The sequence below is a fragment of the Eptesicus fuscus genome, chromosome 5, assembly GCF_027574615.1.
Source record: "Eptesicus fuscus isolate TK198812 chromosome 5, DD_ASM_mEF_20220401, whole genome shotgun sequence".
NCBI classification, from domain to species: Eukaryota; Metazoa; Chordata; class Mammalia; order Chiroptera; family Vespertilionidae; genus Eptesicus; species Eptesicus fuscus.
This window is the reverse complement of record NC_072477.1, coordinates 51,473,574-51,545,662: the sequence shown is the minus strand read 5'-3', so window position 1 is coordinate 51,545,662 and position 72,089 is coordinate 51,473,574. Positions and strand designations below refer to the sequence as shown.

The 72,089-nt window shown below is 42.1% G+C and overlaps 1 protein-coding gene across 1 annotated transcript; it reads left to right on the top strand.

The window, feature by feature from the left end:
- Positions 1-16,419: 16,419 nt before the first annotated feature.
- On the top strand, positions 16,420-54,544 carry AQP9 (aquaporin 9). Its single transcript, XM_054715527.1, has 6 exons — positions 16,420-16,979; positions 40,824-40,950; positions 46,163-46,300; positions 47,101-47,219; positions 49,224-49,441; positions 52,633-54,544. Exons 1-6 carry the CDS (start codon positions 16,869-16,871, stop codon positions 52,805-52,807), a joined length of 888 nt encoding a protein of 295 aa, XP_054571502.1. The 5' UTR covers positions 16,420-16,868; the 3' UTR covers positions 52,808-54,544.
- Positions 54,545-72,089: the final 17,545 nt, after the last annotated feature.

Here is a 72,089-nt window from a genome sequence, read left to right as displayed (position 1 = left end):
TTAAGCATACACTGACTGAAATAAAGAATAATATACAGAGATTCAACAGCAGACTAGAGGATCGCAAGAATCAAGTCAAAGATTTGAAATATGAAGAAGCAAAAAACACGCAACTGGAAAAGCAAAAAGAAAAAGGAATCCAAAAATATGAAGATAGTGTAAGGAGCTTCTGGGACAACTTCAAGCTTATCAACATCCAAATTATGGGGGTGCCAGAAGAAGAGAGAGATTAAGATATTGAAAACCTATCTGAAGAAATAATGACAAAAAACTTCCCCTACCTGGTGAAAGAAATAGACTTGTAAGTCCAGGAAGCGCAGAGAACCCCGAACAAAAGGAATCCAAAGAGGACCACACCAAGGCACATCGTAATTAAAATGCCAAGAACAAAAGACAAAGAGAGAATCTTAAAAGCAGCAAGAGAAAAACAGTTAGTTACCTACAAGGGAGTACCCATACGATTGTCAGCTGATTTCTCAACAGAAAGGATGCAGGCCAGAAGGGAGTGGCAAGAATTATTCAATGTGATGAATAGCAAGAACCTACAACCAATATTACTCTACCCAGCAAAGATATCATTCAGAATTGAAGGGCAGGGGAGAGATCAACCAAAGGACTTATGTGCAAGCATATGAGCCTAACCAGCGGTTAAGGACAACATGGGGGTGGGGGCATGTGTGGGGAGGGGTGTGGGATGGGAATGGGGGGATGAGGACAAATATGTGATACCTTAATCAATAAAGAAATTTTAAAAAAAAGAATTGAAGGGCAGATAAAGAGCTTCATAGATAAGAAAAAGCTAAAGGAAAAAAAAAAAAGCTAAAGGAGCTCATCACTGCCAAACCAGTATTATATGAAATGCTGAAAGGTATTCTTTAAGAAGAGGAAGAAGAAGAAAAAGGTCAAGATAAAAATTATGAACAACAAATACATATCTATCAAAAAGTGAATCTAAAAATCTAGTGAATAAAAAATTTGATGAACATAATAAACTGGTGAATATAATAGAATCAGGGGCATAGAAAGAGAGTGGACTGACAATTCTCAGGGGGAAAGGAGTGTGGGGGTGCGGGAAGAGACTGGACAAAAATTGTACACCTATGGATGAGGACAGTGGGGCGGGGGATAAGGGCAGAGCGTGGGGTGGGAACTGGGTGGAGGGGAGCTATGTGGGGAAAAAAGAGGAACAACTATAATAATCTGAACATAAATATTTATTTATTTTCTCTGGTTTGTGCATTTGGGGTCTTATTTAGGAAATCCATCCCTGTGCTGACAGCAGGACCTTGAGTGCTCAGCCTGAAAGTTTTTACTTTCTTTCCTAGTTTATTGAAAAGAGAAGTGAGACCTGTTTTAGGATGATGGCTAAAGACAGTCTAAAGGTTGTGTTGCAAAGAAGACTCAAGATAGGGAGAAGCGAATTTCAATTGTTCACACAAAAGATGGGAGAAAGATTTCTAGAAAAAAATTATTACAAGTTCAGAATATGTTGAATACAGCTTTGATTAAAATTGAAGCCAGACACCACCAACTTCAATAGCTGTAACTTTCCCATAAGGAATTTTAAGAATAGCAAAGTACTTGAGTAACATGTCACCTTAGTTGATACAGGTAAGAGGGAAGACTAGCAGAGAGTCGAATACTGTTTTTAAAAACTTAAATTATGTCTATCCTTCTTCTAAATCTTGTCTTCTGAAGGTAGATAGATGTTCATTGTTTACTGAAAAGGACAAAAAGTTTCCTGCAATATTTAGAGGTTTCTTTTCAAGTTCCAAGGATTATTGATTTGAAACATTGAGAATATTAATCATTGCTAAAGAAAAAGTATTTATTGTTTGTTGTTGAACTTTGTATTTGTACAGTAAAACTGTAAATTATAATTGCAATAAAAAGTTCTTATTTACTAATTACATGCTAATTAATCTGCTTACCATATATGACCTCATTCATGTAGTTGTGACGGTTCACGTAAGTCCTGACCTGGTGGCTCAGTTGGCCATCCTGTACACCAAAGTGTTTCAGGTTTGATTCCTGGTCAGGGCACATACCCAGATGCATGTTGAATCTCTGGTGGGGGCACATACAGGAGGCAGCCTATCAATATTTCTCTGTCTCTAAAATAAAAAATAAAAACAATAAAAATATATCCTCAGGTGAGAATTTTAAAAAATTGGGGGTGGGGGGAAAGGATTCACTTAAAGTCAAGAATATAGCTAAAGGCTTTCCTCCTTGTAATAAGCCATTTTACCAGGAAAATCCTACCTAATAAAATAGTAATATGCAAATTGACCACACCTTCACTATACCCAAGCCATGCCCACCAGCCAAAGCCACGCCCACCAGCCAATCAGTGCAAGTATGCAAATTACCCAACAAAGATGGCGGTTAATTTGCATTCGCTGAGGTAGGGAGGATTGAAGACTGAAGACAACTTAGAAGGAAGAGGGAGGAAAAGCGGAAAGCAAGGTGGCTACCAGAGGGAAAGCCCGGGCGGGCAGAGTGGGGCAGAGCAGGGTGGAGTGGGGCGGAGCGGGGCGGAGTGGGGCGGGCAGCAGCGGCGCGCGGGTGCAGGCAAAGCGGCGGCAGCGCACGCGGCCGCAGCGGCCGCTTGCAGGATTCTTCCTGCAAATGGGCTACTAGTAAAGAAATAAATCTAAAAGATGAACGGTAAAATATAATGTAGATCTAATTTTTATTTAGAAGATTGAAAATTGAGGGCAAAGATACAGCAAACAAATATAAAAACAGAGGTGGCAATACTATAATATGAAACCAGAAAAGCATCTAATGGTTTAAAGAGAACTATTTGTTTTGATAAAAGAAGTAGCTCATAAAGAAGTTGTGTAACAACATAAACTGATGAACAAAATAGATCCAGAGACCGAGAAGCATCGAACAGACTGTCAAACTTAAGGGAAGGCGAGGGGCGGGGGAGGGGAGGGGAGGGAGGGAGAGGCGGAGGGAGGCTGTAAGAGATCAACCAAAGGACTTGTATGCATATATACAAGCATAACCAATGGACACAAACACTAGGGGGGTGAGGGCATATGCTGGGGGGCAAGGGGGAGGCTGTGGAGAGGTCAATGGGGGAAAAAGGAGACATATGTAATACTTTAAACAATAAAGAATTTTAAAAAAGAAGTTGTAATAGTCATGAAAATGTATGCAAAACAATTACAGTGGAACCTCCTTTCTTGAACTTAATTTGTTCCGGAAGCCTGTTCCAGAAGTGATTTGTTTGAAAACCAAATCATTTTTTCCCATTAGAAATAATGTACATTGAATTAATTCATTCTAGATCCCCAAATGATTCCCTGTTTTAATCTTTCTTTCTTTTTAATCTTATATACAGTACATGTCTAATGTACTGTTTAATTTATAAATAAGCATTTCTTTCCTTACATTTATCAAGCCACCCCCTCCACCCCCATTAGCCTTAAATAAATTTTTCATATATCACTGTCTGGGAAATGCTATCACCAGCTAACTGCTTTTCCTTTAGCTGATCAACAACAATTTTTCTACCTATTCAATTGCCTGTGATTGTTGTTTGGTGAGCACTTACACACCTTAGCAACATTATGTTTTGGCCTCTTTATGTTTTAAGATTATGCTAATCATTGCTTTTGTTGCTGAACAAAAGCATTCTCTCCTCTGCTTGTTGCCTGAGAGACACTTTTTGTTATGCTGACGTAGGTATCAGCATGAAAGTTTTGTCAGGTCAAAAAGTGAAGTTTTGATCCACAACCAAGACCATTTTTCTGTGTACAACTTCCTTGAGAACTGAATTGTTAAAGATGGGAGACATTCACCAAGGTTTGACTGTACTAGGTTCAATCAGAGAAGCAGAATCACATATATGTGTGTATATGTATATGTATATGTATATGTATATGTATATGTATATGTATACATCTATATCTACATCTATACCTATATCCATATAACCATGTATGCATGTACTAGTATACATATACATGTGTGTGTAAAGTTATCTATTAAGGGATTTGACTTTACGTAATTGCGGGAACTGGTCTAACAGTCTCTTCTAAGACTGTTGTCTTCACCTCTGATGATGAGGCTTGAGGTCCACAGAGCCAGGAAGAGAAAATGAATAAAAAGTAGGAGAGACCAAGAACAAGCGGGAACCCATCAGGAGTTCACAAGGACAGACTGACATCTGCTGAGACCTATGTCAGTTCTTATTGTTTCTGACCTCAAGGGTATGAATGTGCTACAGAAGCTGGGACACTTCATGGAGTTAAACCCACCGAGTTCAGGAGTCAGAGGAACTAACAGTGGAGCCACGGGAAGCTGGGGCAGTGGCAACAAGGCAAGCCAGCAGACAAAGGCAACACGTGTGAGCTACAAAACAGTCACTGCTTCAATTCTATTCTCCACATCTTGCACAAGAATTCTCTGGTGGCTCACCCCAACCAGAAATATACAGAAAAAGGAATTCTGGGAAATGCATTCAGCCTAGTCAAGTTGACACATTGCAAAGCCACCATAAACAATATACCATGGACATATATTAAGCAAATCTTCCAATAACATAAGGACAATTTCATAAAATCAATACATATTATTAATACCAAATTTTTGGACTGGAACCCAGATTCTTTGCCAGAATCGAAGAATGAATCCAGACAGAAAGTGGTATAGCGAAGGTGGAGATTTATGGAAGAACAAGTACAGACTCCCACGTGGGGAGGGGGAAGAGTCCCACAGAATGGACTCCCACGTGGGGAGGGAGAAGAGTCCCACTGGGTTCCCTTTCCCAATGGCTTATAAAGGCTGCAGATCCTGGTGCCTCGATACCCCTCTGATTGGTCACTATTCCCTTAGAATGGTTACCATAGTAACTCCTGGGCTCAAAGATTGAGTCTCACAAGGGACCTGTGAGGTTCTACCTGCCCACACACACTCCTTCCTTATTGTTTTCCTATTCCCTTTGGGCTTTCTTCTTCTCCCTCTGAATGAAGGGCTTCCTTCTCTTTATTTTGTAAATATAAACCTTTCTTGGCTACTTCCAGTTCCCTTGTCTTATGGAAATATGCCTGTTGCTGCTTCCTTGTCTTAAGGAGATCTAATTGCACCTGGCTTCCTTGTGTTGTGGAAATGTACCTTCTCCCAATCCAAGGCCTGGTGTTTTTTCCACGGACCCCAATTCTAAAAAGTCCCTAAGTCTGCCAATATCCCCCTAAAATTCCTGCTTCATTATGGTGGATAATTTGAACAAACTTTACTCAGAATTTGATAGGTTAAGTGTGGTAGGCAGAAGTCTAAGATGATCCCAAAGTCCCCCACCTTCTGGTGTGTGTATACTCTCTATAATCTACTCCCCTTAAGAGAGCCAGACTTGTAAATATAATGTGATATCACTCCTGATATATAATATAAATTATGGTACATGGCTGAAGAGATTTTGCAGATATAATTTAGGTCCCCAGTTAACTTTGAGTTAACCAAAAGAGTTTATACTAGTGGGCCAGATCTAATTTTAATGCCTCCCATAATTAAAACATTTTCAAAGATCTACTACCCCAAGAGGGGCTTGGCTCCTATTTGTATGTAAATTGGGGCCAATTAATTTTTAAGAAACAGATAATTCTTGGGTTATTTAAACTGTTTCATAAGATAGAGAAATATGGAAATCTTTTCATTTTATTTACCCATGACTAGTATTAGTGTGATATCAACGTCTGAAAAATAAAATACAAATTACCTATCTATAATTTTACTTGTAAATATCAAAGCCAAAAAATAAATAAATAAATACTGAAAAAAAATCAAAATATAATATAATTTAATAATAACATGAGTAACAAGAATTTTTGAAATGCAATATCTTCATTAAGTATTCAAAAGACATTTTATAAAATTCAACATCCATTCCTAGTTTTAACAAAACATTTCTCAGTAAAAAAAAAAAAAAAAAGTTTAGCTGGGCCAGTGTGATTCAGTGATTGAGTGTTGACCCATGAACCGGAGGTCGTAGTTCAATTCCTGGTCACAGCATATACCCATGTTGTGGGCTCAATCCATAGTGGGGGGCGGGTGCAGGATTAAAATAAAGAAAAAAAAGTCTTAGCATGTTAAAATAGGAAACATGAAACTTAATAAATGGGCCACTAAAGACGTTTTCTTTATATATTTTTCAATTTTTATTTTATTGATTTTTCCATTTTTATTTTATTTTGGAGAGAGGAAGAGAGAGGGGGTGGAGAGAGAAAGAGAAACATAGAAGAGAGAAACATTGATTGGTTGCCTCCCACTTGTGCCCCTACAGGGGATGGAACCGCAACCTAGGTATGTGCCCTGGCCAAGCATCAAACCCACTACCTTTTGGTGCATGGGACAACATTCCAACTGTTAATGTAAAAAAAAAAAAAAAAAAAACACATTGAAACCTGTAAAGAATTTTTGTGAGTTTATTTGAGCCAAACTGTCGACATATTCCAGGAAGCAGAACCTCAACGAATTGAGATAATGCTCCAGAGAATGGCGGGTTACATTTGTATTTATACATTGCAATCAAAGGAGGGACATAGGTGGGTTACATGAAATTCATTGGTGATGGATTAAGGAGGTGGGATAAAGCAGAGCGGTGGGAAACCCCTGGGATTAGATAAAAAGTAAAATGATGGACACATACTTAGGTGGATGCAGGAACAATTAACATGATAATGAAGGAATTTGTGGTATCTGTCCTGGCACCCACCACATTTGGTTGTGCCTCAGGGGCTCCAGAAAAAGAGAAGTTACAAGTTATCCAGACATTTCAAGGGTATGTTATCATAGATGCAAAAAGACAGATAGGCTCAGTTAAGGTAAAGGTTGACCTTGTCAGTGAAGATACCAGCCTAGGATGTAACTGCCCACCATAACTGCGTTTAAAGTTTAATTTCAGACCATCCTTTGTGGTTACTTTAGGTCTCTGAGTTTGCAAGACTGCCATGCAGGCCTCCCCTGAGCTTGTCAGGTCAGCATGTGGCGTTCACACAACTAACAGCCAAACTGGCCAGGCAAAGCATTGTCTTTAAATTAAGGAACAATAAAAGGATGTCTGTTTTCATTATTATGATCCAATATTTTTGCAAGGATTTACATCCATACAATAAGGCAAGGAAAAGAAATAAAAAGAAGAATTAAAAAGGAAGAAAATGAGTAAGGATTATATATAGTTCATATTATTCTACCTCAAAAGTCTAAATATCAAACAAGTTAGGGCTCTCCAATATTGATATTAACAGAAATCCCATTCAAACTGTCTTTGAAAAGATAAAATATTATAGGTTTACATAGCTGCAAGCCCAGAGATTGAGAGGGCCTCAGGGTTGATTGATCTAATAATTCAGTGATGTCATCTAGGGCTCAGATATATTCTATCTTCAAGCCCTGCTAGTCTCTGTGTCAGCTTAATTAGGTTAGTTCCCCACAAGATTGTGGGATGGGTTTCTGTAAAAGTTGGGACTATAAACTTGCCATATCCAGGGGATGATAGAGAACTGGGTTCTTCTAACTTTCAGAGAAGTGAGGGATTCCTTTCCAAAGCCCCGGAAAGCTTTGGAAAGCTTCCTCTCAAACATCATTGGACCAGATTAAATAATATTATTATTTCTGAGTGAGGCATGGCTTCAAGGGACAAAAAATGATTCTGATAAGCTTAGAGTAATCAGTGTTTACCTTTAAACCTGAATATAATCTGTATTCCACCCAACACCTATAGTTGCATAGACAAAAAGATAGCTATTCAAATGAATATCTGGTGCTATTAGAAAGAGGGATTGATAGATGCCAAATAGGCAACTAACAATGTTCACTATAATATCATCCACAAAACTATTTAAAACTATAAAAATGTTCATTAGGATGGACAGATATAGGACATACACAGAAATAGAGATTTGCTTGTAATAATTGGTTAGAAAATAGAATAAAAAAGGAGATCTCATTCTAATCCCCAAAATAAATATGACTAAATATCAAATGCCTAGAAACACATTTAAGAATTTGCAAGACCAATGGAAAAAGCAATGTAACTTGATTTGAGAACTGAAAAGAGACTTGAACAAATGGAGAGATAAGAATTATAATTCTAAATGGGAAAGCTCAATATTATAATTTTATCCATCTATAAAGTTAATGCTTTTTCATTAATTATAGTTGGGAGGGCATGGAACTTAAAACATTATTCTAAAGTTCATCTAGATAATAAATATTTTAAAATAATAATCAGAAGGATCTAACAGAAAGATATCAAAAAGTGTACCAAAACTATTTAAAATCACAATTTTATTTTGGGGATTTTTTTTTTATATACAGAGAAGATGAAATTTCAAATCAAATAGTGTTGAAAATTTGTCAACCTATTTGGGAAAAATATTAGAATGCTATCTTACACTATACATCATAATATATTTTAGAAAAATTAAAAATTTAAGTGTAAAAAGTAAAATCATGAAAATAATATAGGACAAATTTTAATATTTTTGTAATTGTTGGATAGAGCAGATCTTTCTTAACATAAATGCCAAGTTGGAAACCTTATAGGAAAAGATTATGGACTTAAGCACAAAAATTTTCTAAAATTTTATATGGCAGCCAAATACCATCACTTTAAGTGAAAGATAAATAATTAACTGGAAAATTAATCGCTACATATAACATAAAATATTTATATTTACATTATTTTTTACATTATTATATTGTAAAGAGTGACAAATAAGTAAAATATTATATATAAATGAAAAGGAGGTAGAGGACTGAAATAAAAATTTGTAAAAGAATAAATATAAATAGCTAATACATGGAAGATGCTCAGCCTCACACTTAACCAAAGAAATGCACACTAAACAACATTTTTTAAAACTATTAGATTGGGAAAAGATTGAAAGGATTTACATTGACCAATATTGAAATTAATGGGAGCCCTAGCTGGTTTGGCTCAGTGGATAGAGCATTGGCCCTGGTTTGATTCCAGTCAAGTGCATGTACCTTGATTGCAAGTTCCCTGGCCCTTGTCAGGGTGTGTGCAGGAGGCAACCAATCGATGTATCTCTCTTATATTGATCTTTCCCTCTGTCTCTCCCTCTCCCTTCCATTCTCTAAAAATCAATGGAAAAATATCCTCAGGTGAGGATTAATAATAATAAATAAATAAATGGGAGAAATAGGTACTTTTAAAACTATATATATATATATATATATATATATATATATATATATATATATACTAGAAGCCCGGTGCATGAAATTCGTACACAGAGGGGGGTTGTCCCTCAGCCCAGCCTGTACCCTTTCCAATCTGGGACTCCTAGAGGGATGTCCGACTGCCCGTTTAGGCCCAATCCCACCAGTGGGGGTTGTCCCTCAGCCCAGCCTGTACCCAATCACAATCCAGGACTGCTGGCTCCCAACTGCTTGCCTGCCTGCCTTCCTGATTGCCCCTAACCGCTTCTGCCTGCCAGCCTGATCACCCCCTAACCACTCCGCTGCCAGCCTGGTTGATGCTTAAATGCTCCCCTGCCAGCCTGTTTGCCCCCAACTTCCCTCCTCTGCCAGCCTGGTCACCCCTAACTGCCCTCTCCTGCAGGGTTGATCACCTCCAACTGCCCTCCCTTGCAGGCCTGGTCCCTCTCAACTGCCCTCCCTTGCAGGCCGGGTGCCTCCCAACTGCCCTCTCCTGCTGGCCATCTTGTAGTGGCCATCTTGTGTCCACATGGGGGCAGGATCTTTGACCACATGGGGGCAGCTATATTGGGTGTTGCAGTGATGATCAATCTGTATATTACTCTTTTATTAGATAGGATAGAGGCCTGGTGCACGGGTGGGGGCCAGCTGGTTTGCCTTGAAGGGCGTTCCCGGATCAGGGTGGGGTTCCCTTGGGGCATGGGGCGGCCTGAGCGAGGGGCCTGTGGTGGTTTGCAGGCTGGCCACGCCCCCTGGCAACCCAAGTGGAGGCCCTGGTATCTGGAATTTATTTTCCTTCTACAATTGAAACTTTGTAGCCTGGAGCAGAGCCAAGCCTGCTGCTCCCTCCGGGGCGGCAGCCATTTCTGTGGCAGTTAATTCACTTTCTACAATTGAAACTTTGTTGCCTTAAGCGGGTGGGCCCTGCCAGGGTGTGCGGAAAACTTTGCTTCCCCTGTTGCCGCCAGCAACCCTGGCCTGCTCCCTCAAGCTCCATTCTGCCGCCATTTGTTTGAATTTGTTTACCTTCTATAATTGAAACTTTGTAGCTTGAGTGGAGGCTTAGGCCTGCAATGGCTATGGAAAGCTTGGCTTGCTCTGTTACCTGGGAAACCTTGCTCTCTGTGGCTGTAGCCATCTTGAATGGGGTTAATTTGCATACTCGTCCTGATTGGCTGGTGGGCGTGGCTTGGCTGGTGGGCATGGCTTACGTAGCGGAGTGATGGTTAATTTGCATATTAGCATTTTATTAGAGAGGATATCCTAATATATAAAAAGCCAGGGGCCATCATGACTGAAACAGCCGGACCGACAACAGAATAGCAGGCTGCGTGGGGTGGCCAGGCCAGCAGGAGGGTTAGTGAGGAATGACCAAACGATTGAACAGCAGGCTGCATGGGGCAACCAGGCCAGCAGGGGGGCAGTTGGGGCTGACCAGACCGGCAGAGGGGGGCAGTTGGGGGCTACCAAGCTGGCGGGGGGGGGCAGTTAAGGGCAATCAGGCTGGCAGGCAGGTGAGTGGTTAGGAGCCAGCGGTCCCGGATTGTGAGAGGGATGTCTGATTGCCGGTATAAACCCAATCCCCAGGATGGGTTTCTGTAAAAGTTTGGGCTATAAACTTGCCATATCCAGGGGATAATAGAGAATTGGGTTCTTCTAACTTTCAGTTAGACATCCCCTGAGAGGTCCCGGATTGGAGAGGGTGCAGGCTGGGCTGAGGGGACCCCCTCCCATGCACGAATTTTGTGCACCGGGCCTCTAGTATATGTATATCTACACTATTAAAAGAGAAAGATGCAAATTGACCATACCTCCATGACACTCACCAGCCAATCAGGAGTGAGTATGAAAATTAACCCAACAAAGATGGCGGGTTATTTTGCATATGCAGGCGTGGAAGAAAGACTGAAGGCTCCAGCCTGAGTGAAGGCTGAAGACTGAACACTGAAGACTGAAGAGGCTTGGCTTCTCCTCTGCGGCTGGATTGAAGACCTGGGTCCCAGGTGCTGGAGGAAAACTGGTGCCGGCAGCCAGGGGAAGGAAGGCCTATTGCACGAATCTTCTAGTAGATATATATATATGTGTGTGTCTGTGTGTGTGTGTGTGTGTGTGTGTGTGTGTGTGTGTAATGGCCAATGTGGCTTGGCTGCTTAGAGCATTGTCCTATACACTGAAAGATTGCAGGTTTAATTCCCAGTCAGGGCACATACACAGGTGGCAGGTTCAATCCCTGGTTGGAAACTGATTGTTTCTCTCTCACATCAATGTCTCTCTCTATATATATCTCACTCTCTCTCTCCCCCCTAAGAAAAAAATCAATAAAAACAATATCCTTAGGTGAGGATTAAAAAAAGAAGCAACGCCGAAACCGGTTTGGCTCAGTGGATAGAGCGTCAGCCTGCGGACTCAAGGGTCCCAGGTTCAATTCCAGTCAAGGGCATGTACCTTGGTTGCGGGCACATCCCCAGTAGGGGTTGTGCAAGAGGCAGCTGATCAATGTTTCTCTCTCATTGATGTTTCTAACTCTCTATCCCTCTCTCTTCCTCTCTGTAAAAAATCAATAAAAATATATATATATATATAAATATATATATATATATAGAAGCAACATTTAAATTATGGCATATTTGTGCATTGGAATATTACATAATTGTTAAAACATGTTATATATTGGTACAGAAAGATAAATGAGATATTTTAAGTGGAATATATACTTTAATATATATATTATAATTCTACTTTTAGGGGAAAAAGAAAATATTTACACAGTATAGGCCTACTGAAAAAAATATCTGGAGGGATGTATTTTAATCTGTTAACAGTGGTTAGCTCTGGGCTGGGATTATGACAGATTTTTTGTTTTAATTTAAATACTCCTGAATTGCCCGGCCAGCATGGCTTAATGGTTGAGCGTCAACCTATTAATCAGGAAATCACAGTTCGATTCCAGGTCAGGCATCTGCCCAGGTTGCAGGCTTGACCCCCAGTAGGGGGCGTGCAGGAGGCACCCAATCAATAATTCTCATTATTTATGTTTCTATCTCTCTCTCCCTCTTTCTTCCTCTCTGAAATCAATAAAAAAACTTTTTAAAAAATAAATAAAAATAAACACTCCTGAATTATTTTTATTTTGTCCAATTTAATATGATTTTATGCTCAAGGGGAATTGGTTATTTCTTCATCAAATAGAAAAGAAAGTGGAGGAGACAGTTAAAATGGTTACCATACACTGAATGTTGGTGTCCCCCCAAATTCATATGTTCATGCACTAATCCCCAATATGGTAGTATTTGGAGGTGGGATCATTGGGAGGAAATTGGTTCTTAATGAAGTTATGGGGGTAGAGTTCCCATGATAGGATTGATGTCCTTAAAAGGGGATAAAGAAGCCAGATCTGTCTCTAGCCATGTGAGGATACAGTGAGAAGGTAGTTGTCTGCTAGTCAAGAAGAGGGACCTCACCCAAACCTGACCACACTTTCAGCCTCCAGAACTGTGAGAAAAAAAACAAAACCACAAAAAACATTTGTTGTTTAAACCACCCAGTCTATGGGTCTTGTAGGCCAAACTGACTATGATAATGAGATTCATGATGAAGTAACTTTGAAGAAATATTTTTCAGGATAGATAAGACTTGAGCTTGTTTTAGGCCCTGGGAAAGAAGCCAATGTGGGAAGAGATTTGGGAGGGTGAGGGGAGCATTAACCAGCCAAAGTCCCAGAGGGGCTGGAACAGTACACAAGTATCAGGGCTAACTTTAGAAAGAAGGAAAGGACAAAAGGCCAACATAAAAGAAGTTAGGAAATCTTTTTGAAGAGGGAAACAAAAGGTATTAAAACTATTGAACCCATGTGTTTTTCTAATGAATTGGGACAAAAGATCATCATTGGAGTAGGAGGGCTGGGACTGGGAGCTGGAGGGGTATAGAAGAGGTATATTGCTGCTGCATAGAATGAAATAGGCATGCTATCTGAATTATCAGTTATGCTCATGATATTCTTGATCTTTATCCCAGATCTACCAAATCATAGTCTCTGAAGGTGGGTGATCCTAATGCACACTAAAAATCTGGAACCTTTGAAACAAAAGGTTTACTAAGGATATGGGGCTGCTGCTGATGCTAGATTACAATTGTTTGAAAGAGTCAATTAATACATTTGTATGATTTTCTCCAGCATTATTGAGAAAAATCAATAGCTGGATATACCCAGAGTTGGGCTTTGGCAATGTGGGTATAGAAGTTAAGTCGATGGGTCAATGGAACTTGAGATGCTGGTAAGTGCATCATTAACTTGGGTAATCATAAGGTAAGAATAGGGTGGAGAGAGAGTAGTTGGACTGGAATTTATGAGGAGGATATAAAGTAGATTTCTAAAAGTCAGGGAGTGGGTGAAATGCAAGAACTACAAGTTTTGGTCAGTGAGATGTGTCCTGGTGTAAAAGATTTTGAAAAGGAGATGGTGACACAGTCCCAATAGTGGCTATCGAAGGAACTTCTGAACTACTAGAGTGGAGATAAAGTTGACCCAAGTAAAAGAGGTCAGAGTGTGAGATGGTTATCCTTATGAACTCCAGGTTTGTTGGATCCAATGGGTGGAGGCAAAGGTGGTACTCAAGACCAAACCAGATAGTGAAGAAGAAAATGTTAGGGTCAGGGAGGATGAAAAAAAAAGTGTGACTGTTGTTTGAAGATAGAATAAAAGTAACAATAAAGATTTCATTGTTCTCTACCTAAGCATGAAATGTTCAGCCTCTGCTCTCTTCAAACTCTTTCCCTAGGTAACCTCATCTTTATTCACTGTTTTAATTATCACCTCTATGTGCACACAGATCTTCCTTCTGAATCCAAATCTGTATCATTTCCTCCTTGACATCTACCAGAAGCACCAGAGAGCCCCTGAGGTTCACCTTGCACAAGCAAAGTTCACGATCTTCCACTGCAATCCTGGTCCTCTTCCAGAGTTTGTTCTCCCAATGCTTAGCACCTCCTCCCCACAAGCCAGGATGAGTCAACAATCAACCTTGATGAGTCCTTTTTCCTCATCTTCTATATCCAACCCATCAAACTTCCAATCCTATATAATAAAAGCCTAATATGCCAAGTGTCCAACAGTTCTTTCGATGATTCGACCAGTCACTATGACACGCACTGACCACTAGGGGGAAGGCGCTCCGACTGGTAGGTTAGCTTGCTGCTGGGGTCTGGCCAAAGGGGACTAGGCAAGATGGGCCAGACATGCCCTGGAGCCTTCCCGAAGTCCTCCCTGCCAGCCAATCTTCCTTGGTCCCTCCCCAACCTCTAAAATATTTCTTCTAATTAATTTCCTTTCAATGTGCACAAATCCATGCACTGGGCCTCTAGATATAAAGAACTCTTGAATCATTCTATTTCTCTCCATTGTTAAAGCCACCACCCAGTGCTAGATTTCTGTAATACCCCACAATGGGCCCGCCTACGCCCCCAGGAGGCCCCCTCCAATTCCTCTCCACCTCACCAGCCAGGATGATCTTTCCAAAACTTAAATCTGTTGGTGTCTTGTTTCTGCTTAAACCACTTCAAAGACTTATTATTGGGTTTAGTCCTAAACATGATTTACAAGGCTCAGTAAGGTCTGAGCCCTGCCCACAGCCCCAGGCTCATTTTTGCACCACTCCTTCACTGGGAACCAGCTGCAATGGGTTTGTTTCATTCTTAGATAGGCATCATTCTATTCCCACCCCAACCGCCAAGGCCTTTCTACATGTTCTTCCTTCCCTAGTACCTGTCACTTACCCCTACGCTCCCTTTTGATCTCAGGTCAGGCATGGTTTCTTTGGAGGAGCCATCAGAGGCCTCTCCAACAAGGTCAAATCTCCCTGTTGTAGTCATTCATATCCCCCCAACTGTATGGCATACATCTCAGTTGTGATTTCACCTATTTCTGTATGTTTGATTATTTCACTTATGTCTGTCTCCCTCACTAGACTCTTTGCTCATGACAGCCAAGAACCCTCTGTGTTGTTGCTAAACACAGGCAGGGCGTGACACGTAATGAATATGCCATAAATATTTCTTAGATGAGTGAATGACAAGATCAAAAACCACCTCTGTCTGGTATTAGCTATAGTCCCAGTAATAAAGTTTTGTTTCTCGTGTCCATCCCTTGGGTCTTGGGAATAGTGTGGTCATAATGGACTCTTCTAAGTAATGATACCCATGATAGCTTAACCAGCAGTTAAAGCCAAAATGCTTTATTCTTGTCCTGGCTCCATAGTGGTGTGCCCTCAGACAAGATATGCCCTTTTTTTTTTTTTAGCCCTAAACTCCGTGTTTTACCTACAGATCAGGTGTCTCCTTTTGCCTTTGAACTTTCAACAGCTGTTTCTCCAAATCTCTCCTCCTTCCCTTCCAGCCGGTCTCCCCAGCTGGAGATGACTGCTGGCCTCCTGCAAAGGTAGGGGAGGTCCTAAAACAGGGCCAGCTCCTCTGTGGGAGGGTTGGGAGGAAGCGTGGGACTGCCTTTGTATTCAGAAACAACTGCTGGATTCTATTTCTTCAGACAAACTCGTTTTGAAAAGAACAAGGCTTGAATATTTCACATGACAAGGAGCTAGTTCTAAACACTGTTGCCTGAAAGGGTGTAATTCATCAAACCGAAAACCTAGGAGCCTGATATAGGTGTATTTACCCCCTTTCTTGTTTAATTGGGCTCACATATATTCAGATTGATCTCTTTCTGCTTCAGTGATGTCTAAGCAGTCTGAGTTTTCAGCTGCTGTTGTTTATTTTTTAGCTAGTTTGCCTAAATATGTCATGGTAAGTGAAGGGGAGAAACTTAGTTTTCAAACTGGAATGTTTCTTCAGAAGAAACTCAGCAAGTTGCCTTCTCCACCTTTCTGATTCTTGGATCCCAAACTATCCTCGGTAGATGAAGTGCAGTTTCAGACCCCGTCCTGTGCAATAGACTTGCAGTGTGAAACTTGTCATGGTCTCTCTGTATGTTAACTTCTCCATCCCTAGAATGGACGCAATGGTTCTTACCAGTCTCAGGGACACATCATTAAATCACGGAAATGATATCAGAGGAAAACAAGAATGACTCATCTCGCAGAAAGGCATAGCTATACTTTCTTCGTGTTCTCCAACGTGCATGAAAATCTCGTTCAGAAAAGATGTATACGTACCTGATTTGACAACTCCAAGCTGCACCGCAACCATCCACTTCCGAATAGGAGGAAAAAAATGCGAACCATTTCTGTGTGCCATTGTGTAACACAGAAATCTCTGGCCTGGAGCCCATCGCTGTGGTTTGGCAACACAATCAGCACATCTCTTTTTTCATCTCTTGAAGAAAAAAAAAAGCAACACACACAACCCAACAGAGAGAAAGCACCTTGAGCATAAAGGTAATGATTAATCCATCAGGCACAAAAAAGGATAAAAAGATCCTTTTGGGATTTCAAAGGTTTTAACTCACTAATTTGAAGAAATAGCAATGAACAGGGAGTGACAATTTCCCCAGGAGAGGATTAAGTCACGAGCTGTAATTGGGACAGTGCGGAGTCGAATAATCTTATCAGAGATCTCAAGGTATTTATGAGCAGTTGTCAAAACTTCCTTTTACGTGTTCGAGTGAAGTAGGGAGCAGAAGAAGCAGGTCCTGGTGAAAGAGTGGTCCTTGGAGAAGCCGCACGATGCAGCCTGAGAAGGAATGGAGGAGGAAAAGCCTCAAGCAGAGACTGGTGTTGAAGAGCAGTTTGGCTAAAGAAACACTCTCCGAGTTCTTGGGCACGTGTATAATGATCGTGAGTATTTCCTGATTTTCGGATTTCCAAACCAATAATGCCTCCCTATCAACCTAGTTCCCGGGGGAGACTTCTGTTTTGGTTTCTTTAAGTTTGTCAGTAGATTCATCTCTCCCAGGAAGCAGCAAGTTACTTACAGGCTGTTTAACTAGAGGTCTCAATATTAGGTTTCCATTGACTCGTTTCATTTATTCACAAGACTTGGTGGGAGTGGAAGAGGAGGGAGCTTGAAGTACTTTTTTAATTTTAGAGATTTACTTGGACTCTAAGGTGGCCTTGTGATCAATGTCAGATATGAGAAATTTTTTTCATTGACTCATTGATTTATACCCTGTTTGTTTCACACAAACATTGGGGTGACTCAGTCACTTGAAATAAGTATTGACAGCCAATAAATATGGATGGTAAGAAACAGTTCATTATTGTGTTGGCAGATCACTTGACTCTTAAATTAAAAATTGCACGAGACAGAAACGGTGTACTGTGCAGTAGCCCAGCTTTGACGTTGCACCATTTCCCCCTCCAACTCAAGCTAATCACTAAAGAGCTTTAATTAGACAATTACAAGAACCTTCTATATATATATACACACAGGAAGGGCTGATTCTAAACCTCTCGAGGACTTTATCTAGAGATTTGCACGGCTATTAATAAAACATTAGAAAGTTTAGTTGAGTAGTATGGGCTCTAGGTGTTTTTTTTTTTGTTGTTGTTGTTTTTAAAATATATTTTATTGATTTTTTACAGAGAGGAAGAGAGAGGGATAGAGAGTTAGAAACATCAGCTGCCTCTTGCACACCCCCTACTGGGGATGTGCCCGCAACCAAGGTACATGCCCTTGACTGGAATTGAACCTGGGACCTTTCAGTCCGCAGGCTGACGCTCTATCCACTGAGCCAAACCGGTTTCGGCGGGCTCTAGGTTTTTATCCTGTTGCATGTTTTCCCACATTCGCTGGACCCTGAATTTTCAGTTGGAGCCAGACCATTTGTTTTTGGGGTTTTGTGTGTGTTTAAATCTTCACCTGAGGATATTTTTCCATTGATTTTAGAAAGAGTGGAGGAGAGAGGGAAAGACAGAAATAGCAATGTGAGAGAAACACATCCATAGGTTGCCTCCTGCATGCGTCCAGATCAGGGCAAGGGCCTAGGAGGAGCCTGCAACCGAGGTATGTGCCCTTGACCGGAATCAAACCCAGGACCATTCAGTCTGCAGGCAGACACTCTATCACTGAGACAAACCAGCTAGGGCATGGTGCCAGACCATTTGTGAACACAAAATTAAATCTTTGATTATTCTCGTGTGTAACAACTACTGATGTTAACTTGTTTTTAAAAATAATAATCTGCTCAAGGATTCCCTACTCCAGATATAAATAATTTTATTAAGGTAATAGAGAATTGCCCATAAACTTTGTACATTAAAAGTTATTTGGTAAGAAAAAAATAAAGAAAAAACTTATTTGGTAATGTACAGCATTGTGACTACAGTGGATAATACTGTATTGTCTATTTGAAAGTTGCTAACTAGATCTTAAAACTTATAAAAAAATTATAAAACTATGGAGATGGATGTTAACTTATTGTGGTGATCATTTCACAATATATACAAATATCAAAATATTAGGTTGTGCACCTGAAACTAATATAATGTTATATGTCAATTATACCTCAATTTTTAAAAAGTTATTTGCTTTGGGTAAATACATAGTAATTTAGGAGAATAAGTCAAAATTGAGAAATGAATGTGAACTTGGGAATTGAACTAGCATAAGATGAGAGAGAGCCATGTTTTCTGGTCTCTGGTAGCTTCTTTTTTATCTAATTCACTCAAGTATTTTAAAGGCATTAGGGATGGTTTCTTGTATTGCTTCTGGGCTGTCCTTACCCACATGATTGGGTAGAGGAGATTGTGAAGGAAAAGAGATAATCAAAGCCCAGGATTCTTTTGATTTTAGTTATCGCTTCCTGGAAAATTGTGCTCAAGGGGACAGACACCCTCAGGTCAGGGTCACATTACTTGACAATTTGGTCCCAAAGAGGAGAGTGGGTGCCACCCCTGACTTCTGCTTCACAGTAACCTTGCTTCCAGAGAAAGTGAAGCAAGTTCAGTTACAACTCTTGAGTGTTCTGCAGAGTAGGAAGTAAACACCCATTTTGTAACCAAAAAATTTAAAACTCTTTATTTCTTAACAAGAACCTGTTTCATAATCCCATCCAGTCTGGGTTAAGTAAGTGAAAATTGCTTTCAGCCATTCACTATTCTACCGTTAAAAATCAAACACAAAATCCAACTGTGTCGATATAAAGATCTAATTGGCTTTATGAAGTGATTCATAAATTGGGCAGCATCCCATCTTAGCAACTAGAAGTGGGGGGGGGGGGGGGGGGAGTTGAGGAGTTATACCGAAAGGAAGGTTTTATAGGCAGAAAGAGGTGGCACTGAGTAATCAGAGTGGATTAATTCAGGCAAGGCCCATTCCTTTAGGGTAAGGCAGGATGTTATTAGGAAGGTTTTATATAAAAAGAAAGGATTATTTTTGGGTCAGGACATCTTTGGAGGGAAAAGAAGGGAAGGGTTTTTTAACATGCAAATTGCTTCTTTCTATGGGTTGGAGGCAATGGAGAGGGCCCACAGCATAGATCCTTACTGGTGCTAGGCCAGAAAATTTCAGAGTGGTTGATTAAAATTATGTTTCTGGAGAGGTTGAAACTGCAATTAAATCAGGTATGAAATCTGGTTTAGGTATCATGGCTTTCAGCACAAGTGACCATTTTGGGCCTGTGGTTTTCTGTTTAAAAACTACTCCTACGGCCCTGACTGGGTGGCTCTCTTTCTCTCTCTCTCTCTCTCTCTCTCTCTCTCTCTCTCTCTCTCTATCTATCTCTCCTTCTCCTTCCTCTCTCTAAAATCAATAAAAACATACCTTTGGGTGAGGATTTTAAAAAATTAAAAATAATAAAAAAAACAAAACACCACTCATACAACTAGCACTGTCTCTTCCCCTAGTATTCAAGAGGGGAGCTAAAGACATAATATCTTACTATTGTATGTTGAAAAATTAACCTTTGTATCTTCTGCCTAAAGCCAATCCATTCCTGAAAAGCTTGATTTCCATCTATCCTGTACGCTTATTTAAAGCAAACCCTGATTAAATCTATGATAGTGATTACAAGCTCCAATTTTGTTGAGGCCTGTGGGGATGTACATACAAGTTGCCACACCAACACAATTATTATTTCTTAATCCATAAATCTATATGGTTTTGCTCAAAGATTTCCAGAGTAGTTGTCTCTGCTGTATTAAAAAATGTGCTTTTTGCCTTGTTTTCTCTAATAAAAAGCTCTGCATTCTAATAAGCGGGGAAAGGGAGCCTTAAACAGATGGCAGAGGATGTTCAGGACTCATTAGTGCTTCAGGTTTGTGAAGCTGGTTCCCCCCGCCCCCACCAAACTCTCCCACCCTGGGAGTTTGGGGCCATTTCCCCCACCAAAACCAACACAAAACAAAACAAAATGCTCTTTGGGGAAGCCATGTCACTTAAACTCATTCATGTCATGGTATAAATGACTAATAAGGCCCACTGATAGCATTAAGGGAAGGGATGGCCCATGAGAAATTCTTGGTAAACTACAGCTAAAAACAATTACGAGGAACAAGCTCGAATTTGGCTTTTTAGGCATTAAGATAGGTAGGTCTTCTTGCCTTTGCTAACGTCAGGGAGGAGGTCTTATTATGACCCATAAACAGTTGGAGAAATGAAGGCTCAAAGAGATGAAATAACTGGCCCAAACCAGAAAAGCAGTAAACTGGAATTCTTTTTTATTCTAGAGCCTATACGTTCCACACCCATTACTTGGTAGATAGTAAGACTCCCTCTGCTTTAACAGATTAGAGCCACAGCTTGCTTGAGGGCATGTGAGTTGCTCAAGGGCATGTAAGTTTAAACCTGTAAGCACTTGAGACCAGATTGTTAGTTATGCCCGGAAGCCAATGTCTTTACTTTCTCAGAAGCTGAAAAGACTGTTCAGTGCAGGTAGAGAGGTATGAAGTGAAGGTAGGGCTGAGGCCCATGCATGTGGGCTCATGGCCTGGTGATTTCAAACTGCACCTTAAAAACACTACATGTGAAGTTCCCGATACCAGAAACCCTCATTCAATTCCACTTCCTTTCCCCCTTTCTCGCTCCTTCCCCTTCTGCTCAGAATCCTTGTAGTATTTGAAAACAACTGCTTTGTCTCCTCCTGGCCAAAATCTTGCAGGCTCCTTTCTCCAGCATCTGCCATAGAACTCTGCTCATACATTCTAGTAAGTGGGAGCCCATAAATGTGTGTTGAATTTACATCTTTTTTTTTCCCCTCTGAACATTCCAGGATCTCCAGTTATTTCTCGTATGTTCACTCCTTGCTATTCTGTGTATGCTCTTCTCTCTTTAAACATTTCATCATTCTTTGACACAGCTCATCCTCTTGAAGATGCTGAGAAGAATAGCCCCGCAAGCAGCCATGTGGCCTGCGGTAGGAGGGCACCCTTCTAGGGCTGAACTGCTGAGTAGGGAGCACCTATTTGTGTATGGGGGAAGACCCTAAATTCTTTTCTCACCCTGTGTCAAGCTTGCGCATTAGAGGTCTACTTTTTGACATTTCTAAGAACGAAAAAATGTGAATCCTTTTTTGAAAAGTGATCCTTGATGGGTGTCCTGAAGGGAAATACAAAAGGTAAAGGCCTGAGACACAGACTATGGTGGGCATAGGGGAGTGGGCAGGGCAGGAGAGGGAGGAAATGAGATGAATGGTACAGGAGAAACTTCAGAGTCTCCATGTTTCCCAGGTCTGCTCCTGACTCCCTCCATGACTTCATGCCCCAATTCTCTCCCAGCCGGAGTCACTGGGTTAATCATTTCATTCTAGGAAGGTTCTCGGATAGGCTTCCTATAGAAATTCTAGAGCTTTAAAATCATTATTACAAAGTGTGCTCAGATCTTGGAGTAGGCCTATTTCATTTTAGAGAGGTTTTTTTTTTTAAAAAAATATGTTTTTATTGATTTTAAAGAGAGAGTAAGGGAGAGGGATAGAGAGATAGAAACATCAGTGAGGAATATCATTCGGCTGCCTCCTGCACACCCCCTACTGGGGATCAAGCCCAAAACCTGGGCATGTGCCCTGACTGGAGACCTCTTGGTTCATGGATCGATGCTCAACCACTGAGCCACACCAGCAAGGCAAGAGAGCATTTTAAAAAAATTTTATTGATTTATTTGAAAGAGACAGACAGACAGACATGGACATCAATATGTTCCATGTATTTATGCATTCATTGGTTGATTCTTGTATGTGCCCTGACTGGAGATCGAACCCGAACCTTGGGATATTGGGACGATGTTCTAACCAACTGTGCTACCTGACCAGGGCCCATTTTAGAGAGCTTTGGAAACAAAATATATACATGCATATATATAGTCTATATATATATTCCAAATTTAGAGTGAAATAGGAAAGTTCTTCAAATAAGCCAGTTCTTAAAATAAGTCTGCTTTGCAGGGCATAATTCAGGGCAGTTTGGGTCTACTACATTATTTAGAATTCTCAGGTACTGGAGGACAGCTGGGATAGGGGTGGGATGGATGGAACTGGCCCTTCATATTGATGGGGAAGCCAAGGCATAGGCTGGCACAACCCTGTATCTTGTATCTTTCCTGGGAGGGAGAGAGGGATAAGAGAAGGAGGGAGGGAAAGAGGGAAGGAGAGAGAGAGAGAGAGATCAACTCCATCCTTCTAGATGGAGAAACAGATATAATTAAGAGGTTCACCCAAGATCACCCTGCCCATGAATTCGAGAACTAGGCTTGATATCTTGACTTCAGTCATTCCTAATATACTGTAATCTGATGGGATATATCTCTTTTCATGTGAAGTCCCAAAAAGAGCATTACTAGTTTTATAGCCTAAAGTACCTTAGCTAGTAGAGATGTCAAAAGATGATTATATAGAACAGACATGATCATGGCAGGAAAATTTTATAGAAAATCTATTAGCATAGAGGTTTTGAGTCTCTTCATCACCAGGTGGTTCTGCCGTGGCTCCAATGAACGCACTGACCATGTGTTTTTCCCCTTGGGACTTTTATAGTCTGTGAGCCAGCAAAGGACCTATAGGAAAGTGAGTCTCGAAAGACCCTGTAACTCCTCTCTTGCTTTCTGCCTCAACAGTCTCCTGCCCTCTATCTATCTCCTCTCTGCTTGGCTCTATTTAATGCTTTGAAAGGTATGCCCCCCACTTCAAGCCTGGGGGATTCAAGACGGGGGTCCCCCAGAATTGGAGCTATCAGATTGCCAACAGGTAATAGGACAGAAGTCTCCACTGTCAGCAATGCCCTGGCTGATTCTGGCCATGCATGGCTAGTCTGCCAGAGGCGTGGAAGGATCCACCATCCCTGGGCTCTCGCACACTGGCTTTGGGATGAAGTGGTCTCTGTTGTCCAGTCCCTGTGTCCCTCAGATGAGGGAACAGAGACCCACATGCTCTGTTCTGTCAAGTGCCCTTTCTACCACAGCAGGACATCAGAGAGACCGTCCACAGTCAATCCCACCTGTTTCTAACTATTTTCTTATGACTTATGTCCCATACTTAACCTTTTATGGATATGCACTTGTGTACTTGGGTGTCCTGTCACAGCAAGAAAGTCCACACTTCTAAAAATCTGAATGCATGAACAAGCTACACATGGAGGGTTCTTGCCCTGTACTTTCACTGGGGTATAAAGGGGTCTTGTGAAGCAGGAAGCTAAAGAGGCGTGGTTCTCTCCCTTCAAATAGTGATGGCGACAAAAGACAATGAAGTGGTTAACATTTACTAAACATACTTTATACCAAGACACTCATTCCTTGAAAAATTTCATGACATAAGGGAATTGTTCTTATTTTACAGCTGAGGAAGTTCAGGCTCAGTAGATTAAGCAACTTGACCACAGGCAAGTGAGTGATGGAGCTGGGATTAGAGTCAAATCTCTGGTCTCTTCACTGTGCTGAAGTTACTTACCATTCTCCTGTATGCCTTTGAACTTTCACCACTGTCGCCTGTAGCAAAATATATTATTCTTATGTATGTTTTTAAAATTTACATACATGGCTTCATAGTTTATACACCTTTTACAATTTGAGATTTCCCCCCAAAGACACTTTTTGAGATTCAGCTATTTGGGGACACGTAGATGTAAGGCAATTCATTTAGCCATTGTGCAATATGGCAGGTTTATATACCCAGTCCCCTCTTGAACTGTTAGGTTGATTGTAATTTGTCACAATTACCAACACTGACATCTTTCTATGTGTCTCCTTATAATCGAGTTCCAGAGTTTCTCTTGAGTATATACTTAGAAATGGGTTTGGTGGTCCTAGAGCTGGCATGTTCAACTGGGTGGGTATTGTAAAATTGCTCTCCAAAGTGGCTTTAAAGTTATACTACCAGCAGCAACATGTGAGTTTCCATTTTCCACATAATCCCTGACCATGGTATCCAACTTTTATATTTCTGTCCTTTGGACATATAGGAAAAAGAATTCCTAGTGCAGTTGACTATCTTTTCATGTTCACTAAAACTTTAGATTTTCTCTTTTTAAGTTGTCTGTTTATGTCCTCTGCACATTTTTAAAAATGATTTCTTATTGGTTATAGGATATTGGTATTTGTTTTAAATCCAGATACTAAAGCTATTTTGTATTTTCTTATTTATAGTTCAATATTTTTCTTTTTGTATTTAGATCTTTAAATCATTAGAATTTTGTATGATGTAGTGTAGGCATGCATCTCTTTATCTGGAAGGAAAGCCAATTGCTCCAGTACCAGTCCTATGTCTGCTGATTGTGTTGGCCTCTCTATTACATGCCAGTTCACTTATAAATGTGGTTGTATGTCTACTCTGTATTTAATTCCATTGATATCTGTCCAAACCTGCACTGATGCCATATATTTATGTTATAATCACCTTCTAAATTTTTACCTTGTGTTTTTCTTCCTTATTATTTTTCCAATATTGTCTAGACTACTTGTAGCTTTTTGTTCTTCCACATGAATTTTATAATTAGTTTATCAAGTTCCCTAAATACTCTGTAGATATTTTGGCTGGAATTGCATTACATTTATATATTATTCTGGATAGAACTGATATCTTTCAAATATTGAATCTTCTCATTCATGAACATGAAATAGCTCTTCATTCATAGGTCTGCTTTTTATATTTCTTTCTAAATTTTTATAATTTACTTGGTGTTAGTCATATATTTTGCTTGCTATATTTCTAGGTATCTAATAGTTATTGCTACTGTGAATTGTACATTTTACAATTATATTTTTCAATTGTTTATTATAGGGTTTAGGAAAAATATTGATTTTTATATGTTGATCTTATATTTAGCAAACTTGGTAACTCTGATTAGTTCAAGTAAGTTTATAGATTATCTTGGATAGTCTATGTAGGTCAGAGCTGTCAAATATGATAGCCAGTAGTCATTGCGGTTACTTAAATTAAACAAATAAAAATGAGTTTAAAAATGAGTTCCTCAGTCTTACCAGTCCCATTTCAAGTAATGAAGAGCCATATATGACTATTGACTATCATATTGGACAGCAGGTATAGAACTTTTCCCTTATTGCAAATGATCTGTTGGACTGTGTTGATACAGATAATATTTTTTTTCTAAGAATATGAGAACTTCAATTTTCTTTCTAGTCCTTAAATAGTTAAATTTCTCTGTCTTTTTATTGCAGTTAAAATCTCTTGCAATGTTGTAAGAAGCTGCAATTGTGGCATTCTTATTTTATTTCAACTTTAAAGAATGTGCTTCTCATGTTTTGCCATTAAGTGTGATGGTTCCTTTAGATTTTTGCCAGACAGTCTTGATTTGAGTAAGGAATTGGTTTATTCTTTATTTACTAAAGTGTTCATTAGAAATGATCTCTGATTTTTTAAAATACCTTTTCTGCATCTATTGAAATAAGCTTATGGGTTTCTTTTTATCTGTTGATGAAGAAAATTACATTGATAAATATGTTTAGCATTAAATTGTCTTTACATTCTTGAGCTTTATTCCTACCTAATCATGCAGCATTTAGTTTGCAATGTTTTATTAAGGATTTGGACTATAAATTCTTTTTATTATGTTATTCTTGTCTAGTTTTATTACCAAGGTTATATTAGCCTCATGAAATAAACTGGAGTTCTTTCCCTCTCTTTATATTTTCTGGAACACATTGTATACAGTGAGGATTATCTGTTCCTTGAAGATTATTTTGCATGTGCATTGTAAACAACAACAGCAAAATCGGGTGTTTCTGAGAGATTTCTCTAGCAGTTACACCTAATTTAGATTTTCTATTCTTAATTCCATTTTTGGCAATTTATATTCTTTCCAGGAAACTGTACTTTGTTTTTGTTTTCAAATGTAGTCCTTCAAAATTCTTAGTACTTTCAGGATTAATACAATGAAAGTAATAATTTTGAAATGATTTTTCATAGTATTTACTTATGGCTTTTATAATTTCTACTTATGGTGAAGTCCTCTTTTTAATTTTTAACATGGTTTCTTTGTCTTCCACTCAGTAGTTTGTTTTCTTATAATCCTTTCCTTGAATTGATCAGCTTTCTTTATTTCTCTCTTTTCCCCTACTTGTCTTTCTATAAGTATTTATCCTTACATTCTTAAAAAAGATGTATTCTTGAGCTAACAAAACGTGAAGTGAATTAACACCTTCTGAACAACATTAAAAATTTTTAAATCTTAATTGTAATCAACTATTCCATATTACATGTCATTATTGTCTAATATTTAAATTCTATTCTTGCTATTACTGTTATTGGTGTTTTAATAGTGAATACTTATAAATTTACTACCACATACCAGTTCAATGTCTAATCATTACTGCATGCATCCATTATTTTGTTTTAGGTGCAATCGCCTTTGTGTAGTAGAAACTTTCTTTAGGGAATTTTTCAGAGAGGATGTGTGAGGAATAAACTTTCTTTTTTTCCTGAATATGTCTTTATTTCACTCTCAAGGCTCAATGGTAAATTTTAGGTTGATGATTGATTGATTTTTCCTTAGCATTTCAAAAGTGTCATCCTAATGTGTCTATTACTGCTGGTGACAAGTCTGTTATTGTTGGTTTAATTTTGTCCTTAGTAGCCTGCATTTCTCTGGTTACAGTTGAGTTTCTCTGTTTTTCATTTTGAAATTTCACTATAATATGACTAGGGGTTCATCTTCTATTTAAGGATTTGCAATTTTCACCAGTTCTGGAAAATTCTCAGCTTTATTACATTGCCTCTCCCCCAGTCTCTTTATTTTCTTTGTTTAGAACTCCTATTATGCTTGTATATATGCTTGGTCCTCTCACTTTTTTTTTTAAATAAATCTTTATTGTTCAGATTATTACAATTGTTTCTCCTCCCCCCCCCCCCTTATCTCCCCACCACCCGGTTCCCACCCCCCCGCCGTGCCCCCCACACAGACACCCCTTTCCCCCTGAGAATTATCAATACACTCCCATTCTATGCCTCTGATTCTATTATGTTCACCAGTTTATTCTGTTCCTCAGATTTTTAATTCACTTGATTTTTAGAATCACTTGTTGATAGATATGTATTTGTTATTCATAATTTTTATCTTTACTTTTTTCTTCTTTTTCCTCTTTTTAAAGAATACCTTTCAGCATTTCATATAATACTGGTTTGGTAGTGATGAACTCCTTTAGCTTTTTCTTATCTGTGAAGCTCTTTATCTGCCCTTCAATTCTGAATGATAACTTTGCTGGGTAGAGTAGTCTTGGTTGTAGGTTTTTGCTATTCATCACTTTGAATATTTCTTGCCATTCCCATCTGGCCTGCATAGTTTCTGTTGAGAAATCAGCTGACAGTCATATGGGTGCTCCCTTGTAGGTACTAACTGTTTTTCTCTTGCTGCTTGTAAGATTCTCTTTGTCTTTTGCCCTTGGCATTTTAATTATGATGTGTCTTGGTGTGGTCCTCTTTGGATTCCTCTTGTTTGGGGTTCTGTGCGCTTCCTGAACTTGTAAGTCTATTTCTTTCACCAGGTGGGGGAAGTTTTCTGTCATTATTTCTTCAAATAGGTTTTCAGTATCTTGCTCTCTTCTTCTGGCACCCCAAAAATTCGGATATTGGTACGCTTAAAACCATCCCAGAGGCTCCTTACGCTATCCTCACACTTTTGGATTCTTCTTTCTTTTCACCTCTCTGGTTGGGTGTTTTTTTCTTCCTCATATTCCAGATCTTTGGTTTGACTCTTCAGGTATGGTGGTCTATAGTTGAGTGTCTGTATATTCTTTATTTCAGACAGTATATGCATAATTTCTGACTGGTCCTTTTCCATTTTTTTTGGCATTCTCATTAAGGTCCTTGAAGGTCTCTTCAAGTTTCTCAGCGGTTTTTAGAAGATTCTTGAGTAACCTTATAAATGTGGTTCTGAACACTGTGTCATCCATTAGTTTGCTTTCCTCTATCTCTCCTACTCGTGACATACTTCAGTGTCTCCGCATTTTGGCTGCCTCCCTGTGTTGATGGAGTGGCTTTGTGTGGTCAGTGACCTATAGGGGCCGGTAGCTCAGCTTCCCCAATAACTCTAGGTGGTCGCTCTTGGTACACCCCTTTGTGGGCTGAGTGGAAAATCTTGGTGTAGTTGAAAGCCTTGATTGCTGTTGGTACACTGGGAGGAATTGACCTCCAGGCCAATTGGCTGTGAGGACCTGCTGTGTCTATAACGGAAGAATTGCTGTGCTGGAGACACAGTAGGGCTTTGGTGCTCACTGAGTCTGCCTCTTGAATGTGTCCCTTATGAGAGTGGTTGAAATCTGGTGTCGTCCACACCGACCACTAGATACCCTAGTGTCTGGATCTCCAATGGGGTGCAGGTCTGAGGCCTCCCAGCAGGAGCTACAGCAAGAGCTACAGTTTTCTCCTCTTTGCTTGGACAGTTTTGGACAGTCTGACTAGAGCTGCAGTTACTTTGGTTGAGCTGCCACAGAACAGGCCATTTATATGTAAAAGTCGCTGTGTGTGGAGCCTGGGCAGGTTTGTAGAATGTGCAGGGCGGGGTCACAGGGCGGGGCGGGGTCTCAGGACGTCACTATGCTGGGGCGTGGCCAACAGCCATGGCTGCCTTCAGCCGTCTCTGCCTTTCCGCGTTTCCAAGTCCCCGTGTCCCACGCTCTAGCGCAGCAAACCCTGATTGCTGGGCGCACCTCTGCAGAAAAGTCACTCTCACTCTCCGACCAATGGCCGAGAGTCCAGCTTCTCCCCATAGGCGTCTGGGTCCCCCATGTGTCCCCAGAAACTGGAGTTCAGAGTGATCGGGAGTTTGTCTCCCTTCGGTTTGAAGAAAAGCCGCGCGCCCAGTCGCCCACCGCCAGCCCGCTTTGCGCCCGCCCCCGTACCTCAGCTCTCCAGCGTTTGCGCTCCCTTCTCTTCTTAGTTGTAAATCTACCACTCAGCCAGCTTTCCCGTGGTTCTGGGTGGTAGACGTTTTGTTTTTTAGTTGTATTTTTGAAATTGTTGTGCGAGGCGGCAGTTTAGTTGTTTAACTTTGCCGCCATCTTGGTTCCTCCTCACTTTTCTTATCTCATTCACTCTTTCATATTTCTATCTCTTAATCTCTCCATAACGAATTTGTGTAGTTGTCTTGACTCAACCTTCCAATTCACTAATTCTCTACACAGTTGTATTTAACATCTGTTTAACACACTCATTAACTGTAGTTTCATTAATGTTTTCATTTCTAGCAGTGCCTTTGGTTGTTTTCTTTTTCTTACGTTTATGTCTTTTATCTCTTTAACTCACTAGGCTTAATATATTTATGGTACTTTATGATTATTCTATCAACTCCTTGTTTATTTTATCCACTTACACTCATTCACAAAGGATCATTTCCTTATTGTTTTGTAAATCTGTACTGTAAATACTTCAGGAAGGTTTCCTTTCTCTGTGGGAATTCCATATGGCCAGCACACGTTTGCATTTGCTTCTGCTAAGTTGCCCAGGGATATCACCAACCAGTAAAAAAATATGCATCATGAAATCAAAACAGAAAAAAGGAAACTGATGAATGTGGGTGCCTCCTTGAAGAGCACTTTCCCCAAAGAACGGCTCTCTGGTCCCTTCCTCCCACATGAGACGGATGACCATGAATGACTAGAAATCCCACGCTTTCTCTAAATGGGCTGGTTCTCAAGTCCTTAGACGCTGAGTCAGTATCAGCTGAAGGGAGATTTCCCTGCAGGCTTTCCCTTATTAGCAGTGACATGACGGGCCAGACTAACCTGGAAACTTTCTGAGTTCCAAAGGAACTGGGGAGAAAAGCCGGTCCTGGGTTGCTGACCTCTAAGTACTGCAGACGCCCAAAGCCAAACTTGACTCTGCCAATCAGAACTCTGCTTTATCATCGTGACCCAGAAATGACTCTGGCTTTGAAAGGGGAAATACTTTTGTTTTCTACTTCCCCAAAGTGGGTTTGGTTGGTTTTTCTTTAGTGACAAAGTGCATTGCAACATGTTCTCATTACTTGACAAGAAAGGAGAACATAAGAATGAGAGCAGAAGTTGATTTGTTTTTACTCATCAACCTTGTGATGAAGATATGACAAAGTGAAAGACAGGTGAGGAAGATAAGCCTCAAAAGGGAGATAATCAATATAACTGATCTAAATGCTCAGACAGCCCAGCAGTGATGGTTACTCCCATCATCCTGTGGGCACCATATTCATGTCTGATCTAGGAATGCTACCTAAAAGCAAAGTAAATGTTTAAGTGAAAAGATGCTGGCAAAATTTGTCCAGCCCCCGACCCCTTTTCCATCTTGATAGATTGGCTGGTCATGCTAAGACACAGACCTGGGATGGCCAGTCAATACCAAAAGGAAGTGAGGACTTGGTCCCTCTTAGACTAGAATCAGCCCACATGCTCTAGTCTCTGTCTGAAAGTTTAGACTTCCTGAGGAGAAAATCTTACCCAAATCCTATGCCTCTATCCACAGTGAGTGGTTAAAGAAGTTGGGGTATAACTCCACTTCTGGGTATGTTTCTGAAGAAACCCAAATCACTAATTCAAAAGAATATTTGTCTGCACTCCTATGTTCATCGAAGGTTTATTATAGATGAGATTTGTGTTATATAGTGGTATATACAATGTGTTAACATAAGAAACATTCAAACCTACAGAGAATTTTTATGAGTTTGAGTCAAACATGACAATTGCCGGGAAGCAAAATTCTAAAGGGCTAAGAGAATGCTCTGGAAAATGGCAGTTTTGCACCTCACGTCACAATCAAAAGGAGGCTTGAGTGGGTTACATGAAATCCATTGATGACAGATTAGGGAGGCAGGAGAACAAAGGGGTGGGGAGCTCTGGGATTGGATAAAGTGATAGACACATACTTTTACATGGGTGGGTAGGCTCAATTAAGGTACAGATTTACTTTTATCAGGGAAGATTCTAGCCTAGGACGTGACTACTTGCCATGAACTGCTTTTAGTTAAAACAGTTTAATTTCAGACCATCCTGTGTGGTTACTTTAGGTCTCTGAGTTGGTAAGGCTGCCACGCAGGCTTCCCTGAGCTTCTCAGGTTTAGTATGTGGAATATTCAAAGAATGGAATCTTTCCATGTGTGACAGCATGGATTATGAAATAGGTCAATCAGAGAAAGACAAATACCATGTGATTTCACTCTTATGTGGAATCTAAAGAAAAAAATAAATGAACAAACAAAATAGAAACAGACTCATTGACACAGTGAACATACAGTTGGTTGCCTGAGGGGAGGGGACTTGAGGGAATGGGTGGTAAAGGTGAAGGGATTAAGAAGCACGAATTGGTAGTCACAAAATAGTCTTGGGAATGTAAAGTACAGCATAAGGAATACAGTCAATAATGTAATAACTGTGTATGGTATCAGATCAGTACTGGAAATATTGAGGGGAACAGTTTGTAAAGTATATGATTGTCTAACCACTATGTTGTACACCTGAAACTAATACAAAATAATATTGAATGTAAACTGTAATTGAAAAAATTTAAATAAAAAAAGAGTTCATTGTAAAGGGATGCATCCATGAAATGAACTCTTATATAGCTATTAAAAATAGAGAAGCCAGTCTTCATATGCTGATATGGAATGACTCTAAGCTATCAGATGGAAAGAGCAGGCAGAGAATGGTATTTATCAAATACTCCTGTTTGTACACACACACACACACACACACACACACACATTTTTTGACAGAATATACCATAAAGTACTGATATTAGTTACCTGTGGAGAATAAAATATGAAATCTGGGGGTGGAAAAGAGACAAATTTCTTATATTTTATTGTATACTCTTTGTAACTGAAAACTTTTTACATGCTCATGTACATTTTCTTCACTCCCTTTGTTGCAGATAAGTTGCCAGGTGGTGTGGGAGAATTAACCAGCTGGGCACTCAGAGAATAGTCAGAAAAGCTGCCTTTATTGCAGATTGCACTAGTGCTGTGACTCAGGGGAGTCAGTCTCCAAATCCAGAGTGATGAATATGGACGAAGCTTTCCCTTTATACCCTTTAGTTCCTTTGTCCCCCAAATATGGATCAGGCTTCTAGACCCTTCTCAGGCTTTGCAGCCCGCCCTGAGTTGGGATGGGGGAAGTGAGACCACACTCAGAGGCCTGCCTGCTCTGGCGCCAGCCCCTCTGGGGATTGTATATGGTTCATGGTTTATGACCTCTGTAAAAATGGGAGTATTCCAGGAAACAGGTTCTGCAAGGCAGGACAGGCATCACAGATAAAAATGGAGTTTGATAAGAATGGAGTTTATTGGCAAGCAAGAGTGTGTGTCAGAAGGCAGAAGGCAGGTTATTGGCACAGATTCAGATAGCTAACCACTGAAAAGTCTTATTTTCCCCTTCACCCTGTTGCCCATAAAAGAGTTCATTCAGCAGAGTTTGTCCCTTCCAAGTGTTTTAGGGAATCGCTTGAAATAGGTTCTGAAGAACACTAGTTCCGTGAAATGAAGATAAAAATTAAGTGAAAGAAATGATGCTATCTTTCCCAAATATACTTGGGAAACACTGGCTTAAACCAAGCTAAGCAATTTTTCTCAACTGTGGAAATTGCCATGTTCACTGGAAATCTCTAACAGGGGAATAGAATATGTAGCCATCCCCAGATTGACTTTGCCACATATCCCCCCCCCCCTTTTTTTTTTTTGAGGAGCATCTCATGGAACTATTGATATGTGAAATATGTTTTTGGAATTGAAGGGCCTAGCATAAATCTAAATCAAATCAGCTTCCAGAATTCCTCCAAGAGTCTTCAGGACTCTTCCAGATTGAGAGTGAACCACGGTATACTTGACATCATTGGGCCGCTGAATAAACAGAAAATTGACCTCGGTAACCTTCATCCACACACAGCACACTCAGACCCATGGTCATCCCAGTATGAACGTGCACACCTTGATAAAGAAGTGCATTATTGGATTCTTATTCTGGCTCTGGGATTATGATCAAGCTCTTGTCAAAGCTAGCATTATTTGGGATGAGTTGAGGGATATGAATGCCTGGTGTAGGCCAGAAAAGAAGAGCATTGTTTTTTTCAGCCTAGCAGAAATAATGGAGTTTAGTCACCTTTCATTTCTGAGGCCCAAGTCTGTTCTTGGTACTTTTTTCTAGTGAAAGCACTGAAGTTGGCCATTTGCCTATTCACCTGCTTCTCAAATCTCAGATTTGAGATTCTTCTCTTTTTATGAGCCTGCTTTAATGTCATATCTTTCAAGTACAGCTGGTTCTTAAGGGTTGATTGATATCCTGATATTCTCTCATGCTGCATGCCACCAAATACTTTATTTGTAACCACAATGCCCAGGTTTCAGTCCTGGTCCTTTGTGACTATTTTTGTTATGATTGAGAAAGTTTTGTTTTTTAATTAGAAAACTAACTGACTGGAAAGCCATGCACACCTATGCATTCTGTCCTAACAAAGGGAACAAGGAGACCCACCGAGACAGCAGCAGTTGTCATGGGAGAAAAACAGGGCTGAGAACCACAGGACTGTCTGCAGACTCGGATTCTGTCACTTATTAGCTATATGAATTCTGTCAAGTCGTCCCGTCTTCCACTTTTTAAATGGGATTAAGTATCAGAAAGAATGATGGAAGTAACGTATATGAGAGTGCCTGGCTCAAACCACACATGCTGTAAATGAGTGCCCATTCGCCCATCCAGAGGTCAAAAATGTGCGCAGTCACACCCGGGCCTTATCACTTGCTGCCTGTGTGAACATGAGACCTTCTCTTGACCTCTTAACCTTTCTAAGCTTTGTTTTCTTATTTGTAAAATGAAGACAATAAGAAGACCTGATTCATAGAAGTTGTTGTATGGAAAGTGCTTAGCTCATAAAAAGCACTCAATAAGTATTAGTTGTTGCTATTATCATTACATGTTCCAATGGATATAGTCACGTAAACTAAACAGGTGTATATAATCCGGAGGAGCAGAATGTGGAACTTGCGGCAACCCATGCCTACAGCACGGGTGGGAAAGCCAAGGTTTGCAGAGAATCCTGTATGGGTAGATTGGCATTTGTTCTCCTTTCTCTCCAGTTACAAAAAAACACAAAACGTTTGTAGGAGGAGGGAAATAGCTCCCCAAGTGACTCCCTTCTCAAGAGAGGGGACTGTGTCTTTTGGTCTCCCTAGCACCACCATCTTAAAGTTGGACCTGTAGTCGTCCTTCATTGGAAGGTAGTCCAGAGCCTTCCTCCAGGAACTGGGAGGAGTGCTGCATCTTAGCCCAGGTGTGTTCTGTGATATCAGGGGCCAGGAAGTCTCTGGCACCAAAAGCTAAATGGCTTTCTCTTTCCAGGGCTTAAGAATGCAATCAATAGCCCCAAATCTTATTGTGACCAAGCAGGTAACATATATGTGTGAGGTGGACATGTTGGGGTCAGGGAGGAAGTAGATAGTATGTGCCTTGTCGTAGGAGGCACCTGCCACCCAGACCTTCTCCACTGTGGATGAGCAGGAGTGGTGTAAATCTTTATCAGATTTACCAGTTTTTCAGGAATTTCCAGACATCGAGTTCTATGTATAATTTTTCTGTTTTTAAAAACTGGCAACAATTACTAAAATTAAGAAAAATCACTATGTGGGCCAAACAAAACACTTCTATGATACAGTCCTACTCACAGGCTGTCTTCAGCCATGGACCACCAGCCTGTGATTGCTCTACAGTGTCCTTAACCACATTCCACAAAGACAAAATAATCACCAGGAAAGGGCAATGGGGGAGATTGTGAGGGCCCAAGGCTTCTGTTCAATGCCATTAGTTTGTAAGAGGCCTGGCTATTGGAAATCTAATTCCTGTATACAAGACTGTGATCTCCTCTCCTACCCCACCCCCTCCTATCACCCAAATTTGTTGAGACAATAGTATGAAAACTATTTTTATTTCAGGCACTATCAACAGAAATCTTGATCTTATGTAATCTTAATCAAGTTTCTCAGTAGGGCCTATCTGTTGTACACACATGTGCATATATTGTATAGCTCAGATTTAATAGTATTATGTCAGGTGACTCACTAATTTGAAGTATTGATAAAATGATTCACGAATTTGGGGAGATTTAAATGTTGAAATAACCATCTTCTCAGTAAAGTTGAATTACAAAACTGTAGCTTTATGCACACTTTCCCCAGGCATAAAGACTTAAGCCATTCATTAATAACAAGCTTATAACATCAAATGACAGTACTACACTTCATCTATACTTTTCTTATGATTCTTACCAGTTCTCAGCTATCTTCTCTCTTTTATTGGTCTACAAGTTTTCAGAGGACCTGTGTGTGTGTGTGTGTGTGTGTGTGTGTGCACGCTTTGTTTTGTTTTTATATATTTTTATTGATTTCAGAGAGGCAGGGAGAGGAGAGAGAGAGAGAGAGAGAAACATCAATGACGAGAATCATCTATTGGCTGCCTCCTGCATGCCCCCAACTGGAGGTCGAGCCTGCAAGCTGGGCATGTGCCATTGACTGAAATTGAACCCGGGACCCTTTAGTTCACTGGCCAATGCTCTACCCATTGATAGAGCTCTATCCAAAACCAGTGAGGGCTATATGTGATTTGTTTGTTTGCTTGCTTGTTTTTAAAATATTTTTGCATCCTACTATATATTATTCATGGAACTTAGAATTTTCAAATGTACAAATACAATTCATGGAACTTAGAATTTTCAACTGTACACATGGAGGAGAGAAAGGAAGAAATAGTTGAGTGACAGCCAAGTCCCACTTAGAGTTACTTGTAGATGTGAGTGGGGATCTTAGTTTCTGATAATTTGGTATTTTGAAAGACAGACTTCTAAAGCACAAATCTGGACAAACCACTTATTTGGCTCAGATTCAGGTGAGGGTAGTTCAGTATAAGTGAAGGAACATGAAACTTTGAACACAAATGTTAAAATTGGGTTCAAAAATATCTTTATTTGTCCTCAGGCAATTCATTTCTTTTTTTAAAATATGTTTTTAATTGATTTTTAAAGAAAGAGAGTAATGGAGAGGGATAGAGAGATAGAAACATCAAGGATGAGAGAGAATCACTGATTGGCTGCCTCCTGCATGCCCCTTTGGGGATCAAGTCTGAGACCTGGGTGTTCCCTGACCAGAAATTGAACTGTGGCCTTCTGGTTCATGGGTCGACACTCAACCACTGAACCACACCGGCTGGGCAGGGCTCAGTTTTTACATACTCACTGGAAAAATACTCATTGAGCGGGTTTTATGCTGTGTATTGTTCTAGGAACATCTTGGTCTACACCTTAAAGGAAGTAATAGATGTGCAAGAGATTTGAGAAAGGTCAAATGAAAGAAAATCTGTGGGCTTATCATTCCCTCTCCCCATTCCCAGCGTTTTGGATCATGATCATCACCTCATCACATTAGGCTTTACATTGTGTCCAGTAATTGTCTTGTCATAGAGGTCACGGCTCAGTTGGGAACTTCCCAGCAGTCCCAACTGACATTTCTTAGAAGTCACACCTCCCACTTTACACATTCTACCCCAAACTAACTTTTTCTCTTGAAAAGGCATTTATGCCAGGTTTTTTCCATGCCTGTATTTAGATATTTTAATATCACTTACCAAACATTGTTTAAGCATGGAATATAAAGAAGCCCAAGCTGCCCTAGAAGGCATTTTAGTCTTGGTGGGATACCACAAGGCAAAGTGGAATATATTGAAATGACCTTGTAAAAACATGATAGAAGAAGCAGAAGAGCCCTTGAGGCCTTAAATTGTCAGAGAAAGTCCCACAAAAATGGAGGATGTTAGATCATTGTATAGACTAGAATGAGTTTGGTTGAGGAGGATGCCGGGCAAAAAGTTTCTGCTGGAAGGCATAGTATGAGCAGGTGTACAGAGGTGGGAATGGGTGCCATGAGTTCAAAGCACTCGAGTGACCAGGATGCCAGTCTGGCTGATACAGAAGATTTATGCTGAAGAGTACGGGGCAGAAAGTGTGGGGAACATGGAGCAAGGCACTGCAGAGCCCCTGGGCACCGGGCTGAGGGGTTTGTGCTGGCACTTCCTCAAGCAATGGGTTGGGAGGGGGGGGGAGCGGATATGAGCCATGCCTCATCTGGCACTGGCTGGGGAGACACTAGAAGTGGAGACACTAGTCGGAGGCTGCAGAAGAAGGCTCAGAAGGTTTGGGAATGGTTGGCTATGGGTGGCGAAGAGAAGAGGACAGAATACTATAGGATTCCAGAATGCTTGGCCTGGGTGTTTGGGAATGACTGGGGGTACCTTGCCCACCAATCAGTCTTTTGTAGGAGCTCTGCCTTTCAAATGGCTTTCTTTTCCATTGAGATTTTTTCTTGCCCTCCTGGAACCTAGAGGTTTTTTAATTTTTTTTTTAAGAAAGAAGAGAACATGTTCCTGCTGCAAGTTTATTTGGCATCCAATGTAGGGTTTGGAGCCAAGCCTGGGATGAAAGTCAAAGGCAGCCTGAGTTCTTCCCTGGAGATATCAACTCCTCCCACTTCTCTCTACTGCCTCGCCATTCGAACTAACACAGTCAGTGTATCTTGGGACTGGGGACTGCAGGGGGTTTTAAAAGGTCTTCTAGATAATTTCTCTGCCTTCAAGGAGGAGCAAATCATCCCAAATGTATTAAATATACCATGTTTGCAAATTGCATTTCTCTGAAGGACCTCACCAATGAGCCTTGGGAAAGCTATTCAGAATTAATTGATCACTATCAGGAAATTGTTTATGTGCAACCTCTCATAGTTCAGTTTCCAACTTCCCTTCTCATTCTTTTGTGAAGAAACACAATAGCTGGTATTGTCTCACTTACAATAATGTTCTCAAGTTTCATCAGTATTGTTCCAAATGGCAAGATTTCATTCTTTTCATGGCTGATTTCATTATATATATATATATATATATATATATATATATATATATCTCCATTTTTTGTGAAATGTTTCCTTAATGGGCCATGATTAAATGGTTTTAATTATCTATTCAATAAATATATGGACACTTTATTTATTTATTTTTGACACATTTTTTTTTTAAATAGCAGAAAATACATGGTGCTATGGTCTCAATGTTTGTGCTTCCCCTCCCCATCCCAACTTCATTTGTTGAAAATCTAATGCCCAAGGTAATGGTATTAGGAGGTAAGGCCTTTGGGAGATAACGAGGCTCTGAAGGCAGAGCCCTCAGGCGTGGGATTAGGGCCCTTATAAAAAGACATCCCAGAGAGCTGGTTTGCCCTTCCACCATGTGAGAAAACAGAGAGAATTCTGCAACCTGCATGAGGACCTCACCTGATCATACTGCCCCCTAATCTGCGACTTCCAGCCTCCAAAACTGTGAGAGAAAAGTTTCTATTATTTATAAGCTATCTAGTCTGTGGTATCTTGTTAGAGCACTACAAAAGGACTAAGACACATGGTAAAAAAGGAAAAGGATATACAATGAACAGTTTTTTCCCAACACCTGTCTCAGCCATCTCATTTCCTGATGCGTGTGTATTCATGAAGATAGCCGATGCATATAGAAATAAATATATATAATGTATTCTTAATACAGTTCGGCAGTGTGCTTTAATACTGCTTTGCATCTTGTTTTTAGATTTAATAATACACCTTGGTACACGCAGATCTTCCTCATTCTATTTCACTACACTATACAAAATACTGTGTAATATTTGAAGACTATCATACTTCATCTCCATGGTACAGCTGCTTCCTGAGTGCCTTTTTCTTCCCAGGGCCATATGGATATTTATAACTTCATTTGTGGGCCATACAAATTATCAACTTAAAAATTAGCCTGCTGTATTTAACTCACCCCTAATGCCTTGGCAGGGCCAGACCAAATGATTTTGTGGGCCTTATACAGCCCGTGGGCCAGATGTTCTCCACCCCTGGCTTATAGCAATGTGCTTGGTGCCATGGGGAAGCAGTAAATTGGGCAGCCTCTGCTCCCCAACGAACTATAGCCCAATCAGAAAGAAAAGACATGGGGATGAGGAAGCCTTGATTGCCATTTCAATTGCCCTGCAGTTTTCCAGCACATCAGACTCTTTTCTAATAGCCTTGTACATGGCTTGAATGAACTTTCTGCCTGTTAGATGTGCAGATGATTGTGAGACTGACCTGGCCTATACTGGGGATCGCAAGCTCAGGTGCCTATAGGGGCCAGGAAGGAGAACTAAGTGGGCAAAGTGGAGTGAGCCATTGAGAGAGCACAAGCTCTATTTAAAGGGGGCAGCCAACTGCTACTTTGCTCCAGGATATTCTTTCCCTATGGGTTGCTAGATCTGATTGATTAAAAGGACTCTATGGATAAAAGGCATATGGGTCTTTTTGTTTTATTTCTTACAACCTCATGTGAATCTACAATTATCTAAAAACTAGAGGCCCAGTGCACAAAATTCATGCCGGGGGGGGGGGGGGGAGGGGCAGCGCGGTGTGTGTGTCCTTCAGCCTGGCCTGTGACCTCTCACAATCCAGGACCCCTTAGGTAGGGTCCCTAGGCCTGGCTGGCCATCAGGGCCTATTGGGGCTTTCCTTCCCCCAATTGCCAGCAGCTGGCCCCACTGCCACTGCTTGCCATGTGTGTGGTGCAGCCCCCTCCCTCCCCCCCACCCCCCGCCACTGGTTGCTTCCCTCTGTGAGCAACAGGTGTGGTGTGCAACTGCTGGCCAGCCCCGCACACCCACCACAGCATCAGTGGCCTGGGTCTCCCTCTGTGGGGCAATCATGGGGTGATGGCGGGGCCCCCCACCAATTGCATCGCACCCGCCTTGGCTGGCCAGTGCACGTCATAGCTTGGTCGTCTGGAAGGTCATCCAGATGGTTGTTCTGCTGTTTGGTTGTTCGGTTGATTTGCATATTACCCTTTTATTATTATAGATTAAAAGTTTGATTTAAAATAAAAGCAAATAATAATAATAAAAGTAATTTTAAAAGCCAGAAACCTGGATCATTGTGTGAAGTTACCTGATTCATAAATGTAGGCAAAAATTTAACACTGCACAGGCCCAAGAAAACTCACCCATCAGCCAGGTGCAGGCTGGGTACCATCATCCTGCAGGCTCTGCGTGTTATGTGCTACATGCTGTTGAGTCAGCTCCGACTCCTCGGGATCTGTGCACAGCCGGAGCATTATAATTCGATTTTCACAAAACCTGTGGCATCCCAATCCATGAATTTGCTTAAAAAGTACGTCTTGTTACTTTGTCAAAGTCTTTGACACTGGCCATCTCCACTCACTTGTTGAGTTTCCTCTCATTCCAGGTCCTCGGATGTGGCTGTGTTGCCCAAGCCATCCTCAGTCGAGGACATTTTGGAGGAATCGTCACTATCAATGTTGGATTTGCAATGGCGGTCACCATGGCCATTTATGTGACTGGGGGTGTCTCTGGTAAGTAAGAGAAATAATAGCAGCTGCCATTATCTCAACCATTTCCATGTGCTAGCACAGTGCTGGGTGCTTTCTATACCTTCATTTATTTAGATCTCAACAGTCCTGCAAGAATATGTATTTGGTTCTATTTTCAGAGGTGATAAACGAAAATGTCCAGCAAATGGTAAGTGATGTGTGCACAGGCAACTTTTAGCAAGAGACAGACGTGGGAGTTAGAACTGAGTCCTCTATGTGGCCACTGAATCATACTTTTCACCTGTCCTTTGCTTGTTCTTCCCTGGAAACTATTGCCCAGGTGCCGGGTGAATAGCCCAGTGAAGACGCCACTCCACAGAGGCCCAGTCCCTGGACCTTCATCCGCAGCACTCAGAGTCTGGGTCACTGACTGGGGCTTTCATGGAAGTGCAGGTCTGGCCCAGAGGTCTTGGTCTAATTCTGCCTCGAGTGGTGGGCTAGCAGCCTGGGAAGGTAGGAAGGGACTGTGAGAATGATCTGGTTTCAAAGGCTCTTGGGATCTTTCAGCAGCTGGTCTGGGTGCTCAGAACACTAGGACGAGACTGTTGGTGGTAAGGGGAAAAGGTAATCATGCATGCTGGGCACTGTGCTGGCTGCTGGCATGCTTACCTCCTCTCCCCTCTCCAGCAGGACTCAGAGGCAGGCATTAGTGTCTCCCTTCTACAGAGAAAACTGGGGCTCTGAGGGATTAAGTGAATTGCCAGAAGTCTCACAGCTGGTAAAGGGACAGAACAAAGATTTGACCCAGGCCTCCATGACAGCAAAGCTCATGTCCCCATTATTGCACAACATTCCCAACAGCCTATGACGGGAAGGGCGTTACAGGCAGGGCACTTCATTGCAGCACTGAAGAATGATGGCCTAGCCTCCCTGGGAGCCTCCTTGGGCTGGGCACCTGGAACTGTCATTTGCTCGCTGGCACCCTTTCCATCTCGCAGTCGACACTGATCCTGGGGCAGTTCAGGTTACAGATGCCTGTCCTGTCATTTGTTTGGCATGAGCAGTGTTTCTGTTCAAACTCCAGCAGAGCCTCTGCGGTGATCCCAGCGCGGTACTGCCGACCCGAGTCTCAAGAGTAACCAGGGGACCATCTTGAATGTGCCAAGGCTTAATTCCAGCACAGGCCTCAGCCCCACACACAGGACATGCTCCTGAATTAGAAAGAGCACGCAAGATGCTCCGCTGCCACCCTACATGCTCCCACGCCATTCACACCCGTGGTTTCCACGAAGCATGTGATATGAATGCGGGCATATTCTCAGCTAGTTTTCTATTGTTTGTTTGTTTTCTGGTGGACATGTGGTTTTGGAGTATTTTGCTTGCATGGCACCCTGAATTGAACATTGTCAAATATTTAGTTAAGATGGCTTTGTCCCACACCCTACCAGTGTAACTAACACCTTTTGCCACCGCCCCTGTCCATGACTGCATCCACTGATGCACTTGGGGAATCTGGGCCATCCCCATAGGAGGACAGGGAGGAACCAGCAGGAAGGGGAAGAGGGAGTAAAGGTTGGTATGGATCTGGCACCTGGACTGGGGTTAAGACCCTGTGCTCAGAGCGGTGAGGGCCAGAACTCATGGAACTGTTTTTAATAGAGTTGTTTCTGGGTGAGGGGCGGGAGGTGGCCAAATTGTTTATGAGAGACTGTGAGATCCCAAAATATAAGTAGAGCTTTTTTGAGCCTGGCTGGTAAGGAGCTAATCTCCCCCACTCTGTTTGGGAACTTAGCACTGTTCGGGCTCTCTGAAAACTGGTGGCTTCGGGAGCATGGGCAGACAACACGCTGACCCACCAATGACATCCATGCAGACTCAGTATCGGCTCCAGCAGCTTCAGGAATAGGGGAGGAAGATTGTGTGTGGGAAGTGACTTTCTCATGGGGCTGCAGCTAACTTAATGGTTTGTGGGCACCTGTGAGGCCCTCTTTGAGGATTCCAAAAACAACCAAACATAAATGGGGCATAACCATCAATGAGATCTCACTTTGTGGTTGCAGACTGGTAAGGTGAGCTGACATCTGGTTTTGAAATATAAAACATTACCTGACTGCAAAGAAGTTACCACACCCTGCTTCGCTTGTGAACATGCCAGTGGTCTGGGAACCCAACCAGCCAATCAGAGCGCATGACACCCTCGTTATGCAGCGTCTTCCACCCAGTGTTACACCACTAATCTGCACCAGGCTACAGTGCTTGTTTTGATGTAGTATTTTATAAGTAATATAAATTCACCGAAAAATCAAAATAGCTTTGCTTTATGACAAATAATATATGAAGGTTATCTCCATCCTAGAATTGTCTGTGGGTGGTGGGGAAGAGGGGACTTGTCTAGAACAGAGCCTTGAGAGAGTTCAGCCTGCTCACATAAGACTTTTATCTCAGGCCTCAAGGCCTCCGACTGCCCGTGGGGCTCTTTGTGTGAACAATCTGATCATCACGACAACCTTGGCAGGGCCAGAGCGAGGCACTCCCTGACTCTGGCACTGCTGTTCTTTCCAGTACACTGCTCTGCCCTGTCCTTTGGGTAAGCAAGAGTGACCACTCATCTCTGCAAGGACACATTTTCCTCGTTGCTCTGCAAAGCACCCTCCTAGACACACCTTCTCTGGCCCCCAGCTTTCCTCTCTGTAAATCCTTGGCATCTGAGCTATCTGGATAAAGGCCTCTGACTGTTTATTTCTTCAACTTTTAAATATTTTCTTTTATCCTCACCTGAGGATATGATTTTATTTATTTACTTATTTACTTATTTACTTACTTATTTATTTGAGAGAGAGGAGGGGGAGAGAGAAATATCGGTGTGAAAGAGAAACCGATTGGTTCCCTTCCCTATGCACCCCAACCGAGGATTGAACCTGGGTATGTGTCCTGACCAGGAATCGAACCCACCACCTTCTTTTCTTAATCCTTATAGTTGAAAGTATTACATATGTCCCCCTTGCCCCCCATTGATCCCCTCTAGCCCACCTCCCCAAGGCCTTTGCCACCCTATTATCTGTGTCCATGGAACCCATCACCAGGGACAATGCTCCAAACCACTGAGCAACCTTGCCAGAGCTCAACTTTCATATCTTGAACACCTACTAAGTGCCTTGCAGCATGTGAAGTTCCAGGTGAATAACAGTTCCAGCTTCAGGGTGCTTAGAAGAGACTAAAACACAAAAACCTACTTGTGGGAAGTTTTATTTTGGGAGAGGAGCTTGCTAAACAAACACCTCTTCCACTGGTGAACCCATCGAAGGGGAGGTATTTTATTTGGGGGATTTAGGAACTGCCCACTGTCCTATGTGCTCCCTGTTCCGAACCCCAGTTTCCTGGTGCATGGACTCCTGCTGGTCTCCAGCATCATAACTCCCTTGCATTTAAAAGTAAAACAAGACATGTGACGTGTTTGCAAGGCTTCAGGAAATCATCTGGGCTTTGGCATATTGGCATTTTTGCTCATGTTAGCCCCTGAGTGGCAGGGGCAGGTATAGAAAGGACCCTGGGGTTTAGCCAGCATTCAGAACCCCTCTCTGCTGCAAACCCACGATGGTGTAGAGACTCAAGAAAAGCATGGTTTCCTGCACAGGGAGGGCTTCCAAAAACAAGCTCACCCACAGGTGCTGTGGAGGGTCACTTATGAAGCATCGTCATAACCAGCATTGTCATCACTCTTGTTTACAACTATTTCTGTAGCCCAAAAGTCCACATTTTCATATGGTCACATTGACAGGCATTCTAATCCCCCCTCCACACAAAATGTCACCTGTAAGGGAGCCCATACACGCATGTGATTGTTATTTTCCCCTGCCCACTGAGGCAGAAGCCTTTATAAACTTGGTGCAGAAGGTCTGGAAGTGCCTGGCCAGCGTGGCTCAGTGGTTGAGCGTCTACCTATGAACCAGGAGGTCACGGTTCAATTCCCGGTCAGGGCACATGCCCAGGTTTTGGGCTCGATCCCCAGTTGGGGAGCGTGCAGGAGGCAGCCCATCAATGATTCTATCTCATCATTGATGTTTCTCTCTCTCTCTCTCCCTCTCGCTCTCTGAAGTCAATAAAAGTCTATTAAAGAAAAAAAAAAAAAAGGTCTGGAAGTGACAGAACATAGAACATAGGCCCTAGAGTTCAGAGAAACCTGGATTTTTGAATTCTAATTCTCCCACTTTTAACCATGTAGCTTAAGAAAGTTACTTTAGTTCTGTGCCTCAGTTCCCTCACCAGTGAACTGGAGCAGCACCCATCTCACCAGGTTCTTCTGAAGATCAAGTGCATGTACTATCCCTGTGATAACATCTGGCAAGTGTTCAATGAAAGTTGTTCTTGCTAGCACAGCCAGCTGGGAATATTAGTGACTTACCAGAGCAAACTCTGTCTGACCTTGTGGTGAGAGGAGAGTCAAGGAGGCTGATTTAGGGTGGGGTGATAGGAGTGCTGCTTCGTGTGTGTGAGAGGAATATATTGTTTATGCAGAACTGCAGAGAATCCACTCAGACACTGTGATCACCTCAAAGTTAATGGAGGCCGTTACCTCAGTGAGGGGCACAGCCTACCAACTAAGGGACATTTCACCTTAAAGAGACGTCTCTTTTTCAGATTTTTCAAAAAAATTTTATGAGTTTATTTGAGCCAAACTGGCAACATGCTGGGAAGCAAGATCTCAGCTCCCTTTTTACTTCCAAGGTTTTTTTTATATCTTCTGGACATGGACTGAGGAATTGCTAGATATAAATTTAAACTGTATAGGTCTGTTGACTTTTTAAAAAGATATATTGAAGTTAACAATTCACATCGATCTCTTTGAGGTTATTGCTTTATAAATAGAGAAAACCCAGTAGATAGATGATGGATGGATAGATAGATAGATAGATAGATAGATAGATAGATACATAGATACATAGATAGATAGATACATAGATAGATAGATAGAAATGAGCCACTTGAATAAAAGTTTCTTTCTATATAAAAAAGCTAAATATCCTAAACAGTGTCTAATGATTCCATGAGGATTATTAATCCTCCCTTCCTCCCTACTCAAGCTCACTCTCTCGTTCCCTCTCTCTCTCTCTCTCTCTCTCACATACACACACATACCACTCTGTGTCCTCACATACGGGTCCCTACACAGAGGACTGAGGTCTCTAGATAAGAATTATTTTCTTCATAAGAATTCTCCCTGATCTGCCCTCTAACATCTTATCTTCCCTTGTAGGCGGCCACATCAACCCTGCTGTGACTTTTGCAATGTGTCTCTTTGGACGGATGAAATGGTTCAAATTTCCTTTTTATGTGGGAGCCCAGTTCCTGGGAGCCTTCGTAGGGTCTGCAATCCTCTTTGGTATTTACTATGGTGAGTAAGACCCCTCAGTCCAGAGGTTCGGGAGAGCTGGGCATAACTTGGATGTCAGAATTACTTGGAAGAGGTGCAGTAAGACCAGAATAGGAAGCACTCTACAATTGACAGGCAATTTGAAAAGCTCTTAAGTTCTAAATAATGGGACCAACATTACCGTTAGGGAAAATTCATGAAGCCTCTCAATGAGAATGGTCACAACTTAAAAGAGAGAGCAGAACTTAAAGGAAGCTTATATGTAGGCCCAACCAGGACTACAATGTTAACATGTGCAAAATAAGTAGCTACATGACTTAAATAAATCATCTGATTGTACTGGTCTTGGTTTTCTCTGAAAAAATGAGGGAAATGAACTGTGGTAGGAGAGAGCTGGGGTCGGACTGGCTCTTTGGGGACACCTATCTCCCTTGCTCCAAGGGCAACTTCACTATTCCATGACACCCTCACATTGTGGACTGCTATTAGAATTATGAATTCTGCCTAGAGTAGGTTCAAGTTCCACATTGGCTTTTGGTCAATATAAGAAAATTCCAATAATTCCCCCTAAAGATGATTGTTTCCAGGGCCCACTGGCTAAGGATTTGGCTCAAATTTCGAGGGAACCATTGAGGGCAGCCAGTGCTCTCTGGCCTTAACCCGCCATCCTGTGGCTCCTCTGGGCATATAAAGTGAAGAAAAGCAAACAATATGGATCTGCCGAACTAAACCTGAGTGACTGCGGTTGGTTAACACCTGGCATAAACCTCCCTCACTCCTTCCCAGAGAATGCTAACGGGCTGGAACTCTGTCTTCCGTAGATGGAATTATGTCCTTTGGTGGTGGAAAACTGTTCATCGTGGGAGAAAATGCAACAGCACACATTTTTGCAACGTACCCAGCTCCGTATCTGTCTCTGACAAATGCATTTGCCGACCAAGTAAGTATCCATTCAATCTGTGTGTGAGAGCTAGCTTTGGTGAAGAGTCAGGATTTTCTAAGGGGACTGCATGGGACTGCTATACGCCTGTCAATAAGGAGAGGCTGTGCTTCCAGAGCCAGAGGTCACTGGGTATGACCCAAGCTTTCGTGACAGATTTTTGCCTTTGTCCAAGTTGATACTATTAAAAGAGTTTTCTACTTCTGCTTTCATATATGCACTTGTTCATACCAGTTGAATTCCACAAGACAGTGGATGACAACATTTCAGCCTCTGTAGGGGCAAATGGGGCTTGCTGCATGGTTGCGTCTCTTTTGTGCAGACAATCTAAATGGAGAGGCCACAAGAAAAGACATTCTGCATTCTTCCCAGCCCCTACCCACCCCCCAGGTCTTCACTACCCTATTGCTCGTGTCCATGGGCTACGTATATAAGTTCTTCGGTTTATCTCTTCTCATCCCCCCAACCCCACATTGAGGTATGCCAGTCTTGCCTTCTATCCCTGACATTATCACTTGCAAGAGTGATCTGTTACTTGTCAGAGAACCAGGCCCTGTACTCCTCGAACAAGGAACAGCATGGAACTGTACCTGGCTCAGTAGGTGCCAGTAAATAGTTATTAAGTAAAAGAATGACTGTCCATTAATTAAATTATACAATATGCTTGAACAATATCTAGAGCTAAACAATTTAGTAACCTTGAGAGAAGCTGATCCTGAAATGGCCTGGGGCCAGCTCACTCTCCTGAGGAGGAGAGCGTTGCTAGAGGGCTTGGTGGAGAGAGGCTGTCTCTGTGGGAAAGTCATAAGGGCTGAAGGCTTCACTTTGTCACATTCTCGGAACAGAATTAGAGTATAGGAAGGGGGAGGTGGGTCCGAATCTCAAGGAACTAAGACATCAGCCTTTTCAGGGCAAGCCCAGGATTGAGAGAGAAAGTTGGCTTTCTGGAAAGGGCCTGAATTCACATGAAGAACCTCTAAAGCTCCTCCCACAGCTCTGGACTCCAATGCCATCTTCTTCATTATAAGATACATTGGGCTTGTACTGCATGAAAAGTAGGATCCCTGAGAAACCTTAGGATTTTTCCATATTTTAGATTATTTTCATGGTATGGTTCTCAACTATCCAATGGGGTCAAATTGAATAAATAATTTTGTGGGGTTTAAATGCATGTTGCTAAATTACTGCTGAGTTTCTTTTCAAAAGTGTAGTACATGTTCAGTTCTACTGGAAAAGCCTGGGAGAACTGGTCTCATTTCCCTAACATTTGGTATTGTTTGCATTTCTTTTCATTACAAACCTGTTTCTCCCATTTGGTTCTTAATTCTCTTTTTCTTTAATGAATTTTCTGTTCATTTCCTCTGCTCATTTTCCTACTGATATCTCACATTATTCATCTTGCCAGTTTGAATGAGCCTCTTTGTCCATTTTTCCAGCCTGCAGTTTGTCTTTCGTTTAGCTGGGCAGTGGTTTAGCAGGAGAGTATAGTAAAGTTAGTCTCTAGCGCCTCTAACTCACTGGGTCCACTGACTGCCATTAATTTTGCAACCTTGGGCAGGTAACTAATCTGTAAAGGAGAATATTGCCATCATGTTTGAAATTGCTATGGCAGGGAGAGTGTCTGACCAGGTCTGTGTTGCTCAGTGGTTGAGCATCGACCTAAAAACCAGGAGATCGTGGTTCGATTCCAAGTCAGGGCACATGCTCGTGTTGCCAGCTTGGTCCCCAGTGGGGGGTGTGCAGGAGGCAGCCAGTCGATGATTCTCTCTCTCTATCCCTCTCCCTTCCTCTCTAAAATTAAAACAAAAACAAAACAAACAAAACACCCTACAACATATCATTTCATACACACAATCAATTAAGGAAAAAGAAGAGTGGTACAGGGTGCTCATCTAGTGTATGTTAGTTATTACTAGGTTTGTTCTTAACAAGAGGGGCTGGATTTTAAGGTGGGCAAACAGACAATTATAAGCTAACCCCCTTGGACATTTTCTCTTTCCCCAGGTAATGTCCACCATGTTCCTCCTCCTGGTTGTCTTTGCCATCTTTGACTCCAGAAACTGGGGAGTCCCCAAAGGCCTAGAGCCCATTGCCATCGGCCTCCTGATTATTGTCCTTTCTTCCTCTTTGGGATTGAACTGTGGCTGTGCCATGAATCCAGCTCGAGACCTGAGTCCCAGACTTTTCACTGCTTTGGCAGGATGGGGGTTTGATGTCTTCAGGTAAGTAACTATGGTGGGGGTGGAGGGGAGAGAGATTCATGCTGTGCTTTATCAGGGAGGGCTGTGCTTTGGATTGGAATCCAGGAGAGCACAGACGGGAAGGTGAAGGTCAAGTGCATACCCTGGCCATGAGTGTAGAATGTCTCCCTGGTGATTTGTGATATGGTAGGGCTGTGTATGTGTGTTGTGTGTGTGAGAGAGAGAGGCAGGCAGGCAGGCAGGCAGGCACGCACACACACACACACACACACAGAGAGACAGAGAGAGAGAGAGAGAGAGAGAGAGAGAGAGATTCCAAAGAGGTAGTCCTGTCCTATATAAAATTGGTGTATGGTTTTATGTGCACATTTTGATTGTATAACTTGTCTACAGATTTACTTTGTGACAAAGTTGATCTAGATTTTATATCTTTCAATACTACTACAGGGCTCTTTCTAGGGAACCATGCCAGCTATGCTTCATTCATTACTTCATTCAACAATTCTTCACTGAACCTTATCTCATGTTGTGTCATTGAGCTAGGCAAGGAAATTTCAAAATTTGCTAAGTCACTAGCCTTGAGCAATGTAATAAGGACTCTGCCAACCCCTAAAACAAAGTTCCGAGGCATGACTAGCTCTGCCTGGGGAAGTTGGGAAAGGCGTCACTGAAGAAAGAGCTGAGTTGGGTCTTAAAAAACCCTAGCAGAACAGAGGTAAAAGAGAGCCTGTGCACAGGAAATTTTGCAAGACCCTGTGCTGTGAACCTCATAGTGTGCTAAGGAAGTATGTCAACGGTCAGTACCTAACTCCCAGGACAAAACCTGCCCATGACTTCCTTCCCACTCCCACCTATAAAGCCACAGTAGCTCATCCCATACACTCATCACTCCTCTGTCTAGGAAAAGAACTTACTTTGGTTCATCAGGAAACACAGAACGTTACACTAACAAGCAATCCAGTCTGGCTGGAAGGGTGCATGAAGAAGGTTGGAAAGGGCAAATGATTGACAGACCATAGAGGCCCTACACTCCTAAAAAAGGAAATCTAGGGGTTTGGCTGCCCCCTATTCTGTAGGTCACAGGGAGCAGCAGAGGAGTTAGCGCAGACATTTGCCATGTCTAGAACTTCAATTTAGCAAAATTAATCTGACCTCATTATATAAAATGGATTAAAAAGGGTCTCTCCTTTAGAGGGGGCAGCAATCAGTCAGGAAAAATCCAGGCTTGCTGGTTATCCTCAACCAAAAAGTTCCCAAGAAAACCTTTAAGAGACAGCAGGTCTCCAAAGTGTTCCTAGAGTCCCACTCTTTCAAGTTTCTATAGCCAAGGTCAGCATCTCAGTAGATATCCTAGCTTGGATCCACACCCTCAGATAAAGCCAAGAATGCCTTCTTCTCAGACCCTCACTTGCCCGGGTATGGCAAGCAGTGAGGCTGACTGGAAGTGGGGCAGCAGGAGGTCTGACAAGAGCAAGAGTCACCAGACCTTGGCTGACTCTTCCTTTTCCCCGGTAAATGTTAGGATGTTTCCCATTGGAATTCTCTCCATGAATTCACATTAAGATGCTAATGATTTGATGAAGGATCTCAGGGTAGTGTTACTTTTTTAAAAAGTTTACCCAAAGGGATGAATCCCTGATGATGATACCTTAAGCAATTAACACAGACATTTCTGGCTTCCCCCAAAATCATAGCATGCAAATGACCTGTGTACCTGTAAGACTTGACCCGGCAAGGAACCACGTGCAAGCTCCTCCGTTTAGGATATGTGACCTGGGCACAAGGCGCTCAGCTCTGATAGAAGGAGGAGGGTCCATCCAGGGGAAGGAGAACATGCGTCCTGGCAGATATCTTGGACCCCAATCTGTAGAATGACAGATTCGCCAAAAAATAGTGATGGAAGAAAGGAAATAAAGAACCTCCTCGTCCTTTAAAGCCCTTGTGCTTCCCATAGAAACTTCCATCTGGATTTGGGGGCGCGGGAAAGGGCGCTGCGGGACGGCAGTTTCGCGCCCTCTCTCTCTCATGCAGTAACAGCGACACCTTGTGGCTGCTGTGCTCAGTCTCAGTGCTGTTCCCGGGAGCCTGCATTGATGATCTAAGAGTAATGATGGAAGAGTACTTGTCTGATCCAAGTGGAAGGGATCACGGGGGACTTGCCCGAAGCCCTTCTATCCTGAGATTAGAACTAGGTCTCGTGAATCCTAGAACAGGCCTCTCGTTTGTGCTTATTTTCTTCATTATCCTTATCAAAATCTGACACAAAGCAAAAGACCCTATCTATGTGTAGTTATTAAGCACACTGATAAGAAGCACAGCCCCTAGTCCTTCCCTTAACGGAACGCTAGGAAACCCTCCTGTGCATCCATGTGCTCCTCCTGTTTTCCTTCCTCCTCCACAGTGTCCTGATTTTTTTTTATTTTTTATTTTTTTGCTATTTCCCTGCTTTTAAAAAAGTTTTATCTCAAATGTATAGCTCCTTAAAGACCTGAAGACCATATATTGTGTAGTTTTGCTTGCTTCTGAGCACTCATGAGTTACTTAAAATGGATTTCCTGTCTCCAAAAAAGATGGTGACAATTCAAAAGATAGCTGCTTTCTCACAGAATTATACCCTTAATATAACGTATTGACATTGAGGATTTCTGGAGGGGAGAAGGAATCACAGCACAATAGCCTGATCAGAAAATAACTTTAAGCTTAGTTAACCTCAAAAAATAAGCACTGAAGTAAATTATAGCTAGTGCATAATTCGTATTCCACCTCTGATTTTTAAAATTCGTTTTCATTGATAAACATTCCTGATTATTTTGTGGTTGCCTTCACATCACCAATGATTCCAGGAATCTCTCCACATCTTTCCATTCATAATCCTCAGGACTCATTGTTTCAGGACGAGGAAAAGTAAACTCCTGAATAATCAACCTGAACTTTTATTACATGCCCTCAATTTTGACCATATTGTAGGACTATGTTTTCTGAAAGGAAAATAAAAAATGGGACATATTCTCTCATAAGTACCAATAGGACAATGGTGGATCATCTGAAGTCAGGTGTATTGAACCCAGGTTGCCAAGCTGTGGTGAGTGCCCTTACACTTAGCTCTTGCTGATTGATAAGGGAGCCATGAGCATGAGAAAGACTAGCTGGTTAGTCGGTAATACAAGGAGGAAGGCCAAGTGATGTATCGCTAATTCCTTGCTTGATTTCAGAGTTGGAAATAACTTCTGGTGGATTCCTGTTGTGGCCCCTATGGTTGGTGCTGCCATTGGAGGCCTCGTCTATATTCTTCTCATTGAAATCCACCACCCAGGCCCGAACCCAGACTTCGAGGCAGAACCATCGGAGGACAAACTAGAGAAACATGAACTTAGTGTGGCAATGTAGCGGCGTGCTCAGTCCTAGGTTTACAATTGGCTGAGCTGATGTTCTCTTCAGGAAAGACGGCATCCAGCGGCCTATGTTTTCGTAAGACTGGCGTGGATCTGCCCAGTGTTCTCTGCTGGCCATTTGGGACACCTGATTGGAAAAGCATCTGAATGAAGTTTTGAAAACACTGACCTCTTCCCTACCAGTTCCCCCTGCCCTCGGAGAAGTGTGGATCGTCTCCTGAAACAGCCTTCTCTCCACCCTGTTTATTTCATTCTTTCCTGTGAATTTTTATTGCTGAGTGAGTACTAATAACTTGAAACTTTGACCTTGGACTTATTTGGATGGTCTCAATTGCATTATCCGTATGAAGCAGCATCACCAAAAACCTTATTTTCAAGCCCATAAAGGTTACATTCTGAATATCAATATCAACCAAAACTCAATTGAAAAATGAAACAGTGGTTTCAGTTAACATATCCATGAATTAGGGAACTAAAGGGTTAATGCTCTGGTTTTGCCGTGCCACTATTATTTATAAGTATTGATATTCTCCAAACCCAAGGATGTAGGAAGCAGTAGAATGCAGCCGGAAAGCATAGGAGAAGGACATTGTGGCATTCAGAAACCTCAGGAGACAAGATAAATTTGGGAAACCAAATGGAATTATTTTAATGGAAACCATTTATCAGATTAATCTCTAGCTCTTTGCATTTTTAGAGGGCACCAATTAATTTCCTGGTCTTTAGTATGTAATAACCTAAAACACAATCATAACCTCAGTCATGAAAAATACATCACTCTGTATTTTTAGCTCAAATGTATTTTCCTAATTGCCCATGTGAGGACAGACATTTGACAAGTTAAGTCAATGACTGCACTCATCCATTCTTCTATGCATGCCCTAGAAAACAAAATGGGAAGCCATTGGCTCCGGGTCTAGTATAATCTTCAGGATGTAGGGACCCTGGAAATAGCATTGGGCTTTAGATTATACACAGCACTTTCACACACATGACCTAATTTAATCCTCATAGGGACGGTCTGAGCCCTGCTGCCCCTTTTCAGATATGGAAACAAAAATCTCAGGGAAGCCAAGTGAGCGGCCTGGGTCAGGTGGAAAGTCAAACATCCCATGTATCCTACACCTTCCAGAAGGCCAGCCTTTACCGGCCAGCCAGAAGGAGCAGGATTGGCAGCTGCCAGAATATGTACACCTCCTGGACCTAATTCTCCTGGATCCTAGGATAAAAGGCCTGTGTTGTCTGGTTTTACTCGCTCTGCTCTGAAGGTTTCAAAGGAAAGAGGGAGCGATTTGATCACATTTGTCATTGCTGAAAAGCGTCATCAGAAGGCCTCCTTTCCTAGGCCACCGTTGGTATTGCTCAGTCTTGATCTCCCCTCCCTGCCAATCCCAAACCTTACATTCAGGAAATTTCCTCTTGGTTAGGCTCTTCCCTTTAAACTCCTCTAATTGATGTCCTTTGGTCAAAAGAGTCTCTGTCAGTTACAAACACCAGAGAAATTGCTCTACATCAAGTGATGCACCTTCGGTCAAACTTAAAAAGCCCAGAATTCCCAGAGGGATCCAGTTTTCCAATTGCCCTGCGATAATAACAGAACAACAGAAAGCTAACGTGAACTGTCTCCAGTGGCCCACGTTCTACAATCTACTGACATATGGAGTTTCTTTTTCTTGCTCTGAAACTACTTGGGTATTTCCTACTTGAAATAAAATTGTGGTTTTTTGTTTAAGTTTTTGTAAGTATTAAGACTGCTAAGCACACTTAGTTCAGAGATTGCATATTCCTGACTATAAACTGAGATCTTCTGAGGAGCTTTTTAAAAATATGCCCAGGTGGTCATTTGTAATGTCTGGGGTGATTCCCATGTGCAGCCAGGGTGGAACGCATTGACTTGGTGAATCACATGGGTCTAAGGCTTCTTTCAGAACCAAATCTGGTGAGGGCCGGGCAGTTCTGGCAGGATTCTCAGTGTCGGGGTCCTCATGGAGTCGAGAGCAGTGGTTCCCCAAGAGGGGTAGTCTTGCTCCCTTCCCACTTCCACCCACCCTTCGTGCAAGGAGACATTTGTCAGTTCCTGGAGATATTTTTGGTTGTCTGCCTGGGAAAGGGGTGTTACTGGCATCTGGTGGGTAGAGGTCCGGGATACTACTCAACAGCCCACAATGCACAGGACACCCCAGGCCCCCACCCCCTGCAATAAAGAATTATTCAGCCCAAAATGTCTACAGTGTGGAGGTTGAGAGACCCTGGAGTCAAGAAAAGGTGAGGAGAGGAGTAAGACTATGTTGAAATCCTATTCCCTGATTCCAGTTCTGCCAAAAACAGAGATTCCAAACAAGTCAGGAACAGACCCTGGGGGTAGATTATAGAGCAGGAGACAACCCAACATTTGAATTTTCAGGTTGGATTGTGGAATCTATGATCCATGCAGGTGTTCATTATGCACTACTTGGTGATTAATGACTAGGATTATGAAGAGGAAATGTACACTTATGAAAATCAACTCCAGGAAGTTTTTTTAAATGGGAAAAAAAGTCCTTTTGTTCCAGGTGCTCACACGCAAGTCCTCCCCTCCCCCACCTTACAAGTGGGTTTGTCTGTGTCGGGTTCTTTTTTGGGGGGTGGGGAGGGGAGTTTAAAATATATATTTTTTTATTGATTTCAGAGAGAAAGGGAGAGGGAGATAGAAACACCAATGATAAGAATAATTGGTCGGCTGCTTCCTACTGGGGATCAAGCCAGCAACCCTGGCATGTGCCCTTGACCAGAATCAAACCAGGGACCCTTCAGTCCACAGGCTGACGCTCTATTCATTGAGCCAAACCAGCTAGGGCTGTATCGGGTTCTTATCCAAGAGAAGGTCTATCAGGTTGAAGGACTGTTATCAGAAGTCAATTAGATACAACTAACCTACTTGTTAAATAGATCCTTTAGGAGCTAAAATTGCAGCATTCCCCCCTTGCTATCTTCCTTGTCAACCCTAAACCTTAATAGAAGCATTTATCTTAATGCCAAAAATAGAATTTATGATTTTCCAACCAGTTGTGATCTCAGGGCATGTCAAAGCTTATAGGACTTTTCTAAGCAGTAAGAGCCAGAGTTAATATCAGATGTTGAACAGGATAAGTGGAGTATAAATGTCACATTTAAGATCCGATCCTTGACAAAGAAAGTATTTCCTTTCCATTGCTTTACACACACACTTGTCTAATTTAAAGGTATGTCAGTGCTCAAAAATGTCATCATGGAAAAAGAATGATCACTTCCAGTTACAGAACCTATTGTTCAAATAAAAACATGTGGTAACCCACAAGTAAACCACCAGAGCTGCTGTAAATAGAAAAGGGGTGGGTAAGAGGGTGGGAGTTTCATTCTGCCTGTGAGATCATCTTATACTGCACGCCCCCCAACCCAAGACAGTCCCTGAGAGGTCTCTGAAGAGAAACTGTGGGGTTGGGGGGGTCTTCAGAATTTAAAAACAGTTTTACAATTTGAAAACCATTGATAAAAGACTTGAGACAAGTTGCTGAACATTTTTATAAAGGTTTCAAGGATAGAACATACCAAAAGCCATGTTCAATCCCAAGTAATATTCTAGGTTTCTTAATAAATAAATTAGAAGGTTTAAACAGAATTAATCAACCCACAAAACATTACCCAAAAAGAAATGTATATCAATTCTCAAACTGGGACTTTAGGTAAGTCTATATAAATAAATAGGCAGGCAGGTAGGTAGGTAGAGCAATTCACCAAGTCCCAGCCTCTTTCTTGTGGCTGGAATGGTGTAGCTCTTATTCAAGAGAAACTGTCTCTAAATTAATGAAAGGAGAACCCCCATATAACTAAATATGAATAAATGAACTGAATTACCTGAGAGAATCCATAGAACGATGTGTGGATTCTATCAAGCACAATTCAATTCTATTTCCCTCCAGTATTACATACCTTTTGGGGTTTGGGGCACTTTTGCCTTCTAGGAAATAACCCCATGTTCTCTCCCCCCCCCTCCGCCCCCCAACACACACACACACACAAGTCATAATTTATACTAGAGGTCCGGTGCACGAAATTTGTGCACGGGGTAGGGGGGGTGTTCCCTCAGCCCAGCCTGCACCCTCTCCAATCTGGGACCCCTCGGGGGATGTCCAACTGCCAGTGGGATGGGGCCTAAACTGGCAGTTGGACATCTCTCTCCCAATCTGGGACCGCTGGCTCCTAACCACTCTGCCTGCCTGCCTGATTACTCCTAACCATCTTTGCCTGCAGGCCTGATGCCCCTAACTGCTCCCCTGCCTTCCTGACCGCCCCTAATTGCCTCTTCCTGCTGGCCTGATCATCTCTAACTGCCCTCCCCTGTGGGCCTGATCGCCCCTAACTGCCTTCCCCTGCCAGCCTGATGACCCCTAACCACTTCTGCCTCAGCCCCCACCATCGTGGCTTTGTCTGGAAGGACATCCGGAAGATGTCGGGTCTAATTAGCATATTACCCTTTTATTAGTATAGATCTGTGGTCAGCAAACTGCGGCTCGCAAGCCACATGTGGCTCTTTGGCCCCTTGAGTGTGGCTCTTCCACAAAATACCAGGGCCTGGGCGAGTCTATTTTGAAGAAGTGGCGTTAGAAGAAGCTTAAGTTTAAAAAATTTGGCTCTCAAAAGAAATTTCAGTTGTACTGTTGATATTTGGCTCTGTTGACTAATGAGTTTGCCGACCACTGGTATAGATGATGGCCCTGCCTCCTGCTTCCTTCCCATAGAGCGCCCCCTGGTGTCCAGAGCCCAGTCACACAGTGGCCTCTTCTTCCTGTCCCTCAACTCCCTGCCTGTATGGTCTCAGGAAATAGGACCCAGGGAAGATGAAACCCGAGTAGGGATGGAGATAGAGGAGAGCTTTGGGAGTCCTGGAGGTTGTGAGGAATACTCCAGGGGCCAGGCCCAAGGCCATGGGGATCCTCCACATCCTCCACCTTCCTTGTGAAGCACTCAGCAGAAAAGGGGATTTCCTGAGCTTCTGAGAAGAAAGCAAGGGGTTCTGGAGTCTGGGCATCATAAGCAACAGAGACCCCGCACTGTGTTAACACATAGTTCCTGTGTAGTATCTCACAGTTTACAAAGCTCGTTCACATCTAATATCTGCTAAGAGTCTTAGAACAGACCAGCGAGTAGACTATTATCCCCATTTAGAGATGAGAAAACTGAGTCTCAGAGGCCTAAGAGCTTTGCACCCAGTTCCAGAGTGAACAGTGGCAGAGGTGGAATACAAATCACATGGCTAAGAGTGACCAACAGTCCCAGTTTTCTTGGGATCCAGGGATTTTCTGGGGTGTGTGAAGCCAGTGCTAAAGCCGGGAAGAGTCAGTCACACTACATCTTGAGTCAAGACCCACACACTTCCCACCATGGTGCCAATTAATATACACTAGCAGAGAAAATAGAATAATGTGAGTACAATAGTATAATGGACTCTCTACCCAGCTGCAACAGTTACCAATGCATGGCCCGTATTGTTTCCTCTATGCCCCTCTCTCTGTCTTACTACTAACCTGGGATTATTTGTTGAAGGAAATCCCAGACATGACGCTGTTGTATTCATGAATATTTAATATATATCTAAAAGATAAGAATTCTTTAAAAATATTAGTATCACACATAAAAATAATTATCAATGATGTCTTAATATCATCAAAATCCAGTCACAGTTCATATATCCAGTGAGACTGTCCTTTAACGCTTGTGAATAACAACGTGGGCTGTGGATATGGGAGACGGGTGATTTACTCCGATGTCCAGTTCCTCAGGACAACATTGGGCTTTTGTAGTACTAGTTTATCTGTGTTTTGTACTTTGTATTAGAGTCTTCTGTAAGATTTTTGCAAAATATTTGCATTTTTACACCAAAAGGAAAATGCATGTGCCCACTGTTACTAAAAGTACCCATCTGGCAGGAGTGAAATTATGTCTAGGAAGGGAGGAAGCCTCAAATTTACTTGAAGTTGTGAGAAAGGTCTATTACTACATCAAAAAATGCATACTCTACAAAACGCTCACATTTTAAAAGCTAAAATGCACTGTGAAAAGAAATCCAAATTTTTTTAACAGCCATACAGCCCTCTCTGTATGTGAAACTCTGTGGCTGATTAAGGTAAGTGGATACCTAAAAATTTCTAAGCTATGATAATCTTTAGGAGTGGTGTTTATTTGATGCTTCTTATTTATTTATTTATTTATTTATACTATTTTACCCTAAGACTTCAAACTTTTGAAAATAAAAGCAAATAAGAAGTGCCATAATACAGCCCAACTTTTGCATAAAGGAAGTCACCTCTGCTAAAATGTTTTTGTGTATTTTTAATATGTTTTTATTGATTTTTTTAGAAAGAGAGGAAGGGAGAGGGATAGAGAAATAGAAACATTGATGAGAGAGGAACATTATTGATTACTGCCTCCTGTACGCAGCACACTGGGGATCAAGACTACAACCTGGGCATGTGCCCTGACAGGGAATTGAACTGGTGACCTCTTGGTTCCTGGGTCAATTGCTGAGTTACACTGGCTGGACTGAAAGGGGGTTTTGATGGCCTTCAGCTGGCCTATCTCATCTGGTGTTATTCTGAGAATAAGATGCTGATACAATAGATGAGATAGCCACAAAGATCTTTGAGGGCGAAGGGGAAGGGTGGGCCATGCTTTGCCCATATGGGAGTCTAATTTTAGCCTGGGGCCAAGGGCAGGGAATAGGTGTTTTGTTGCTGAATCACTGAACAAGACCGTGAAGGGAGTCTGTGCATCACAGATTGAAGGCTGTGTGGCTAGTGCTCAAGAGGTCAGGGTCTGGAGATAGCCAGATTGAATTCTGATTCACTGCTGCATAGCTATGAGACCCTCTAAACCTCAGTCTCTTCGCCCATGAAATGGGAACAATATTGGCAAGTGCTTTCTATTGATTGTTGAAAATATTAAGAAAATGGCTGTGAAACATTGAACATAGTGCCTGGAATTTACTTCCTTGAGAATTACTTTCAGCTAATTCTATCATTATTTCATACTTATGTACTCAGCTTTACAGCTGCTTTGCCAACATAAAAAAAAAAAAAAAAAAAACCTGAAGAAAAACTATGTACATTTGCTGACATTTAAATAATCCAATTTGTGAGACAGACTTAGCTTTGACAATTCTCTTAATATACTCTGTTGCAAAGAATGCCATGCTTCGTTCCTGAATTATAGTGCTTTGGTTTTTGTGAATCCATGTAAGATTTCTGGCCCACAGAACTGTAAGTAAATAAAACTTTGTTGTTTTAGGCCACTAGATACGTGCTAGGTTGTTGCAGAAGCTGAACAAACTAATATAGATGATAACACTCCCAAAACAATCTTGAAAAGAACAAAGTTAGAGGACTTTCACTTCAAGGTTTTAAAATTTAGTAAAAAGATGCAGTAGTCAAGACAGTGTGGATAAGGATAGACATGTAACAACGGAATAGAATTGAGAATCTAGAGATAAACCTTTGCATTTATAGTCTACTGATTTTTAACAAGGGTGTCAAGACAATTCCTTGGCCTTTTCAACAGGTTGTGCTGGAACAACTAGATAACCATTTACATAAGATTGAATTTGGATCCGTAGCTTAAAACATGTACAAATGTTAATTCATAATTGATCAAAGACTTAAATGGAAGAGCTAAAACTATAAAACTCTTAAAAGAAAACATAGGCATAAATCTTTTTTTTTAAATATTTTTTATTGATTTTTTACAGAGAGGAAGGGAGAGGGACAGAGAGCCAGAAACATCGATGAGAGAGAATCATCAACCAGCTGCCTCTGCGCGCAGCCAATGTACATGCCCTTGCCCGGAATCGAACCTGGGACCCTTCAGTCCACAGACCGACGCTCTATCCATTGAGCCAAACCGGTTTCGGCAATAGGCATAAATCTTTATGAGCTTGGGTTAGACAATAGTTTGCACCAAAAGGATAATCAACAAAAGAAAAAATAGATAAATTGGACTTCCTGAAAATTAAATTTTGTGTTTTAAAGACACAATCAAGAAAGTGTAAAGAATCTATAGAACATGTGAAAATATTTGCAATCATATATCTGATAAGGAGATTGTATCATAAGAACTATTACAACTCAAAAATAAAAGGACAAATAACTTAATTTGAAAATGAGCAAAGGAGTTAAATAGACATTTCTCCAAAGAAGATATATAAATGGCCAATAAGCACAAAGAAATATGCTCAAAATAATTAGTCATTAGGAGATGCAAATCAAATCCACAGTGAAATGCTACTTCCCACCTACTTGGATGGCTGTAATAGAAAATAGGTACAATAACCACCATTGATAAGGCTGTGTAGAAATGGATCCTTTATATATTGCTGGTGGGAATATAAAATGGTGCAACTACTTTGAAAAACAGTCCTAATAAACAAACAGAGTTACCATATGATCTAGCAATTCCATGCTTAGGTCTGTATTCAAAGGAATTGAAAACGCATGCCCATAAAAAAAGCATGTACATGAATGCTCATAGCAGCATTTTTATAACAGCCAACAAAAAAACACCAAATGCCCTTCATCTGATGAATGGATAAATAAATGTGGTACCTCCATGCAATGGAAAATCATTCAGCAGCTAAAAGGAATGAAATACATTCCTTGAAAACAATTTGCTAAGTATGAGAAATCAGACACAAAAGGCCACATAGAGTATAATTCCATTTATATGAAATGTCCAAAAATAGACAAATCTATAGAGACAGAATGTAGATTTTCAGCCGCTGGTTGACAGGGGTAAGGGGAGAGGAAGTGGGGGGTGACTGCTAATAGTTCCCAGGTTTCTTTTAGTGGTGCTGAAAATGTTCTGGAATCAGATGCACAACTCTGTGAATAATCTACAAACCACTGAATTATATACCTTTAAAAGAGAAAATTTTATGGCATGTGAATAATTTCTCAATAAAAAAGAATGCTATAACCATTTGAAGAACAATATGGGAGCACTTAGTGATACTAAATATGTGTATCCCTACAACTGAGAAATCTCACTCCTGTCTATATACTTCTGATAATCAGATCCATAGTGGCATATGCATGGGGACGTTTATTGTTGCCTTTGACAGCGGGATGTCAGAAACAACCTAAATGTCCATCACTAGGATTGCTCATTGAAATGTGATGGATACTTACTATCAGACACTATGCAGCAGTTAGCAGCAATGAGCCAGATAAGCATCCCACACTATAAATAGATCATAAAAACAGTGTTGAGTTAAAATAAAAGGAAACAGAACAAGACCCAGAGCAAGTACCATTTATGTAAATTGAAAATACATCAATACAATATATTCTTCAATGATGCATGCAAATGCAAGCATATAGCATCTTAGAATGGCTAACAGTGGTAAGATAGGGGACTGGGAGTAAAAACCTAAGATGAGGGAGGAAAATCTATTCCATATATATAAAAGCCTAAGTGACCATCTGACCGGTAGCTATGACATGCAATGACCACCAGGGGGTAGAAGCTCAACACAGGAGCTGCCGAGCTGTGGTGACTTGGGTGATGCATCTGGGACCGGAGAGGAGGGAGCCCAATTCCTGGGTGCATCACCTGAGAACTGCTCTCTCGCAATCCAGGACCCCTCAGGGGATTGTTAGAGAGCCAGTTTTGGCCCAATTCCCGCAGGCTAGGCCAAGGGACCCCACTCCAGCATCTGCTCACTCTGCAGATGCCCTTCAAGCTGCAGCACCGCCCCTGGTGAGGCCAGCTGGGGAGGGACCAAGGGAGGTTGGCTCCTGGGAGTGTCCAGCCCATCTCATCTCGCCCAGTCCTGCCCTGTCCTGCCGGCCACCTTCTAATTAATTTCCTTTCAATGTGCACGAATCCGTACAACAGGTCACTAGTAATAAAATAAAATAGAAGCAAAGCCAAGAACATGAAAATGTTGATAATGTGCTATGACTAAGAAGTATAAATAACTCAACTCTCTGACCCAAGGTCCAAAGAGAGAAAGAGAAGGGGGAGGGCAAAAAGGAAGTGGGGTGGGGAGGAGAGGAGGGCAGAAAGAAGGCAGTTCAGATGCACCCCAACACTTTAACAGACTGTCTCCAGGTGGTGGAATTGTGGTGAGATTTATTTCTCCATCTTCTTCAAAACACTCTTTAAAAATATTTTTTTAGTTTTAAAAGATTTTAAAAAATGGCAAAAGTCTTAGATGACTTTTGAATGACATTTAAGGGCACCTTGATGCTACAGGCAGCCAGAGAATTACAACCAGTATCATTTCCTGGGGTCATCAACGTGTATTTAAAATGACTGCCTTGTGAAGTGTAACCCACCACTGCCTCTCCCCATTCTTACCAGGTCTGTTCTAGCCTTCCATTGACATTTTGAGCACTCAGAGAGTCACCAGTGACCCAGATCCCACTCAGTTGTCATCACATATGGTCATCCCGCTGGGAAAAAAAAAAAAAAGGCATCTAATAGGTTTCTGAATGCCCAGAAATCAGTAAGAGAAGGGCTCTCCAGAGTTTAATTCAGGACTGGTTGGAAGAACTAGATAGGATGAGCAAGAGTCAGAAATCTTGGAAATTCTCCTAGAAGATTTCTTATTACTGTGCTTGGCTCTCTGCTGGCGCAGCACAGTCACCCCCACTGCTGGGGCCACTTAATACTACTTATAGATTCAACTCATATCCAAGATCTGGTACTTCCAATTTTGGAGGGGGATATAAGAAACCCTGGCTTGGTACTGTCTGGTTACTATGTTAGGCTTGTGCATGGTTCTATGACTTGGTACCCAGGTCCTCGCTACTGTTATTTAGTTGTACTTCCTTCCCTTCCCGGTGCCCTAGTTCCCCATCATAAGGGTGCTCTCCTATTTCTCCAAGTCCTGCTCTCTAAGCCTAGATCCCATGACTTCCTGATGTTAAATAGTTTCCTGGCACAGCTAAATGATGTCTGGGTCTCACCCAGCTCACTCCTAGTGATGACAGACTTATGCAAAATATGGCAGGTACATATAGAGTGACCCCAATGGGTCTGTCTGATGGTGGTTGGAGCCCCAATGAGTGGAGCCATGTGAAGCATGCTAGGGCCACAAAAGGTTTAAGTTGGGCATGGGGTGGGAGACACATTTTAATCAATGTTTGGAGCATGAAGAACAAAAAAAAGGGATATGCCCACAGCTTTGGGCAGATGGTCAATGTTAACAGATGGCAGAGAGAAAGCAGCACTATCTTTATTTTTGCTACATTCTTCAACACAGTGCCATAAGACAAGGGATAGGCATGTGTTGTTCAAATTTTCAGATAAGTGAAAAGAAAGAGGTCAAATTTAGAAACTACAGATTGAGTAACAGCTTGTCATTACAATAATAAAACAATAACAATAATGGAAACCAACATGTATTGAGTTATTGCATGCTGGGCATGGTGCTGTGTGCTCTCCATACATCATTGCATTTTCATTATCATATCAAACCCTCAAAGGAAGTATTATTATTCTCATTTTACAGATGAAGAGACTGAGGCTCTGAGAAGTTGGCTCACTTGCCTTAGTTCACAATAAAAATATCCAGGATTTCAACCCAGGTGTGTTTGATGGCCAAGCCTGGGCTCATCAAATTTTAAATCAAATTGTTGCTGGTTGTGCGGGGAGTAATGTGTGTTCACTAGGAGACTACGAGTTGATTGGCAGCCAGTGTGTCAGACTATATTTGAACCACATTTTTTTTTTGGAAAGTTTTACCCAGAAAATTCAGGGGAAAGCTAAAGACCAAGTATTCCTTGACTTAAGCAAGGCAAATTCTCTGCAATGTCATTGTGAATCAGAAGAAGAAAAGCAGCCTAATGGACAATAGATTAGACAGATTTCTAGCTGGAATGATCACTTCCCAAAAGTATTGCTCAATCAAAAGAGCAAACCTGCCTAGCAGATCTTTATCGCCCTTCCTTAGGACTCTGAACTTGCCTAGCCCCATTCAACAATTTTGTCAATGACTTGAATAAAATATGACATATTTGCCAAGTTGCAGGGGACGCAAGGGATAATGATTTTATTGGATGCCAGATTTGAATAGATTGTATAACTGGAATGACCATTTCCTAAAAATGTTGCTCATTTAATGTATCTGAATCCACTCAGGAGATCGTTAGTGCCTACAAACAGACTGAATTTGCCTGGTCCTATTCAGCAATTCTATCAACGATTTGGATAAAATGTGTAGGACATGTTTGTCAAGTTGCAGAGAACATGAGAGGTAATTGTTATATTTAGGTGGCAGAACTCAAATCTTTTCTAAAAATCTCATCAAGCTGGAACGATGTCACAGCAGATAAGATGAAATTAGGAAGAAAGAAGATATAAAAATCCTTTATTTAGGTCTGTAATACCACTTATGAAGACATTGGAGAGAAGTAGCCAAATAGCCACTCTATGATGAATGCCAGGGACTTACAGTTTGCTGCACATCCCATCTGATGGCAGGATGGCTAAAGGTAAGCAAGCCCAGGACGGTGTGAGTAGTGTGGGGATAAAGGAGGCACCGTTCCTCAGCATGAGATGGATCAATTTTGTTCTGGGAATATGTTTCAAGTTATCTATAGCTATATAACAAACCTCTCAGATGTAGTGGCTTAAAAAATCGTATTCTTATCTCTCATGATTCTGTGTGCTGGCTGGGCTCAGCTGGGTGTCCTGTTGGCTTGGTTTGGAAGCAGTCCTGGGCAGGGGACCCCCGATGGCTCTCACTCACAGAGCTGACCTCTCGGTTCTCCAAGTGGCATCTCAACCTCTAGGGTTTCCTCTCCAGCAGGGTCCCTAAACTCACATGGTAGTTAGCTTCCAAGAGCACAGACATAACATTTATTTAAGGCTTAGTATCCAAAGTGGCACAGTCAAAGGACAGCCAAAATTCAGTGTGGGACAAACTACACAAGGACATGCATAGCAGGAGCTGTCATTTAGGAGGCCATCTTTGGAGCTTATCAGAGGAGGATCCCCCGGGGATCGGGCATACATGGGCAGTCGGACATCCTTCAAGGGGTCCCAGATTGGAGAGAGTGCAGGCTGGGCTGAGGGACCCCCTCCCCCCCGCCGTGCACGAATTTCGTGCACCGGGCCTCTAGTTATATTATAAAATTATTGTATAATGTGAAAGACTTACATAAACTTGGGAATTTTAACACAGACCTGATTAGGTTTTATAGATTCACATGAGTTGTTTTCAAATTCTTAAAGGACTGGGGTAGAGAGGAGGGCTTAGATACATGCTGTTAGTGTACACTGAGTGGCCAGATTATTATGATCTCTGAATGCATAATAATCTGGCCACTCAGTGTAGACTGATCACAGAGTTGGGATTTTAAAATAAGGTTTTTCCATGTATAAGAACTGCATTGTGGGTAGTTGAAAAGAAGCAGAGGACTTACCAGCCAGAGGCTGGGGGCCACTATCTCCTGGTCCCTTGACATATCAAGATTTGCAAGCTTTCCCTTATACATAAGTACACTGAGTGGCCAGATTATTATGTGTTCAGAGATCATAATAATCTGGCCACTCAGTATATAGCTCCAGGGAACAAAATTTGTACTAGAAGTAGGTTTCAGCACAGCGGCCAAGTGCCCAGTTGTCTGGGGGGATGCAGAGAGGTTTCTGTCTGAGCAGAAAGTCCTACTAGATGGTCTCTAAGGCCCCTTTCCCTCTTGAAATCTCAGCTTCTAATTACAGGCCTCCTTCTGTTAATTATTTCTTGGTGTGAAACCTATCTCCTCAGCCAGGTTTTAAATTGGAGGAGCTGGATAAAGGAATAAAGAGGTTTCTGGACTAGCGTCTGGTCTTAGCTCTGTCAACAGCCAGCTGCTATATGGCTTCTGGTAAGTCATTTAATGTCCCTGGGCCTCAATTGCTTCATCTGGAAAAGGAGGGGACTGAATTCTAACCCCCATCCTAGTGCAAAGTGAGGATAACAAAATTTGGACCCAAAGTGGCACAGGATAAAATGGAAATGAAAATAGATAAAGTCCTTTAGATATTGCCTGGCCTGTTGTATTTAATGTTAGCGCTCATTCTTTTCTTTCTTTTCTCTCTCTCAAATCAATAAATTTTTAAAACAATCTTTATTGTTGAAAGTATCCCCCATCAACCCCCTCCAATCCACCTCCATCCCCGCCCCAGCTCTCATTATTTTCATGATGATGATTATTATAGTGTTTTCTGGGTCTATAATTTCCATTCATACAATAAAATCTTGAGTTACTTTAGACCTTCACTTTGTTTGCTCTGCTCAGTGGTGATCAGAAAGTGACTCATAATCATTTCTAGTCTAAGTCTCCTCAACAAGTAACCAGGAGCCCACCTTGACCTTGTATAGGGCACACCTTTGATAAATAATTGAATTAAACCTGAAATCTTTTGAGCAACAAAATGTTCTCTTGCTCCATGTCCAGCAGAGGGAGCCAAAGAAAAGGAATAAGTTCTTTGATTAGGTAGGGAACACAGTAAGATGGAAGGTCAGGGACTTTTAGAGGTCCCCTCATTCACTGACCCCCTCATACTCCCCTCATTTTATAGGTTGTGAAACTGAGGACAAGAGAGGAAAGGGGATTTCCCAAGGTTACCAACTAATAAGTGGTAAGATCCTCAGAAAAGAAAACAAAAAGAAGTCTGTATTCTCAATCCATATCCTTGGGTCTTTGACCCATGGTCCTTTCGATAATCCATGTTGCTTTTTGTTCTTCAAGGAAATCAGTTGTAGATAACTGACCTCGACATTCACTTCTCCCGCCTTATCTGACAGCGTAGGCTTTGGGTTTGAATCCTGACTCTGCTCCTCACTAACTGTGTGACCATGGGCAAGTTACACAGCCTCCCAAAGAGTCAGAATCACGTCTTTAAAGTGGTTATAAATAATTACAGTTATTTCAAAGGGTTGCTGGGAGGATTAAATAAAATGATGTAATGTGAAATGTCTTACTAGATGTAAATACCGATCTTTGTCAAGAAGAAATGGTTTTATCTAAATGAACTGAGCCTGGATAACACAGGTCTCAAACTCAGACCTATGTCAGATGCTTCCAGGAGCCAGACATTTAAATAAAGCTGAGAGCAAGGAGCTCCAGGGACTGTGACAAACCACAGAGTTCATGGCCATGGGAGGCAATCAACCTTCACCAAAGGGAAAAACAAGTCCAATGTTGCCAGGTTTTCCAGAATGTCAAGAGAAGTGGACATCTGGGTTTTTGTGTGTAAATTTCTGTTTTTTAAAAATACTGCGCAGGCCAAATAAAATCCAGGCCATCAGCTTGTTATGCCTGCTTTCACAGCTAATTTTGGGGCTCCATATGCAGGCACACAGCATTCTAGAGCTGAGAAACTCAGCCCAAAAAATTCAGGAGAAGTATCTCTCTCATTTGGAAGGAATGTGCCAATAATATAAGCCCACAGGATTGTTTTGCCAAGGGCCTTACTCAGCAAACACATTGAACTTCTGGGGATTATTTTGCAATATCTAGAATATCCTCCAATTTTCCTCGAAGACTTTAGATTTTTCTGCCCACTCCATGTCTGACGCCACTGTCTTCCAGCTTGACTATACATTATATATCCCACACGGATGTATTTTTTTTTCTTTACAAGGCAGAAAATAACATTTTGTGGCTTTATATATAGCATTCATTTTTACTTAACAGCTACCTTCTTTAGATATTCATTGAAAAGAGGTTCATTGTAAGTAACAGCTTGGTTGGGGAAGAGGGACTAAGTGTCTAGAAATTTTTAGACTAAACTTCTAATACACATCTAATCTAATAATAGACAAATATGCAAATTGACCATACCTCCAACACACCCACAAGCCACGCCCACAAGCCACGCCCACCATCCAATCAGAGCGAGCATGCAAATTAACCCAAACCAAGATGGCTACAGCCACAGAGAGCAAGGTTTCCTAGGTAACAGAGGAAGCCAAGCTTTCTGCCAGCCATTGCAGGACTAAGCCTCCACTCAAGCTACAAAGTTTCAATTATAGAAGGTAAACAAATTCAAACAAATGGCGGCAGAATGGAGCTTGAGAGAGCAGGCCAGGGTTGCCGCCGGCAACAGGGGAAGCAAAGCTTTCCACACACCCTGGCCAGGCCCACCCGCTTAAGGCAACAAAGTTTCAATTATAACCCCAACACAAATGACTTCGGGCCTCGGAGGGAGCCCCAGGCTTGGCTCTGCTCCAGGCTACAAAGTTTCAATTGTAGAAGGAAAATAAATTCCAGATACCAGGGCCTCTGCTTTCGTTGCCAGGGGGCGTGGCCAGCCTGCAAACCACCACAGGCCCCTCACTCAGGCCGCCCCACGCCCCAAGGGTACCCCACCCTGATCAGGAACACCCTTAAGGGCAAACCAGCTGGCCCCCACCCCTATACCAGGCCTCTATCCTATCTAATAAAAGAGTACTATGCATATTGATCATCACTGCAACACACAATATAGCTGCCCCCATGTGGTCAAAGATCCTGCCCCCATGTGGACACAGGATCGCCACCACAAAATGGCCAGCAGGAGAGGGCAGTTGGGAGGCACCCGGCCTGCAAGGGAGGGCAGTTGAGAGGGACCAAGCCTGCAAGGGAGGGCAGTTGAGAGGGACCAAGCCTGCAAGGGAGGGCAGTTGGAGGTGATCAACCCTGCAGGAGAGGGCAGTTAGGGGTGACCAGGCCGGCAGAGGAGGGAAGTTGGGGGCAAACAGGCTGGCAGCAGAGTGGTTAGGGGGTGATCAGGCTGGCAGGCAGAAGCGGTTAGGGGCAATCAGGAAGGCAGACAGGCAAGCAGTTGGGAGCCAGCAGTCCTGGATTGTGAGAGGGATGCCCGACTGCCCGTTTAGGCCCGATCCCAGGGATCGGGCCTAAACGGGCAGTCGGACATCCCTTGAGGGGTCCCAGATTGGAGAGGGTACAGGCTGGGCTGAGGGAGAACCCCCCTCTGTGCACGAATTTCGTGCACCGGGCCTCTAGTCCTATATAATAAAAGGCTAATATGCAAATAGACCGAATGGCGAAACAACCGGAACAACTGAACAACCAGTCGCTATGACATGCACTGACCACCAGGGGGGCATATGTGGAACATGGCAGGCATTGGCTGCGGCAGGATGGTGGAGCAGGTGAGCAGGGGCGCCAGACCAAGGTGGGGCGCCAGTCACTGTCATTGGGGTGAGCCTCTAGTAGTTACTGAAAATTCTTTGCTCCCACGCACCGTGGTCCCGCCCAGAACTTGCACCTGCTGCCAGTGCTGGCCCCACTCACACCCGGTGCTGGCGCTGGAGCCGCCACTCACACCCACTGCCAGCACCGGCCCCGTTCTCACGCACAGCCAGCACCGGAGCCGCCGCTTGTACCCACTGCCAGTGCCTGGCGCCAGTCCCGATCACTTGGCACCATCAGCGAGTGCGAGCAGTGGCTGCCAGCCCTGATTGCCCCTCAGGGCTTCTCCACCTCCCCCTGCTCCTGAGGAGTGATCGGGGCAGCAGCTGCCACTCACGCCTGCTGATGGCACCAGCCCTGCTCCCACCACTGCTGGCGCCGGTCCCAATCTCTCTGGGAGTGGTGGCAGAGGGAGCGGGGCTGCTGGCAGACAGGAGACTTGGGGCTGAGGTGGGAGGGGCCAGTCGAGGGCTCGAAGGATGGGGTGAGACCTGCCCCTGTGCCCACCACAGCCTCACGGCCTACAGTTCCTTTCAAGGTGCACGAATTCGTGAACTGGGCCCCTAGTTAAGAATAAAAACCAACTGTGTTCCAGTCCAAGAAGAAAAATAAATTACAAGCATGTCAGAGTAGGAAAAATAAAAGAAAATGTTAAAATGAAGAAAAGGCAAGGTCAGGGAGATGGGAGGAAAATAGCAGAATAGTTCAATCCCAACTTCTTAAAGATCTTTGAGATGTGTATGTGTGTCTATGTGTGTGTTTTCTTTGAGTTGTTTTTACTTCTCTACCTAGCAAACGGAAGCCCTGTGGTTTATGCTTGACTTCCATAGGGCCTCTCCACTACTGCCTTTGTGGAAAGAAGGGCTGATTGGACAACAAGTTCATTTTTTATTACTTCACTACTTGCAAAATGTTCTTGGGCAAACTCAGCCTGGTGGGTTAGTGTACAGGTTGGCATGTTTCAAGCCATCCCTTTGGAGATTGGGGAGTGTTACTGCCCTGCGTGTAGCAATCTTGTTTCAAACTTGAGGTTTCCAGTGGGCATCGTCAAGATATGATTATGTTGACTTGGTTATGTTAGGATTTGCTTCAATAATGCAAAGAAGGTGTTTTGTGTTTTTTAAATCAGCTGTGGCCAGGTTAGTGAAAGTAGGACCAAGTTAGTAATAAAATGAGGAGACAGTAAAACCCAGGTGGTTGAGAAGGGAACTCAGTGTGCGGGGCTGTTGTCAGCGCCAAGGCATCCTGTAGTCCAGGGTCAAAGGTCTAATGAGCAGGAGAAACCACAGGCCTGGAGAGAGACAGGGACCAATGTCAAGGCCTCATGTGTGCCCTGCCTGCCCCCAGTCATTTTGATATGGAAAAGCCAATGGATTACTAGAGAGGTTAAGATTTTTACATGTCACAAAAGTGAGGTTAATTTTCACGAGAGATAGCAAAGACTAGTAGGAATAAGAGGACAAGCTCTCTTGCTTGCTAACTCTGTGGCCTTGGGCAAGCCACTTAATCTCTTTGGGTTTTAATTTTACAAAAGAAAGATTTAGAAGATAGCCCTAGCGGGTTTGGCTTAGTGGACTGAAGGGTCCGGGTTCAATTCCAGTCAAGAGCACTTGCCTGGGCTCTATCCTCAGTAGGGGATGTGCAGCTGATCAATGATTCTCACTCATCATTGATGTTTCTATCTCTCTCTCTCCCCCTCTCCCTTCCTCTCTGAAATCCATAAAAATATATTTTTTAAAAAAAGATGTAGAAGATAAAAATCCAAAAATCCTTCCAGATCTTAAGCTTCATAGCCAGGCATTTCCCCCTAACTTTTTATTTTGGAAAAATTTGAGTCTATAGAAAAGATAAAAGAATTGAATTAACACCCAAATTCACCACTTGTTAACATTTTGCCACCACATTTGCTTTATCTTTCTGTCTCTGTTGCTATCTACCTACCTACCCATCCATCTACAGAGAAAATGCAGAAGGAAAAGTTCTATTATTATTATTGCTGTTGTTGTTAAATTATTTAAATTAAGTGGCAGACATTTCTTACATTCTATCACTAAATATTTCAGTATGCATCTAAGAACA

Bases quoted from the DNA above. Each gene is read 5' to 3' on its own strand.
- AQP9 (XM_054715527.1), top strand. From the start codon at position 16,869: ATGCAGCCTGAGAAGGAATGGAGGAGGAAAAGCCTCAAGCAGAGACTG. The intron at 16,980-40,823 runs GTGAGTATTTCC...CTCTCATTCCAG, and splicing joins TGGGCACGTGTATAATGATC to GTCCTCGGATGTGGCTGTGT. The intron at 46,301-47,100 runs GTGAGTAAGACC...TGTCTTCCGTAG, and splicing joins CCTCTTTGGTATTTACTATG to ATGGAATTATGTCCTTTGGT.